The sequence below is a fragment of the Papaver somniferum genome, chromosome 3, assembly GCF_003573695.1.
Source record: "Papaver somniferum cultivar HN1 chromosome 3, ASM357369v1, whole genome shotgun sequence".
Taxonomy (NCBI): Eukaryota; Viridiplantae; Streptophyta; class Magnoliopsida; order Ranunculales; family Papaveraceae; genus Papaver; species Papaver somniferum.
In genome coordinates this window covers 107,096,180-107,168,268 of record NC_039360.1, presented here as the reverse complement: position 1 = coordinate 107,168,268, position 72,089 = coordinate 107,096,180, and the positions used below count along the sequence as shown (strand labels likewise).

Sequence of the window (72,089 nt, the reverse complement as noted above, 5' to 3'; positions counted from 1 at the left end):
ATCGGGTGCACTGTGAGCCGATTTTGGAAAGTTTGTGGACAAACAGGGGAAGAATCTTCTCTTATAAAGTTTGTATGTGACTTATGGAAGTATTACGGCTCATTTGCGCAGGCAGAAGAGGTGGAAAAGATCGTATCTCGGCTGACAGTGAAGAAAATAAAAAAATATTTGCCGAGTAAATGAGAATTATGTGGAGTTATTGTGAGTGATTCGTTGCTCCTGTTGTGTATAAATAGCATCCTAGGGTCTCATAGAAGGGGGTCGAGAGTTTGGGGTCGATTGGGAGACCACAGGGAGGTTGCAGAGGCGAAGAGAAGAATTGCAGGAAAGTTTCCTGCTGCTGTTGAAGAAGAAGGAGAAGACGAAGAACAGACGTCCCAGGACCGTCGTTCTTCAACAGTGTCAACAGCAGCAGCTAAGTATCGTTGTTTTACAGCAGTACACTTCTATCGTTGATTTCTGGACGCCTTTTGTGGGTCGTAGATTCACTGTTTTATACTTTTTCACTCTTTTAATCAAATTTTGAGCATCAATTATGTATTTTGAGAACATGACTAATATGGCGAGTTAAACCCCAAGCACTGGGACGACGGAGAGGAGGCCGTGTTTCATCCATGTGGTAATTTAAATTAATTCTTTATTTACTTTTTGCACAAATTTTAATTGAATTAAGATTTTAATTAATTATTTGTGATTTTATTTGATGTAGCATGCTTAGTCTTAGGGATTCTTGATGTGCCATGCTCATAAAATACAAGTAATATTTTATAGAATCTACTTTGGCAAAGAATAGAGTTAACATTTATTTTGTTTTGAACTATAATCGCCTAGAATTAAATTCTGAACCACTTGAAAATGAAAAATGGCCGAATCTTTAGTCCCAGTTTCTCGCACCAGTGTTAATATTTTTATTGTATATATTTATTTATTTTATTAAGTTTAAAAAATTATCCTTCGCAAGTCCGAGAGTTTGAACCTCATTACTACAACCCACGAAAAATCATTAATCAGAACCCATGATTAATTTAATCGACAAATGCTCAAACATAAGTGAACTTATGGAGACTTAAAAAATATAATTAGATTAATCACAAGAGAACCCATAATTAATCTAATCGAAATACACAACCAAACTAATCACAAAAGTAATCAATTTAATTGGTCATGCTCGACATAAGAAAACTTACGGAGCAACAACTAAATAACCAAACAAGATGATTAACTTAGTTGAAAATGCTCGACATAAAGTACCTTACGGAAAAACAACATAGCTAATAAAAATAATCAATTTGGTTGTTTAATGCTCAACATAAGACACTTTACGGAGCCTCACAGTAATACATAAAATATGGATCAAGGAAGATCAATTACTGCGGAATACACAAGGATTCATTCTATTTTCCATCACTATTTTCCCAATGACATACAATAGACATAATCCTTGCAAACAAAAGATTTTAACCTATCTTCCATCAATAATTGACAATATATGCTTAATTTTTGTATTTGTCAAAAGTCCATTCACTCTTTTATCAATACATGCATATCGACTTACGAAAGACTTTACTTTTGACAAGATATGGGACGGTCAAGTTCACAGACGTAAACACACACATCCCATAACAATATTGCAATATATAAAACCATAAAGATTTATACTGCAAAAATCATCTTCCAAACAAGTTTAGAATTTAAACCAATAAATCTAAAAACATGAAGATGAAAACGTTGGACATAGCTATGTGTAATCACAATAATGGCTATTCCAAACTCTAGTTATTATTCTAATAAAAATAAGAAAAATAGAAGATTTACTAGAAATCAACAAGCTAAGGAACAAAAGCAGACTCCAGTGCCATTCCGAACACGAACTAAGGTCAAATAGACGGTTCAGGATCCTCACGAGCCTTGGCGTCTTTGAGCTTGTGATTAGCAGCATCCGTTGCATCTTCAGAGAAGAGATTCTCTTTATGAAGATTATTGATGTGAGATTTTATGAGACCAAGGTCAGTTGAAAACCTTTTTCAACTCAGTTTTCAACACATCAAGATTTTTCAGAGTATCAATGAGCTGCAGTTTTGCTTCCTCAAAATACTTAAGAAAGTCATGGACCACTTCAGCAGAAATCATATCATCCTTCTCAACATTCTCATGAGTATACGCATAGTAACACGAGGCATGGATGATTTTCATCCACAAGGGTTCTTTTCTTCCTCCCTTCGGATTCAAAACTAATACCTTTATCAAGAAAGCCTTTAGCAAAAACCACACGATTGTGAAGAGGACAACATTCTTGATAAACCAAAATAACCTAGAGTACGCAAACGTGACTTATAGGTTTGGTATTTATATGTTTTCTTAGGGAAGAATACCTTTAGGGTTTCCAAACGGTTGACTCGTGATGGTAATATGTGTACGCATACGAATACAACATGGTCCATAAAGAATAAAACAACAAAATAACTTTTGCTACATGAGAATTCATAAATGGCTCAATAAATTCCTTACCAAAGGAGTAATTTAGAGCACATGTGTAGGAGCCCACAAAGATGCAAAAGAAAATGCATAAAGAGAGAAACGATACAAATATACTTTTTAGGCAATATTGTCTGCATGCACTAGTTTAGCTATAAACGATAAGAGAATAGCTCAACTAAGCAGAACACTAACTTGCCATAGTATACCTGAACCTTACATAACTTGCTCAACATGATTTTTATGAGCAAGATCTTAATCCTTGTGATTAATTAGCACAAGTATGAGCCATTGGCTCATTAAATGAACATTGCTCTTGGTTATCTTTTTCCTTACAAAATGTTGAAGGAAAACCATTATGATGTGAAAGGTAAGCATAAAATTCATCCTTACAAATACATGACTCAGAGAATTGATTCTCACCTGAAGAAAGTCGGCTTCTTCCTGATACCTCGCTCACATCAAATGTATTATTAACTCCCCTTTTGAAGCTGGAACGATTCTGATCTTCTCTCAGAATGTTAAGACATCTTTTCTGAGTCAGAACATTTAAGGAACTCATAGAACTGACTTCCCTGGTAGGATACACAGGCTGAGTACTGAAACCAATTGGTTTAAACATACGAACGTCAGTTATTCCTTTGAATATTACGTCAAAGGTGGGTTGGAGATGAACAAGGGAATTGTTACTCAACCTAGAGTTTCTCGTTTGCCTAACCTGTCCACTTGAATCACAAAAGGGACATACTTTCTGTATGTTAGAAAGTACTGTCTTAGCATTATGTGGAGATTTCCTTCGTTCATGTAATGTGTACCATTTTTGACAAGGGGGTATAGGCACATCTTTTCCACAAGAAAAAGACCTTGACTTTTTTCTTGGATCTTCCTCAATCACAGTTATGGATGATGAAGATGGTCTAGAGAACTTCCTGAAACATCCTTGAATTGAGAGATTGTTCAAGCGATGTTTGATTTCCAATATATCTCTTTCAAGACAAGCCTTAAGAAAAAGCAGAGCTTCAGAGTTTTTGGAGTTGTAGTCTCTTATTTCCCCAAGAAGAATTTTGACATGTTGTTTCAACTGATCAGCTTGAACTTTAACAAAACTTATCATCAGTTCACTCTCTTTAGCTATTTCCCGTTCATTTAGAGAGAAACACTCTTTTGAAGGGTAGTCGTGATAACACATGTCGGAGCCTGTCTGTCTTGTTGGAACACGTGGTTCGTCTATATTCGATATTGAAGAATCTTTCTCTTTAATAGAATTAGACAAGACAAAGCCTTTATTTCTGGTGATGCGTTTATCAGAGATACTATCGTCCATCCTCATATCGCTACAAACACAGACTTGTAAGGTCTTAAATGTTTTTGCCTGCTCTGATACCAATTGAAAAAGCGAGGGTACAACAACCACACCCAACAATTCGATTAGCAATCTGTATGGACAAACTCCAATGTACTTTCTAGAGAATCAACTAGACAGTCAGACTCAATCTGTATAATAGTATATCAAAGAGTTTATATCTCAATCTCTCGATTTGATCTTTACTCAAGCAAATATAAATATGCAAGTCTTTATCAAAGAGAGATAACTTGGATGGTACCAAAGACCAATATCCAAGTGTCAATCAATTTAAATCAACAACCTAAAGGTCAGATATTCTAATTTATTGAACAACGCACAACCTATGATATTATAATTATATAAACAAATATAATGCGGAATAGAAATAACACAGACACCAGAATTTTGTTAACGAGGAAACCGCAAATGCAGAAAAACCCCGGGACCTAGTCCAGATTGAACACACACTGTATTAAGCCGCTACAGACACTAGCCTACTCCAAATTAACTTCGGTCTGGAGTGTAGTTGAATCCCAATTAATCTCACACTGATCCAAGGTACAGTTATGCTCCTATGCCTCTGATCCCAGCAGGATGCTACGTACTTGATTCCCTTAGATGATCTCACCCACAACTAAGAGTTGCTACGAGCCAAAGTCGAAGACTTTAATAAACAAATCTGTATCACACAGAAAAGTCTACGGTAATAGATAAAATTCGTCTCCCACAAATATACCTACGAGTTCGGTTCCGTCTTTTGATAAATCAAGGTGAACAGGAACCAATCAATAAACCGGTCTTATATTCCCGAAGAACAGCCCAGTATTATTGATCACCTCACAATAATCTTAATCGACGCAGCGAAAGAAGATATTGTGGAATCACAAACGATGAAACGAAGTGTTTATGATCACTTTTCTATCTTGCCTATCGGAGATATAAAATCTCAAGCCAATTATTTCAATTGTACTCGTACGATAGAAACATCAATATCAAATCACATAACTACAAGAAAAGTAGTATCGGTCTGGCTTCACAATCCCAATGAAGTCTTTAATTCGTTAACCGGGTTTAGAAGAAGAAACTAAAGGTTAAAGGAGAATCGACTCTAGCTCTCACGTAAGTGTGGGGATTAGTGAAAAAGCGGGGGTCTAACAACACCACCCAATATTTCGCTTAGCAATCTGTATGTACTAACTCCGAAACACTTTCTAGAGAATCAACTAGACAATCAGACTCAATCTAGGTAAGAGTATCTCAAGGAGTTAATATATCTCTCTTATTTTGATTTACTCAAGCTAAAAGAAATCATTGAGTCTTTAATCAAACACAAGGAATAACTTAGACGGTACCAAAGACCAATGTCCAAGGATCAATCAATGACAATCAACAACCAAAGGTTGGATTATGCTAATTGATGATCTAACGCACAACCTGTATTATTTCAATTATAAAGATAAAACAATATAATGCGAAAACTGAAATAACACAGACACCAGAAATTTTGTTAACGAGGAAACCGCAAATGCAGAAAAACCCCGGGACCTAGTCCAGATTGAATACACACTGTATTAAGCCGCTACAGACACTATCCTACTCTAAGTTAACTTCGGACTGGACTATAGTTGAACCCCAATCAGTCTCCCACTGATCCAAGGTACAGTTGTACTCCCTACGCCTTTGATCCCAGCAGGCTACTGCGCACTTGATTCCCTTAGCTGATCTCACCCACAACTAAGAGTTGCTACGACCCAAAATCGCAGGCTTTAACAATAAACAAATCTATCTCACACAGATAAGTCTATCAAAGGATCAATTTGTCTCCCACAGAAAAACCCTAAAGTTTTTGTTCCGTCTTTTGATAATAATCAAGGTGAACAAGAACCAATTGATAATCCGGTCTTATATTCCCGAAGAACAGCCTAGATTAATCAATCACCTCACAACAATCTTAATTGTATGGTAGCAAAACAAGATGTTTCGGAATCACAAACAATGAGACGAAGATGTTTGTGATTACTTTTTATATCTTGCATATCGGAGATATGAATCTCAAGCCAATCAATATGATTGTACTCGTACGATAGAAGAAGTAAGATTAGATCACACAACTACGATAAAAGTAGTATCGGTCTGGCTTCACAATCCCAAGGAAGTCTTCAAATCGTTTAACCTGGTTTTAGAAGAAGAAAACCAAAGGTTAAAGGAGAACCGACTCTAGCACGCAAACTAGTATCACACGTAAGGTGTGGGGATTAGTTTTGCAGAGTTGATAGATGTCCCCTTATATAGTCTTTCCAAATAAGGGTTTTACCTTGGTAACAAAGCAATCAATATCCACCGTTAGATGAAAACCTGATTTAGATTCAAGCTAATATTTCTCAACTGTTAGATCGAAAACTTAGCTTGTTATACAAAAATGAAATGCACGCTTTTAGGTTTGTTAACCGTACCCAAACATGTACATTGTTGGTTCAACAATAGTCAACCAAAAGGTTAGACATATGCGCATTTCATATAACCCATGTTCTTCTTCTCCATAACTAGTTCAAATGACTCAATTGAGCTAGTTAGAGAGTTGTTCAATTGCAAGGAAATTTTATGTAACTACACAAGACATAATTGAAGCAAAGATGATTTGATTCACTCGAATCGGTTCATGAACTTTTATAGCCACGGTTTGCAAATAGCATTCCTTAGTCTTTTTGAGTTTAAGTTCAGAAATCATCTTTAGATATATAACCTTCTCAAGTTCGCACACTAGGTTTGCGGACTTAATCAACCGGGCAGAGTTTACAAACTCCAGCAGAAAATCTCGCCAAAAGACCTTCCGCCGGTTCGCGGACTGGTACTCACGTAACTAGTTTGTCAACTCCAGCATAATTTCTCGGGATGAGAAGTTCGGCAATTCGCGGAGTGGGTTCGCGGACTTGGCACTTGCCATTCTTCCGGTTCTCTTGATCAACAAAGTTCGAAAACATTGGTTCAAGGAATAAGACTTATACATAAATGTGTTTCCACAACAATGTTTATGTACACCATTGGTTATGTAATCTAACCTCTCATTCCAATCTTTGAAACATTCTTAGAGGACGTTATATAGTTGTTAACACCATTTCTCGTCAAAGCAATTTTCAAAGTGATTGAAACATATCATGACTTTCGAAACTAGGTAAAGATAAACTTGGTCGAAGGCGAAAATCTTACCAACACATATTTCAAGATATAGATAGGCGAGGTATACTCGGGTCGAGATACCAAATGTGTATAATCATAGTCTATATATATAGCATAGGACTTTTTGTCTCAGAGAGTAGGAGATATAATAGATAGACTTTTGAGTGATAGATAAGTTCAAGTCTCCACATACCTTTTTTTCGAGAAGTTCCACCGGTTCCTTGAGTAGATCTTCGTCTTGAATGATGAATCGCCATGGAGTCCTTGAGCTCAACTAAACTTACTATCCTAGTCCGAGACTTAGCTATAGTAGACTAAAAATCAAGACTTATAGTTTTGATCACTAACATTGACAAACATGCTTTAGATAGCAACGCATGCGAGTTCGACCGAGTAATGTTCTAACAATCTCCCCCTTTGTCAATTTTAGTGACAAAACTATCAATACATATGGAATACAGAAAATATAATGAAACTTTAGTAGCTCCTATTCCACATGTATAATCTTCAACATTCCTCGAAATCTTCGTCACTTCTAAGTACTCCAATGATCCCAAAGGTTGTAAGTTTAGCATCACTGTTGTTGAAGATCTGTAGCTATAACAATGAGAAAGCATCGGTATCGATCATTGTTATACAGTGTCATAGTATTATTTACACAACATCAAAGTTCAATTGTATCAAAACTTCAACAATAATACTATGGTGATATGTATCACTCCCCCTTAGTCAATACTCCATCTCACATGAAAACCACTCCCCCTTACACAATGATCCGAAAACCATATGTATTTGTAGTGTGAACTACATATTAATTCTCCCTCTTTTTGTCAATAAAATTGGCAAAGGTACAAGAACGGGATCATAATGAAATTTCCGTAAGACACATTTCATGACTTGAGAGAAAGAAACACACATCATCTTATTTATATGGAATCATATAGCCAAGCTAACAACATTCATCAAGGAGTTTAAAGATACAAGATAACCCCTCTAAAATTCCACAGCCGCATACCCCTCAAGATATGACCATTAACCACAAGTTCAAAAGAACTCTCCCCCATTTGATGTCATTCCCGAAAGAACAACAACGAGCGACCTTAATTTCAAGAGAAAAGAAGGATTTTTATTGAACACCAAAACCATATGAATGATTTTTATATCCAAGAACTCAATCAAATTAATCACAAGTAAACCCATGATTAATTTAATCGGAATACATAATCAAATTAAACACAAAAAGTGATCAATTTAATTGATTGTGCTCAACATAAATAAACTTACGGAGCAACGACTAAGTTAACCATACAAGAAAGTGATTGGCTTAATCGTTCATATACTCAACACAAGTGAAACTTATGGAGTAATAACTAAATAACCAAACAAGATGATTAATTTAGTTCTAAAATGCTCAACATAAAGTACCTTACGGAACAACCAACAAATCTAATCAAAAAATTAATCAACTTGGTTGTATCGTGCTTAACATAAGACACATTACGGAGCCTCACAGTATTACATAAAATATGGATCAGTGAAGATCATTGTTGTGGAATATACAAGGATTCATTCTATCTTTAATCGTTATATGCATAACAATAATTAATAGACATAATCCTTGATTACAAAAGGTTTTAACCTATCTTCCATCAAAGATTGACAATATATGCTTAACTTTTTTAATTGTCAAAAGTCTATCATCCTTAAATCAATACATGAATACTGATCATGAACGACTTTACTTTTGACAAAATATGGGACAACATAGTTCACGGACGTAAACACCAATATCCCATAACAAGTTGCAATATAGCAAATCATAAAGATTAAATACTGCAAAACATCATCCTCCAAATAGTTTTAGAATTTAAACAAAAAAAACCTAAAAACATGAAGATGAAAATAATAGTTATGTGTAGTCACAATCATCGCTATTCAAAGCACCAGTTATTCTTCTAATAAAAAGCAAGAACCAGGATTCTCGTTCGAAGACTTACTAGGCATTGTAGATTTTCTCAAAGCATCTACAGAAAATTCCTTCTCATTATTGAAAAACCCATTGATTATAGGATCGTTCAATTCCTCTAGATCTTCAGAAACATCAGTTAACTCACTGAGTTCTCTTTTCAGATTACACAGAGTATTCTTGGTTAGAGACAACCTTTGTTCATAGTGAGTTATCTCTTCCAAAGAGGAAATGATTCGAGATTTTAAATCATTTCGCTTGTTGATGAAAACTTTCACCATGTCTCTAAAATGATTATTATGACACACAAAAAAGAGACGATTAGAGGAAGAACCTTCTCCAAAGGTTGTTGACTTCTTCTTTATCATCCCCGAGGAAGTGATTCATTTGCACAGATGTACACTGACTGCTTCTACTGCATATCTTTTAGACGCACCTCTAGTTACAAGAGCCATGAGAACGTGAAAGAAGGAAGGATGAGGCAAACAGTACCAGGAGATTTATAAGTGTCAAACCCTAAATATTCTTGACACAGTTTTCCAAACAACAAGAACTACACAAAAAAAAAAGTGGAACCTTACGAACTTTGACGTGAGTCACTTCTAGACACTTCTCATCTTTCTCAAGTTAAGGATGAGAAGTTAAAAGTCACCTTTCAGTTGGTGATCGGACGCGCTAAATGCCCACTTCTCTTGTTTTTCCGTGTCTTGTCACTGGTGGTTGAGCTAACATATTTCTTACTTCTTCTGGAGTATTTACTCTGTTTGTCTTTATCCAGACTCACTCTTTGCATGTTCTTTTGAAGTTTGGTGACTCTATTGTTGTTGTTTTTGAATCTCCAACAGGTATCTTTAACATGTCTTGATTGTCCACAGAAGGAGCAGATCAATGTGGATTTTTTGTCTTCATGTAATTTCTCCTTTTTAACACACCGCTCAACCATTGTTTCCTGATTTCCAGAACTCATCACTTTTGTTGTTTTGTTATTGAACCCTAAACCATGAAAGTTTCCAAAGGATCTCTGACCAAACAACATTGCTGCAACTTTGTCAGAGCTTCCAGACAGCCTTTGCAGGTCATCTCTGAGACAATTAATCTCTTCTTCCTTTAGAGACATGGTTTTGAAGAATTTAATATTAAGATGCTCTATATCAATATTTTTCGTTTGGAGTGATGATTCAACATTCCTCAAGGAGGCTTTAAGATGAAGGTTCTCTTGAAGAATCTCTTTATTAAGAAGATCAACCAGCTCAGTGTCAAATTCAATTTCTGAATCAGAATTTGAAGTTGAAAGAGAATCTGAAGTAAGGGCGGTAAATCCATTGCACCAGTTAGACTCAACTGAGTTATATTGATAAGTATTGTCTTCTGTTGAATTATCACCAGCAACCAGAGAAGATGGAGAACCTGCAAATCTATTCTTCTTTTTTATAAATTCTTGACCTCATTGACTATTAGTGAATGATCACATTCATCAGCCCAGGATAGGTGAGAGGAAGACATCTCAGTTATGTGAGCGTTGAGTGCGAACGTTCTCCATATCTCTTGATCAAGAATTCTTAACTTTCCAATAAGTGTCATCTTGGAAAGTGTATTAGGGTTATTTCCCTCAACGATGGCATGCTTCTTAGACTCGTATCTAGATGGCAGCGATCTGAGAATTTTTATCACAATGTCCTTTTCAGTAATAGTCTTACCCAATGCAAAAGATGCATTAACAATTTCAGACACTCTGTGATTAAACTCATCAAATGTATCTTCATCTGCCATACGAAGGTTCTCCCCATCGGAATTAAGGTTATAAAGCCTAGCTTCCTTTTCACTGGAGTTTCCTTCGAATACGGTTTCTAAGATATCCCAAGCATCTTTAGACCGAGTGCAATTAGACACATGGTGCTGAAGATTTGCGGTAATGGCATGTATGATGGCATTCAAACCGTCGGAATTTTGCTTTGCAGCATTTATCTCAGCAGGGGTGTATTCACCAAAAGGTTTGGGAACGTTTACATCTCCAATTGCCACAACGGGAGCATCATAGCCATTAACAACATATACCCATGATTGAAAATCACGTGCTTGAAGAAAAGCTCGCATAGCGATTTTCCATCATAAGTAATTGGAGCCGTCGAAGGTTGGTGGTACGTTAATAGAGGTAGATGACCGGTTGTCAGCCGACAAATATAATTTCACTTCCTTACTCAACTACAATAATGTATAAAGTGGTAGGAAAGAGTTCGTATCCACAGAGAAGCTTTTGTTTTTATATAAATTTAAGTTTCTAAGATAACCAAGGGTGATTTTTCTTGTTTTCATAAAGCAAAATAATAAATCAAAGCAAATTAAATAGTTGGAATAATCAATAAGGAGAGGATATTGGTCATGGGATAGTATCATTCACAAACATGTATTTTCGTCAATGATTAGAATTGGAATTTTAATCTCTCATCTACTAAAAGTCCTAGGATATCTTGATCGCAAGAGTATCCCGTTTATTTCCCGATTTTATCACAAATAACATTAAAAGATGCTAATGTGAAATCTACCTAGAAAGCAACCTAAAGTGTAAAAGCACAATTAAGTTTAACTCCCTAAGAGCAATAAGTTCTATGAAATAAGACTAATCAATGCAAACAGACGTGTAAAATCACTAATTCATTTTGACAAAGGTTATGATTCATATGCAATTAAAAAGATGTATCACTACAAGTAATAATGGCGTTATGCTACTTAGAATCAGGGATAAACAACTATTTCGTATTGAAAACCCTAATCTAGCAATAGAGATGAAGACTAATCTAATTGATTCCGGATTCAAACAAACTAGCATTCAAATCATATGACAATATTAATAATGAAACATAAACAATAAAGTATTGAGACAAAACTAATTCATTGAATCAAATAACATGTTGGAAATCAACTTTTATCTCATAACCAATAATTGAGTTTAGTTACTCATAATAATGAAGTTCATCATAATCATAATCATAAAATAATTGAAGATGAAAAGTAAACGAAAGCAAACCCTAGTTGTAGCTATCTCCAAAGCTCCAAGAATAATACGTGATTTTTCAAAGTTGTAGAAAACTTTTCTTTTTGTAGCTTTTCTCCCTTCCAAAACTAGGTCAAGTCTTCAAAAGCCCATATCCAAAGCGGTCCACCAAGCCCATGTGTGTGAAGAACCCACGTAGAAACTATGTCCAAAAATTATCGCCGAAAATTGGCCGGCAAACATCTCAGGTGACCGGCAAAGTCCACCCGGTCACCGGTCAACGAGTCAACTCGGCCGGGTCAACGAGTCAACTCGGCCGGGTCAACGAGTCAACTCGGCCGGGTCAACGAGTCAACTCGGTCAGACCGAGTTGAAGTGAGTCAGATGGTCTAGTCAGACTTGAGTCAGAGCTGAATGCTTTTGCACGGCCTGAACTTATGCAGCACAATCATTGTGCATCACCAACTCATATCCAGCCATAATGGCTGTGCATCCTTCACAGCTGCAGCTTCAACTCTATCCATCCAACCATTCTGTAACTGCTCTAACTGCATGCCTTCAGTTCTACCCATTCAACATCATCCACATAACCAAGTCACAGCCATTAAAATCTCCATATCCTCATCCCTCCTGCATCATCTGTCACCTAATTGCAGTTTGTAACATCTAAGTTCATGCTCAATTGCAGTTGCAATACCACACATAACACATTGCAACATCACTTCCAACTAGCTCCAGTTGCAAACTTCAACAACAATACCTAGTGTGCTCAGCTACCCCTGCAAGTCATGGCTAGCTGACTGCAATAGCTCAACAGCATCACAACACACTCATTATCTTCTACTCAGCCAACGAGCAGTGAGCCTCGTTGTTCCCTGTACTTGCATTCTCCCATCCATCCGCACATAACAACTTCACAGACCAAATCACCATTACACTGACTCCTACAGCAACATCTCAACTGCATCATCATCATTCTCTCCTTGCTGTAGCTTCAACAGCCGCTTCTTTCACTTTCATTTGCAGCTTGAAATCACTGGAACCCATTTGTTCTTCGTATGCACTGCAGCTGCTTCATACCCATTTAGCTGCCAACTGCAACTGCAACACAACCAATCCAGTAAATTAATTCCATTACAGTTCACCACTAGAGCTTCACCTCCATGCCATTCTCATAGCCACAGTAACAACAACCTCCATGAACCCTCAGCTCAGACCTCCAACTTCAGTTGCATATATGACACTGCTCAAACTATCATAGTAATTCATCACCTGCAGTTTAGCTCAACTGCAACTTCAATCACCACAAGCCAATACTTCAATCTCTACCTGCTGCAACAACATCATTACCACCAGTTTACAGACCTCCAGGACCATTCTTTGCTTCCAGCTGAAACAACAGCAGCAACACCACCTTCTCTTGCTTAGAGATTCCACTCTCAAACTCAGTTCCAGACCACCTGCAATACCATGGCTTCACTACCACATCTCAGTCCTCAACAGCAACAAGCAACAACAAACCTAGGCAGCTTATTCATCTCCAAATCCCTGTAACACAATATATCCTACTGCAGACCACCTAACATTCATCTAAATCCTTCATATCACCACAGATCTTCATCACTTCAACCACTGTGAAATGCAATCACCAAAACACCTACAGCAACAACTGCATCTTCTCAAACCCATCTGCTCATCAACCAAACCAACAATTTCAGCTTCAGAACTTCAGTTCACCACCAGGACTCATTTAATATCACTACCAGAATTCACTCAGTTCAGTTTCTTCTCAAACTTCGGAAACATCATCTTCTTAATAAACCCAAAATTCCTTCTCCACTAATCCACCAGATTTACTAACCACGGATCTGAGCTCTTCTTCTCATCTTCTTATCATCATTACCATCTTCGAATTCAATACCAGAAACAATTAGCAAAAACCCTAACAATTTCTATAATCAATTCCAAGCCCCAGATCCCTTGAGCTCAACCCACAAATAATGGGATTTAACTCTCAATTCGAGTGATACCCAACTCCAATCTTATCCATTAACCTCAATTTCTTCTTTAAATTCTTCCATTAAATCTTCCATGAACTGCAAGCTTCTTTTGTTGCTTTGTAAACACAGCAAAACCCCCAACCAACCTTCAATTCTTCATTTCTGGCAACAGCAACCTTTAACATAACACCAGATTCGAATTCAAATCAAACCTAACTTCAATTGCAGCAGATTCAGTTTCAATCTCCCCATGAATTCTCTCTGAACTGCAGTCGCCATCCTCTCTCGGTTTTCAGGTGGAAAAGAAAAGAGAAATGATGAGAAAATGATTCCTCACTGAATTCTAGGGCTTGTTTAGTAGAATGGATGCAACCAACACTACACCAAAACCAGGATTTTGTCACAGTGTAAGCTGTCACAGTTTATGTTTCAGTCACAGATACACCTGTGATATGTCCTGCAACAGTTACAACTGTTACTAAATTTTGTATTCGTGATAATAATTAGGAATATTAAATTCTTTTATTAGTCACAATAATATTTGTTGAAATTTTCGAAACACCAACAATTATAATCTAAAAATGACGATTCCACCAAAAAATTTCACCACATCTAAAACAACCCCAAATTTACCACTCTTAGAAATTTTCTTGTCACAATTTTCCCTGCATTTTCACAAACTAACAATTATATTGAATTTCTTAAATCAAATTTTATTTTTATTTTTATTTTAAATTTTCTTAATTTAAAGAATTGTTACTAAGACTAAGTCAACAAGTCATGACCAAGGTTACAAAAACAAAAAAAAAAACAAAAAAAGAAAAGAAAAGAAAAATGACTCAGAGTAATATCTTCTTCATTTGTTCTTTCCGCCATTAACACACTGGTAAAAAGAAACAGATCGAAAGTAAGACGTTTCACCAAAAACAAATCTGTGTTTGATTCAAATCTGATAAATCTTAGCTAGGTATGTATTCTGTTAATTATGTGGATCGATTTGACCTAAAATTCGAACGATGAAGATGAAGATGAATAAGATGGTTCAAAGTTAATTCTGCTGATGATAAATTTGAAATTTCGTTGATTCATCGACGAGGTAAGTGATTGAGTTCTCTATTTCTTCGGAATCAATTGATTATTTGTTTAGTTGTATGAAATTGGGTGAAAGATTCAGATGAAATTAGAGGGTATTTTGAATGTGTAGATTGATTAAAGGACTGATTTTTTGATGTGGGTTAGATTAGTTTAGATTGATTACAGAATTGAGTTTCTTAATTACTGTGAGATTCACAAATAGATAAATTTTTGTTAGAGCTGAAGCTCTGTTCTTCATCAATTGCATGTTTAGTAGAACTGAGCTGGTGTCCATATAGATTTACTGTGTTGAAAGTTATTTGTCCAAGAAGTTTATAGATATGGATGTAATGATGAATAAGATGTAACTTACTGAGCTTTGATAGAAAATCACCATGGACTATAGAGGATTTAGCAAACTTTTTAAAGGCATGTTATTTGGCAAATCACTAGGCCTGGCAAAGAACAATAACACCAAGAGAACTCAAATTTCCAGTAGAGAAATAGTGGCCTGGATTAGTTGGTGTATCAGAAAAACTAGTGATGATGATGATGTATTTAACTAGGACACACTGAAAATAGCTAGAATGTCACTTTGCTTTGCTTCTAAAAGAAGTTAACTAGGTTTCAACATTTGACTGTTTTGCTAACTGGAACAATTTGCCATAGTAGTGTTTGTTTGATTCTTTTTCGCTGTTAGTTGTTGTTCCATAGAAAAATCAAATCTGTACTGAAAGGAGGAAGTAGGTACCAAAACTTGCATTGCATGATGTAAATGTAATTTACATCTGAGATGTTCTACTGAACAACCGATGGTAAGCCTATGTTTTTTGGGTTTTGCTTCAATCTTTAGTTGTAGTGCTGTAGGTGGAGGGTTTATCTTTTGAAATCCACAACCAAGTGACCAACAATTTTTTTGTGGATTGTTTGAAATCTTGTGCAGCTTTGTGAGGCGGCTGGTTTGTTTCTTGCTTGGGTGTTATATCCCATTGTCTAGGAAAAAACAGAATGTGGCAAACAAAATCAAAATATGTAGAAACTAAATCCAAATTGCTGCACTTGTTAATTGGTACCTCACATATTTCACATAACTTGAGTTCCCTTATTGTGCAGGTCGTCTCAATTTTTCAGATTTGGTGGATGCTCCAGTTGCGATGAATCGGGAATGGGGAAAAAAGCATACCAGAAACAAGGATCTTTTCTTCAGCCAAGAGAAGTAAGTTAACTGATTGTGAGACTGCTTCTGGTATAGATTTTTCTTCTTCTACCTCTGGACTTGTTGGATTTGGTATAGTTATTGATCACTTATTTCCAAGTGTTAACTCATTCAAGATCTAGATTTCAACTCAAATTCATGCAACTAACTGGGGATTTTTTCTAAATTGGGTAGTACAATAGGGAGAAATTCTGTGTGCAAGGAATCACAAGAGTGTAGAGCTGGAAGTATAGATTAGTTGGGTATTTTGATTTAGACTTCAATTGTTAATTAGTTGTTGTTCTGATGAATTTGTTGTTCGAAGTAAAGTAGATTTAGAAGTAATAGTTGTTAGCTAGGTTTAAGTTTGATGCCAGTGAACTTTATGTTATCTCTGACAGATCTTGTTTTATTAGTGTAGAGTATAACTTAATTGCTTAAGTTTGTGTGATGTGCAGGCAAGAAAGTTTGTGTGTAATGCTGAGAAAGTTCAAATTTTGGAAAATTGGTTATTTTGAGAAGCAGAGAGGTGAGGTACAGGGGCCAGTTGGTGGAATCATGACTGAGTGCAATAGTGAGGCACCTGTAGAGCATGTTCTTTCTCTAGAGAATGCAGTGAGTTGATCCTTGAATTTTGATAGTCCGACAACTTTATATATTTTGAAAAGTTGAAACTCATTCCTCCATCTTAGCCAAAACAGAACAGTAACAAGAGAAAAGAAAGGTTACATCCATTCTGACGTGGATGATAATTCTTGCAGGAATGTTGCATCTTTCTTTCCGCCTATGATGATGGTGCCGAGCTACGCGAGCTTCCTTGCCGACACCATTTTCACTGTGCCTGCATTACAGTCATGCTGTAATTACGGTGAGTGTTCTGTATCGGTGTCTTTTTGAAGTCGAAGTAACTAGGAGGATCTGCTGTGGACACCCTACATGCTGCAGCAGTCAAACAAATTTGTAATCGGATTAGTTCAATTTGTCCTGTGGTAGAAACTGTTTTTCTGTTAACGCCATCCCCCTCCTTTATCATGTGGTTTAAATTGATATACACTGGACAAGATCGAAATGAATGGTTGACTGAATGGATCTTTTCCCTTGCTTGTGGTACTCTACTTGAAACCTTAGCTCTTGCGAACATAAGAATGAAATTTCACTTTAATTTTCTGTTCTTGCAGGGAAGTGCTAAGAGGCTTGTGAAAGGTGCATTACAGGAAGCAACAAAGAAGAGAGAAATGAGATACTCGGATGTGAAGAAAATGGATTGTAGGATCTGTCGTTCTTTTTGAGGTCCTTTATCCTTTGTAAGCTACTTGGATGTGAAGAAAGCTACCACTTTTCAAGTTTCATTTCTTCTTTCTTATTGAGGTTTTTTATACTTTGTAAATTATTTTAAAAATTTTATTCAGAGATATTTCGGGTGATTAATAAAAATATGATTTCAACCATTTTTCTAGGATTCTATTTCGTTCTCAGATTTTGTTTCAGGTCCAGATTAAGTTGAACCAGAATGAGGTTCCCTTTATCTGGGGGCAAAATGGTCATTTTATGAAAATTCATATTAGTGACAGAATGAACATTTCACTAAGTTTAAAATAGTCACTTTTTGTGCAGTTTCTAAACATTTATTGCACTTGTTTTTTATAAGGATAGCCTGGTCATTTTCACAATTTCCAGAATATTTGTTGCATTTATTTCTGGTAAGGGTAATCTGATCTTTTAATAGACGTGTGTTCCAATCACGTTTGGTTCACACTATTCAGGGGTAAAATGGTCATTTTATAAAAATTCAAATTAGTGACGGAATGGACATTTAACTAACTTTTGGGAAAGGGGCAAAATAGTCATTTTCATAGTCTAGAATATTTATTGCACTTGTTTTTGATAAGGATAGCCTGGTCATTTTTATAATTTTCAGAATATTTGTTGCATTTATTTTTGGTAAAGGTAATCTGATCATTTTCATAGATGTGTGTTCGAATCACGTCTGGTTCACACTGTCCAGGGGCAAAATGGTCATTTTATAAAAATTCAAATTATTGGGGGTATGGACATTTAACTAACTTTTGGGAAAGGGGCAAAATAGTCATTTTCACAGTCTAGAATATTTATTGCACTTGTTTTGATGTGTGTTCGAATCACGTCTGGTTCACACTATCCATGGGCAAAATTGTCATTTTAGAAAAATTCAAATTACTGACGGAATGGACGTTTAACTAACTTTTGCACTTGTTTTGGATGAGGATAGCCTGGTCATTTTCATAATTTCCAGAATATTTGTTGCATTTATTTCTGGTAAAGGTAATCTGATCGGTTTCACAGTCTCAGGAATATTTAACACTCTTATTCTGGGAAGGGTAGTTTGGTCATTTCTATAGTTTTCATAATATTTGCAGCACTTATTCTGATAAGGGCAGTCTGGTCATTTTTATAATTTTCGAAATATTTGTTGTCCGTATTTCTGGTAAGGATAATATGGTCATTTTCACAGTCTCCGAAGTATTTACTGTACTTATTTTCAGTAAGGGTAATCTGGCCATTTTTATTCTCTCATAAATACTTGTTGCATTTTTTTCAAAGTAAGGGTAAGATGGTCATTTTCACATTCCCCAAAATATTTAGTGCACTTGTCTCCATTAAGGGTAAAATGGTCATTTTAATCGTCCACGGAATATTTGTTGCATTTATTCCGGTAAGGGTAGTTTGGTCTTTTTCCATTCACAGTCTTTAAAATACTTATTGTATTTATTTCTGATAAGGGTAGTTTGGTCATTTTCACAGACTCCGGGATATTTGATGTAGTTATACCGATAAGGGTAGTCTGGTCATTTCACACTCTTCAGTTCATCCAAATCAGAAACTCAGGTCTAACTCTGGTAATCTTTGAACCTGTGATGTTCAATTCTAATATATTTCGTCTCCAGTTGATCCGAATGAGAAACTCATGACTAAATCTAGGAATCTTTGAACCTGTGACGTTCAATTCTGATATATTTCGACTCCAGTTCATCCGATAGAGAAACTTAGGTCTAATCTTTGAACCTGTGATGTTCAATTCTGATATATTTTGTCTCAAGTTCATCCGAACGAGAAACTCAGGTCTAAATCTAGGAATCTTTGAACCTGTGATGTTCAATTCTGACATATATCGTCTCCAATTCATCCGAACGAGAAACTCGGGTCTAACTCTAGGAATCTTCGAATCTAGGATGTTCAATTCTGATATATTTTGTCTCCAGTTAATCCGAACGAGAAAATCGGATCTAAATCTAGGAAAATTTTGATATCTGAACGAGAAACTCGGGTATAACACTGGTAATCTTCGAACCTGAGATGTTCACTTCTGATAAATTTCTTTTCCAGTTCATCCGAACGAGAAAATCGGGTCTAACACTGGTAATCTTCGAACCTGAGTTGTTCAATTCTGATAAGTTTCTTCTCCAATTCATCTGAACGAGAAACTCGGGTCAAACACTGGTAATCTTCGAATCTGGGATGTTCAATTCTGATAAATTTCTTCTCCAGTTCATCCAAACGAGAAACCGTGTCTAACTCTAGTAATCTTTGAACACCAACCCTAAATAGGGTGGTCGCGCTGGTTGAAAGAAGCTCGATTGAGCTAGACTGTCCAAAACAGTCTTAAACACATCACAACCGTCCAACTCTGCCAGCCTTGTTGGACGGCTTAGATTGCTCCATGAATGATTAGGGAAGTGCTAGCACGCACACGGGCGGCCCCACGCCCCACTTTCCCCTTGCTCGAACGACTTGCCCATGGTGGGGCCATTGAGCAGTGAAACGTTCGCCCAAACCATGGCAGGTATGATGCTTTCAAACCCTAAATTGGCTCGCGGAAATTCACTAGTGTCTTAAATCGATCACGACCATCCAACTTAGCCAGCCTATTTGGATGGCTTAGATCACATTTAGGACCGTAAGGAAGGTACATATGCGTTCACCGTCAGCCCAACATGGGCCCCACGTGATTGACCTCTCCAAAGGAGGATCACGGCGTGCAAAACCGTTTGGCCAAAGTCACGTATGCGTGACTAATTCAAAACCCTAATTAGGGCTTGCGGCAATGCATATCTGTCGTAGTTCGATCATGACCGTCCATCTTTGCCAGCCTAAGCGGAGGGTGTAGATATAGACTCAAGAGGTCCCAATGATGTCAACGTGATCACCGTGGGACCACCTTTGCGTCTGACCGGCCGTCCTATGCAGACTAGGACTCGGCGTCTCGAAACGCGCGCCCCAAAGGTGGCATGCCATACAACTTTTAAACTCTTTGCGGAAATGTATTTCTGTCGCAAATCGATCACAGCCACTCATCTTTGCCGGTCAAGTTGAGCGGCCTAGATCGAATCTTTGTGGGACCGAGAGGTGTAGGCATGCACGCTAGTGAGCCGTCTCCACGCATGCCCAATCGGCCCACTCAAAAATAGCGCCAATGCTTGGATTCGATCAAGCCAAAGAGGGATGTTAGCGCACCTCTAAAAACCCTCAATTCTTTCAACAACAGCAAACATGTGTTGTAAATCATCTCGTTCGTCCAACTTTACCAGCTTGGTCGGACGGCTTGGATTAAAAATTAGGCAATCAATGAAGTGCCTCAATGATCGCCGTTGCCACCTTGTCACAGGGAGTGATCGACCAGATGATGGCCCACTCATGTAGCCTTCAAACGATCACTCGAAGATGGTTGGACGTGCTGATATTTTAACACGCTTAATCCGCGACTTACTCAATCAAGCTATAAAACAACGATGCTTCATGCATATCGATTGTTTTGAGCTGCTTGCTTAAAATCGATGCATTACATGCATCGAGCATGCACGATTTTTCATGAATATCAATTCCATAAATAACTTGGTTATTTAACCTAATAGCACCGCATGCTATTTCTTGCGGCGGGTCCCACGACTCGCTCATTCGAGACATCAAACATGTCACAAACTGGAGGATACTTACTGGGGTATTGGTCTGGTGGTTTACCGCGTGCGGCGTGCAACGCGCCCATTACGAGAACGTGTCAGGAGGCATGGACGGTTAACGATGATGAGGGAAGTGGGTAAAGGCGTGATCGTGCGACAATCACTTACACAACCCCACTACTCCATCACCACTTCCTCCACTTCCTATGAGATGAGGGTTGCACTCAAACGAATTGTATAAATAGGTTCTTCGACCTATCTTCAAGCAACACAGAGAAACCAAGTTGTTGTTAATACTGTATTGAGAAAACACGCAGAACTGATAGCTTACATTATGCAAGCCAGTTCAACGTTTTGATACAAGTCATAAACAACCAACACCTCCACAATCTCAATACCTTCTTAGCTTCCCTCCCTAAGATCAACCCCATCTCCTTCACTTTGTGACCGAAGCAAGTCTGGAACGACCATTTCTTGGTTTAGGCCAGAATTGTACAAATTGATCTCTCGAATCTAAAGTACTCCCGTGCAGTGCATTTGTTTAGGGTTTAGATTCGTTTCACGTCCACACACACCCAAATTTACCAAAACCAGCAGAAACATTTTTCACCCTCAAACAATTGGCGACCACAGTGGGAGATTGATCTCTCGGTTGCAAAATCAGTTTCTCAAGATTCATTCCAATTTTCTCAATTTCAAATGGGTATATCTTAGATTCAATTCAATCATTAAATTCAATTTAGGTTCAACAACCAATTTCAATTCCAGTGTTCCATTCACTAAGAAGCTTCACAAAAATGTTTTTTCAAGCAATGCTACTGGAAATACCTTGGATAGCTGAGCACCAGTAAATCTCCCAGATGAAAGGACCGGAAAGCCGCGTGGAGACACAACACGCGACTACTACTTAGAAGAACGCAACGGCTTCTCTCGAGATCCGGATGGAGCAATCACCTTTTCCAGCAATACCAAAAGTGTTGTATGGAGCAAGCCAAAAATTCCTCAAAGGGTCCACACCCAGAAAGACGAAGTGAAGATTCGCGTAGCCGTTGTTTCAGTATGGAGATAGTCGACAAAAAGTTCAACACCAGTGGAGTCCTGTGAAGACACCTGCAGAGGTCAAAAAAGAAAAGGTCTATCTCTATTCCACCACTGCTACCAATTTAAGATCAGGAGTATCCGCTATCACTTCATCAACAAAACGTGTAGATCCAGAATATGGTGTAATTCCGAGAATTCGTACATCTACATAACAAAGGAGGCTTGACACATCATCAAATCATCATAAAGGGTTCGCCTATTATGTCAACCCGGATAGGAGCGATCCCGGGACATCTTTAAGTCTACTGGAGCTGACACCTCAAGAGAACATCCTCAAGAAGATAACGATTCTCGCGTCATCATGTCGAGAAATAATCCGTAGTTTGGGCGAATCACTCAAGAATGTTTCAGCGAAACAACGAACATCCAAATGATCAAGAGATGACGAACCCGAGGTACTGCCACTGCCACAGATTCATTCACCGCTTTACCAGTGAATGCAACGTCCTGAAGCATATTCTCCAAAGAAATATTAACCCAGGAGAGTTACCCCCTTTCTCCAAAGATTAACGTGCGCAGTTTCATCGAAGTGATCGAACCAACTACGTGTTTCTCGAGGCGCGCCATAACAACTTGGATTCGAAGCGATCACCCTTGGAGAATTCAAGTCTCGTTCAAACGAGATCTTGTGAACAAGTAAGTTTCGTTAAACAATTTTACATTTTAAAAGGCTGTTGGGAACTTGACGCATACGTCCCACATCGAGGAAGGAAGTCAATGATGCAGTTGTTCTTAGACACCACATTATCTCTCTTTTACATGTTTCCCTTTTTATGCAACATTTGCAATTTTTACGAGATACTTAGAATGATCGAATTCAAAACCAGAATGCCGGCCTTCAGCCGATTCAAACATAATTCCTTTCAGAAAGTCATTCATAAAATCATCTCAAAAATAAACCAATTCAAAAATTCAATCACCTACTAGTTCAAAAACCAGAAAATCAAACTATGAAAAGAATTCCTTACAGCACTCAAGACACCTAAAAGGGAAATATAAAAGAGAAAATGCGCAAATATTCAAGGGAAGTCTTTCAACAATAACTCGTTCTTTTTGGAAAGAGCGCCTTTCATTTTGCGGAGAACAGCCTACTTCAGCTTCAATTCCAAGGATAGCCTCTCGATCTCCTCCTCTTTCCGAGAAATGAAGTCCACAGAGAAAACTTCGTTTGTTTCATCTTACAGCTTCTGGATTCTAGAAAACCCTTCATAGAACCAGGAAGCATTGAATTCAAACTTCATAAACACATCTCAGTGGAACTCCCAGTTTGAAACCACCTCCTCAGAAACAGTGCACCAGTCACGCTGCTCATGACATGAATGGAGGATAAAGCTTCTTCGACACGTCGGACCAACATGCAATACAACCTTCAGCCTTCTGTAAGCAGCTTCACTGAAGCAGCAAAAGGAAAACCACCAAGATACAACATCCTGCGCGTCCAAAACCAGCAACTCCAACCTCAGTACCACATGCACGACTACCACAATGATAAAACAACGTCCGAGATATATCATATATGGCTTGATGGCAACAAAATCGGTGAGAGACACTTTCATAATTTCGTCTCCAAGAAGTAGTTTCATTACCGAAGGAGGTTGCACCCGGGACTTAAGAGGTACATACGAACTCTCCATGTCAAGAGCTTCTTCATATTTGCACAACTTGTTAGTTAAGTCATCCGTATGAGGGAACTTCCCTACTCCTCAAAGACACGATCCAAAGATGATAGAGACAAAGGAGTGTAGATGGGGATTTCTCAACACTATCTATCTCAAAGATGCTGAATTTAGAGAGACACAATCACACTATCATTATGATTCCAAGATGTCCAAAGACGAGGACATACTCAAGAGAGCATATGCATTGTCAAAACCAGCGATATGCTTGGACGTCTATGAAACACAACGTAGATGAAAAGATGGCCTCATGATCATCAACTCGTATGATCCTCATCAACGTTGGGTTCAACCCCAACTCTCTTCCAAATTATTTATTCAGAGACCCAGCGTGACAACATCTATCAAGTTGATAGCTCAATAGATACCTGTGGGCAGGGGACTGTCTCCCTCTTTTCCATTCCATGAGGAAACATCAAGGAAGCTATCGGTTCCATCATCAGCTTCTCCCTCTAATAACAACGAGATGATATCTACCATTATATGAAGACTTCCAAGTTCGTGCAAGCAGTTACCATGCCTCTCCCTGCCAGTCTCTTATGATCACAGCTGCTGCCAAGAATCGTTGTTGCCCGCCAGAGCTTAACCATAACAACAACCACTACGGACAGAGGTAATCCGAACTTTTGCGTATTTTACTTTCCCATGGAGAAGTAATAGAGTCACCATTACGGAGGAGAGATGGTGGTATCTTTATTATGGTAAACCCACCGACCATACAAGATAGAGCCATGTAACTCACGCTTGGAGACTGAGGCTCAACATGAAATTCCTTCGCCGTCAGTCAAGGACTTCTTCTACACAAGAGAGATGGTCAATCAAGAAGCACGTAATTCACAAGGAGAAATCAAACTTCAGAAGAAGCCGCTTCAACACTCTCTCCAAAAGAAGCCACTTCAACACTCTCTCCAGAAGAAGCCGCTTCAACGCTCTCTCCCGAATCCGCATCCACACTCTTTCTTGAAGCCACTTCAGCGCTCTCTTCAGAGGTCGAAGCCGCTTCAACTCCTTGCCAGCAAATGCAATTGAAATACGTCTTTCAAGTGAAAATAAGCTCGGGATAATTATACCTGGGGACTACCAGCACAGGATGCTTTCACGTCCCTCAACCGGTTTATTTCTAATATCAGCAATCATCATTGTTGAATCTTTACGAGCCGCAGAGAATTATCAACATGAAGACGTACATGTGTATCAAAGACTCAAAAGTACAAATCGGATATATTTTCACGCGTCCAGCTACGCCATCGATTCTGAAGCGTAACTGGGGACTTCTCATCGCATCCCATTCCATACAACCATCCAAGATTCAGAAGACGATTCAAAGGATGTTGCTTGAAACGAAGTCCTTGAAGGCTTATAGCGGCATGTCGACAACGGAAGGTCTCTCAGATTGTCTACTTCACTTAACGGCTCCAGAGGATTGTGCGCATACAAGCATATCATCATCGCAATCAAAAAAATCAAGATGACTGAAAGAAATCATCAAGTAGCCAGTAAGTGCTTCTTAGGGAAAGTGTCATTCGTACCCTGAAGTGCAGCTGCTTCAATGACGAAACAACCCCTCAATCATTATCTCAGCCTAGATCCCAGAAAGAAGTTTCCCCATATGTAATTTTCATATCTTGGGAAATCCCTTCACGGAATCAGCGAGCTAGTGCACGCGGTACTCTCAGATTGTAATTACTTCTTCGGACGTGTCTAATCACATCACACGCGCCATTAATTGGAGATAGAGCCTCCGCACCTAACAATTACGACTCCTGGATCTCCTGTTCACGGAAGCACAATGCACGTGATATAACAAATAGAAGTTACAACATGAATAAGGACCAAGGGAGCCTTCACTAGATTCCTCTCCAGAACCCGCTTCGACATCCTCTTCGGAAGTCGCTTCAACATCCGAGCCGCTTCAACACGCTTTTCGGAAGCTACGTCAACGTTCTCTTCGGGAGGTGCTTCAACATCTTTTCAGAAATTGCTTCACCAGCCTTTTTAAGATATTTCTCATGATAGGGATCGTCCACATCAGAGTCGAGGATTATGATATCATCATGAATAGTTTGAAATCCCAACCAACCGTATGCCTAATCTACCTGGGGCAAACCGACATCATGCTAGGGGAACGCTCACCTGGATGCCTCTTGAACGTGACATGTTCCAAAGACAGGCCGACCTATCTCTCCTGGTAACATCTAACTTTGTCTCATAAGTTTTATCTTTATTTGTCATCATCTAGTGTTTACCCCGCAATAGTGTAACTATTATGTGCTAAGCAATGGACTTAATGTTGATGGTGGATTTTAGTTCAGGGCTAAAATTGTAAAACCATCATTTAATGCGCTGTTACCCTGCAAAAGGAAAAGCCGTTTAAGAAGTGACGAGTGCAAAAAACCTCTTCGCTTTATTTGAAACAATCCAATATAATTCATGAAATTCACTCAGAATGGTGCGTGCAACATCAATCCCAATATTTTGTGAATTCTATCAACATTATTCACTAATGCATGACCTGCTTAGTGTTTTCCTATGCTATGTTCCCCAACGAACTCTCAATATTGGCATGACATGACGATTAAATGTTCGCTCGCAACGGAGTAGCATGAATCTCCCGAAGTGTCAGTATTGAGACCTGCATGAAAACACTCACATAGGCTACACCACCCTCTGACAAAGAGATCAGCGCGTTCACACACCTTTTAATTAAAAGTTAGCGCGATCGAACGCGTTTAAATTCCTTAAGGAAAATCTGGATTGTTCACATCAGTCTCAAAAAATAATCACGACCACACAATTTGGCCGTACAAATTAACAAGCTTAGATGAACCTAGACATGAATGGGTAACCATCATGATGGTCATCGGCGGGCCCACTAATGTTCCGACTAATCAGCCTTTGCCCATTCACCTCCCAGTACCGTCAAACGCCAACCTTAAATAGGGTGGTCGCGCTGGTTGAAAGAAGCTCGATTGACCTAGACTATCCAAAACAGTCTTAAACACATCACAACCGTCCAACTCTGTCAGCCTTGTTGGACGGCTTAGATTTCTCCACGAATGATTAGTGAAGTCCTAGCAGGCACACGGGCGGCTCCACTTTCCCCTTGCTCGAATGACTTCCCATGGTGGGGCCATTGAGCAGTGAAACGCTCGCCCAAACCATGGAAGGCGTGATGCTTCCAAACCCTAAATTGGGTCGCGGAAATTCACTAGTGTCTTAAATCGATCACGACCATCCAACTTAGCCAGCCTATTTGGATGGCTTAGATCGCATTTAGGACCGTCAGGAAGGTACACATGCATTCACCGTCAGCCCAACTTGGGCCCACGTGATCGACCTCTCCAAAGGAGGATCACGGCGTGCCAAACCGCTTGGCCAAAGTCACGTATGCGTGACTAATTCAAAACCCTAATTAGGGTTTGCGGCAATGCATATCTGTCGTAGTTCGATCATGACCGTCCATCTTCGCCAGCCTAAGCGGAGGGTGTAGATATAAACTCAAGAGGTCCCAAGGATGTCAACGTGATCACCGTGGGCCCACCTTTGCGTGTGACCGGACGACCTATGCAGACTAGGGCTCGGCATCTCGAAACGCGCCCCTCAAAGGTGGCATGCCATATAGCTTTTAAACTCTTTGCGACAACGTATTTCTGTCACAAATCGATCACAACCACTCATCTTTGCCGGTCAATTTGAGTGGCCTAGATCGAGTCTTTGTGGGACCGAGAGGTGTAGGCATGCATGCCAGTGAGCCGTCTCCATGCATACCCAATCGGCCCACTCAAAACTAGCGCCAATGCTTGGATTCGATCAAGCCAAAGAGGGATGTTAGCGCACCTCTAAAAACCCTAAATTCTTTCAGCGGAAACAAACATGTGCCGTAAATCATCTCGTCCGTCCAACTTTTTCAGCTTGGTCGGACGGCTTGGATTAAAAATTAGGCAATCAATGAAGTGCCTCAATGGTCGTCGTCTGCCACTCTGTCACAGGGAGTGATCGACCAGATGATGGACCACCCATGTAGCCTTCAAACGATCACTCAAATATGATTGTACGTGCTGATATTTTAAGACGCTTAATCTGCGACTTACTCAATCAAGCTATAAAACAACGATGCTTCATGCATATCGATTGTTTTGAACTGCTTGCTTAAAAGCGATGCATTACATGCATCGAGCATGCACGATGTTTCATGAATATCAATTCCATAAATAACTTGGGTTATTTAACTTAATAGCACCGGATGCTATTTCTTGCGGTGGGTCCCACGACTCGCTCATTCGAGACATCAAACATGTCACAAACTGGGGGATACTTACTGGAGTATTGGTCTGGTGGTTTACAGCGTGCGACGTGCAACACGCACATTACGAGAACGTGTCAGGAGCCATAGACGTTTAACGTTGATGAGGGAAGTGGGCAAAGGCGTGATCGTGCGACAATCACCTACACAACCCCACTACTCCATCACTCCACTTCTTACGAGATGAGGGTTGCGCTCAAATGACTTATATAAATAGTTTCTTCGACCTATCTTCAAACAACACAGAGAAACCAAGTTGTTGTTAATACCGTATTCAGAAAACACCCAGAACTGATAGCTTACATTATGAAAGCCAGTTCAACGTTCTGATACAAGTCATAAAAAGCCAACACCTTCACAATCTCAACACCTTCTTCGCTTCCCTTCCTAAGATCAACCCCATCTCCTTCACTTTGTGACCGAAGCAAGTCTGGAACGGCCATTTCTTGGTTTAGGCCAGAATTGTACAGAGTGATCTTTCGAATCTAAAGTACTCCCCTGCAGTGCATTTATTTAGGGTTTAGATTCGTTTCTCGTCCACACACACCAAAATTTACCAAAACCAGCAGAAACATTTTTCACCCTCAAACACTTGGTAACAAAGCATTCAATATTCACCGTTAGATGAAAACTTGATTAGATTCAAGCTAATATTTCTCAACCGTTGGATCGAAAACTTAGCTTGTTACACACAAATGAAAGGTCCAATTTTGGGTTTACGAATCGTTCCCAAACATTAACATTTGTTGGTTCAACAATAGTTAACCAAATGGTTAGTCATATGATTACTTTCATATCAACCATATTCTTCTTCCCCATAACTAGTTCAAATGAACTAGTTAGAGAGTTGTTCAATTGCTTAGATCTTATGTAACTACATAAGACACAATCGAAGCAAAAGCGGTTTGATTCACTCAAATCGGTTCATGAACTTTATAGCCACGGTTTGCAAAAGCATTCCTTAGTTTAAATAAACATGAGTTCAAGAACAACCGGTTTTAGATATAACCTGCCCAAGTTCCCGGACTGGGTTCGCGGACTTAAGCTCATGGAGGGAGTTCACAAACTCCAGCAGAAATTCTCGGGTCGAGAACTTCCGCCAGTTCGCGGATTTGGCTCACGCCACTTCCATTTCTCTTGATCAACAAAGTTCGCAAACTTTGGTTCAAGGAATAAGGACTTATACATATATGTGTTTCTACAAAAATGCTTATATCCTACCAATGGTTATGTAATCTAAACTCTCATTTCAATCATTGAAACATTCTCAAAGGACGGATATAGCCGTTATTCACATACCATTTTTCGTCAGAGCAATTTTCAAAGTGATTGAAACATAATCATGACTTTCGTCACTAGGTAAAGATGAATTCGTCTAAAGCGAAAGCTTACCAACACATATTTCGAGAAATAGATAGGCGAGATAAACTCGGCTCGAAATAACAAATGTGCATAATGAAAGTCTATATATCCAAACGAATTTTGTCTCAAGAGTAGGAGATAGAATAGATAGACTTTTGAGTGACAGATAAGTTCAAGTCTCCGCATACCTTTTAGTCGATAAAGATCCACTAGTTCCTTGAGTAGTCCTTCATCTTGTATGATGATTTCCATGGAGTTCTTGAGCTCAACTACACTTTCTATCCTAGTCCGAGACCTTTAGCTATGTAGGCTAGAAATCAAGACTTATAGTTTTGATCACTAACATTGACAAACATGCTTGAGATAGCAACACATGCGAGTTCGACCGAGCAATGCTCTAACAAATATAGTCACAGAGAAACCATGAGTTTACAATACCAAAATAATTGTCAACAAATCATTCAACAATGATTCAACACATCTATTCACGTATTAATATAGTCACAAAGAAATCATGATTTTACAATACCAAAATAATTGTCAACAAATCATTCATCAATGATTTAACACATCTATTCATGCATTAATATAGTCACAGAGAAACCATGAGTTCACGGTACGAAAACTTGGTTCGTACACCCACCTATCGTTTATCGGCACGAACAACCTCCATCGATGGTCAGGAACAAAAGTTCCTATGGGGATCATACCCATCTGCTCTCGGAGATCATTACCCATTTCATTCATGATACGAAAACCTTGGTTCGTACATCCACCTATCGTTTACCGGCACGGAAATCCGCCATCGATGGTCGGGAAACACAAGTTCTCATGGGGATCATTATCCATTTAACTCTCGGAGATCATTATCCGCCGTCAGCATGAAACATGTTCCATATAACGGTAAAACATGAACTCATTTCCTTTTATAAATCATTTTCAAAAACAACACAAGCAACCATGGCTTAACAACATGAATTTCTTTCAAGCATTTATACAAATACATTAACTACGGAATCTTATATTATAGTTTTCATAGTGATAACCTTATCCTATCGTCTTCAAATTTCATATGAACATTCCTGATATATTTATCTATAACATATCCAATTTCACATTAAACTAATGGCTCAGTCGAAAGATATTGATTTTACAAACACATCACAAAATCTAGGCAGATAACATCATTTTACCAAAGTATTCACCATAAATTCATATTAGTTTTAAATTAAGAAAAACCAAAGCACAATGAAAGATAAGATATTTATCTACAACTTTTGTTAAGACCTCAACATCATTAAAAACTACCAAAGAACATCAAAAACACAACAAAACGAAACTGTACAGAATTTCAGAAACTATCACCTAAATCTAAGCAAACACTCAACGGTGAATTTGTGGTGTACTGTTATCAAAATTTAACCATAGGTACCTAATCATGTTATCTAACAATTTCAAAAGCCTGATCATCATTAGAAGATATATATTTGTGTGATTAAATTACTAAAACCCAAGTATACAAAATAATACAAAATAAACACCCAAAGAAAACACCATAAGAGAAAGGGTTTCACATTCTATCTCAATTCCATTGGTTCTCCACTGATTTTTCATGGTCTCCCTCTCTAAAATAAACCCTAGATTTATCTCCTTCTTCTCCCTAGCTTTTAGTTTTCTCCTCTCTAAAATTCCTTTCCTAAACTTTTAGTTATAAAATATTAATAATACTAATGTTAATAATCATAACTAATATTTATTTTTTTGCTTTATTTATTTTAATTGTCTTTTCATTTTACTTAATTACTAAAATGAAATTAGGTGACTCTATTTCCATCTTAACTTGTAGCCTTTCTAGTTCAATCCACCCACCTAGGCTAAGGCTAAGTAACAACAACTTAATCCACAAGGTTAACTAATCCGGGTAACCCGACCCGAAACAGTAGATAAAAAATATAGGGTATTACATTCTACCACCCTTAAAAGAAATTTCGTCCCGAAATTAAGAACATACATAAATCTGAAATTCCAAAAACAATTTAATCTAACACATAATCCATAATCGCAATTACAACTAATACAATAACGCAAGCAATACACTAATCAAATCATACAAGCATGCTTAGTATCACATCAACATATCCAATATTTATTTTACGTCCAATTCAAGATCTAAAGTCTAGAGCTCTGATACCAACTCGTAACGCTTCGAGTTCGGATCTCCATACGGGGTTAGCCGTGGTCCAGAACTCGGAGTGTTACAATATTAAGCCGCTACAGAAACTAGCTTACTATCAGACTTCAGAATGGAATGTAGTTGAGACCGAATCCACTCTCCAAGTGATTCTGTTACAGTCGCGCTCCTTACGTTTCTTGAACCTCGCAAGCTCTACGAAATTAATTCCCTTAAATGTCTTCTGTTACAACCTAAGAGTTTCTTCATCCGAAGTGAATACTTTTGATACCAATCTTCCTCTAAGAGATAAGCCTATTTGATTTCCGCTTATATCAAAGATCAAGGTGAGGAAATATGTTTACAATAAACAAAGCTAGCAAACCCCATAAATCTGGAACTTGCAAATCCCGAAGAGCATCCTAGATTCTTAACCACCTCTCAAGAACAATCTTCAAAAGATCAATTTAGATCAGTTTTCAGATACCTATCTTGAGGAATCACAAATCTTGAGGCAAAGAGAACTTGTGATTACTATCTATCTTTCCTTAAAAAGATAGCGCAAACCTCTATAACAGAAAAACAATATCATGATACACGAACTATAAAGGTAAAGATAGCCGTACCTGACTTCACGAATCCCTAATGTGAAGTCTTTTAGTAGTATACATAATTATGTTTCTCAGAGGAAACCTAGGTCTATAGAAGATGGCTTTAGAATCAACTAGGACACAAAGTGTCAGAAATTGAATTTTCTAGTTGAATTAGCATCTTTATTTATAGATTTTCAAGGACCAGGGGTTTCTTAGAATTCAATCTAAGATAACTTGATAATCAAGCAAACACTTTTAGGTCTTTAAAATGCAATAGAAAATATACACTAGGAACCGGTTATGGAACCATGTATAATGATTGTTTGGTTTAGAAAGTATGCCACAGAACTAAATTAATTTGATGTTCATTTAAATACCTAAGAATTTAATCATGATGCACATACTTAAGTGTTTGAGTAATCAATGAAGTCTTAGAAGTGTTTGAGAGAGCTCTAGCACTGAGCAAACATATTTAAAAAAATAAGTTTTTGAGCATCTACTAAAATCTTATACTGGGACGGATGGTACCACGTTTCATGAAGCGTTAGGATTGTTCACGAGTCAGGGTACAACGGTTCGTGAGCCGGGTTTTCCAACCCTGCAAAACGACCGAACCCAGTTGACTAAAGTTCGTGAACTGCTATCCTATATTACCAACTTTTAAAATTCAGTGAACAACGGTTAGTGAACTGTCCCCATCTGAACTGACGGTCTGCAAACTGGTTCGCCAACCCTCCCATATTAATGAATCTCAGATAACTATGTTTAGCGAACTGTTCGCCAACCTACCCTGAGTAGAAATATCAGAAAGTTCAATATTTCTCTCTTATGATGTTTGAAACATTCCCGCGTGATAAAATCATTTGCATGGGCAATTTTCAATTGATCCACAAATTAATTCACGCAATAAATTGTTTAGAACTAATATTGATATGGATCGTTGAACATCTTTACTTAGAATCATATTTCGAGATTTTTAACGAGACAAGCTTGACTCGAAACTTCTTCTGTGTAAATATACTAGAAGTCATATGACATCTTCTAAAAAAGATAGAATGATAAGATATTGAGTAAAACAGAATGGTCCAGTCTTCGCATACCTGATACAGAATTTCTTCAAATATCTTCGTCGATCTTCAGTCTTCAAGGGTGATGTCTGATACTCAACTACCAAATTATAACCTAGTCCGAGACTTGACTTAGTAGACTAGAAATCAAGATATAGTTTTGATCATCTAACATTGACAACAAGCTTGAGAATTGTAAGCTTGTTTTGTTCTTCTGTATAGACAAAGAAGTCTATTTATATTTGTAAAAGACACACACTGTTTCCTCGTAAGTATTGGAGGTAGTGAAGGTATGGATAGATGAAGATCGTGGATATAATGGTAAAGTTGTGTCCTCTATACTAGGGAAGCTTCTATATAATCACTCCATCACTCCTTTTACCTCTCATAACTGTCATCGTTACTTGTTACTTCTTCATCATGGGGTGCTTCCACGCCGCATGTTGCTGTAAACTACCAGACCGATACCCATCAAAATCCCCCATGTAACATGTATGATTTCTCGTAGGAATTAGTGGAGTCAGGGACTACCTCTTATCTTGATTGCTCTATAACCATGATGTGTTTACTGAGTGTTAATCCCTCAATAGGCTGGCCATATCTTTTCGTAGTGAAATTCAAGACCCGGGCTTTAAGAAACAACTCAGGTTCAAAATTCATGTGAGTAGTAAGAAATGTTTCGTAAGATAGTATTAGGAATAGGCTCTTAGCAACATAACATGGCCATGACATGTTCGTGGCATGTTTTGTTGTGCTAGCAACAACAACGTACATAGGTGCCATAAATATGGTCGAGGCCTTGCTAGCACATGCTAGTGTTATGGACATGGATTGGCCAATGTTAGCATCGCCATATTTGGTTTCATGGTCACAATGTTGCTCACTAGATCCCTTTAATGTCATGGACGTAACTTTGACAGTTAGTACAAACACGCATTAGTTCTACAACAATGTTCTTAGTGATGTAAGCACTGATATTCGGGAAAGTGAGATGGTGGTGAGGGATGTAAAGGCCCTCAAGCACGTCAACGCTACTAGACCACTCAAGAGACGAATTAACCACTAATAACTCGATTAATAAGACATGAACCTTAATTCATAGAAATTAATCTAACAACGATTTAGGTACAAAACTAGTATCACTAGATAGATCTCGAAAGGTTATGCGAAATAGACTACTCGAACGTGTCATTCGGATACCGGACGAAGAAGATATCTTTGAATTAGTGCAAGGGTAAAATATCTTAGACCGACCTGGCTGCCCATATCATTTTGGTGGGTTCCTTTATCATTTTATCTTTGGCCTTATCATCAGACGTATCGAACAGATATTCATTTCTCTTTTATATCTTCTCTCTCTGTTCTTCTTTCTTCTTTTTCTTTCAATCGATTTCAAGTCGCAGAAGTGATCTTAAGTTGATGTGAATGTTCTGTTGAAGCTGTTTAGATGATCAAGGAGATGTAGTTTTTGTTAATTGTGAAGAAGGAGTTGGTGTTGATGAAGAATCGACGAAAGGTAATTTAGGGTTTCTGTTTAATTGATTTCTTTATGAAATTGAGAGCGTTTTGGTGTTTTAATTCTTGGGTTTGTTGTTAATTAAGTTAGACATGATTATGTAAGGTTTAATTCCAGTTTCATAGTGAGTTAGGGTTTGTTTGTTCTTCCCTAAATCTATCAGAAATTAGGGCCCATGTGAATTAGGGTGTTTGAATCGGAATCAGCAGATGGAGATGATGGATTGGTTGGTGGGGATTGAAGTTGGGTGTTGATTTAGGGTTTTACAATGAAGAGTTAGAAATCAAGGTTTGAGTTTATAATTGAGGATCAATTAAATGGTGCTGGAAAGAAGAAGAATTGGTGATTTGGATTTGATTAATGGTGATATTTAATTACAGAATTGAAGGGATTGCAATTCAAGGGTCGTCTGAGTTTAATTGAGGTTGTGTTGTGGTTTAAGTTATAGATATTGCAGGTTTGCTGGTGTTGGTGGTGTTGATTAATGTAGTGAGATTTGTGGTTGAGGTTAGATGAATGAACTAGGAGATTTCTGAGTTGTTTTGAGTTGTGATAATGCTAATAAATGTGATGGTTATGAACTAGTGTTGGTGATATGCAGTAGCAGTTGAGATGGAGATGGTATATGAAATACAGGTTAAGGGAATTAGAAGAATTAGTGTTATAAATGCAGTGAAGGGGCCTGAGATACTTAGAGTTGAAGATGAGCTGATAAGTTAGTGGTGGTGTTGTTGCTGTCATGAAGATATTTTGTTGCAGTCATGAAGATATATTGTTGCTGGTGTGGAGACAGTTATGAGAGTAACGTTAATGTTGTTCAGTTGCTGGTAGAAGTTAAATAAATTTTGGTATTATGTTTAGATGACTGGTTGCTGGTGGAGTTTGGTTATGGTATTCATGGCTTGGAGGTGGTGATGGAATTGTTGTGTTGATGAAATTGATTACGGCAGTGGTGGAGATTCAAATTGATTGTGTAGGGTTGTCTAAGTTGAAAATAGACGAATGGATATGAAGAATATGTTACCTGGAGTTACAATTTGTGTAGATTGTGATTTGGTTGATAGTTACAAAAGGGTTACCGAGTTGTAATGAACTAGAAAATAGAATTAGTGTTAGTGAAGTTGTTTTGAGTGATTCTTTTGCTCTTAGGTTTGCGAAACTCAGTTAGCAGGTGTTCTTAGTGTCAATCTGTTTTTGAAGCGATTCTTGTATTTATTGCATCTTTTAGTCTTGGCAGGTTAAGTGTCGCACCTTGTTGTGCATTAGTATTCTTTGGCTTGAGCATTAGCTCTGGCCTGTGCAAGGCTTTGGCCTTGAGATTTTCCGCTTAGTCTGAACCTGACTGACCTAGCTTACCCTGACTCAGATATCTGAATGAGTTGAATCGTTTTGGCTCACCGAGTTACACATATTGACCTGAGTTGACTCGGTTGACCGATTTAGACTTTGTCTTATATGACCAGTTGACCTGGCCTTGGATGTTGACCGTTAATTGACCTTTTGACCATCTGTGACCGTTAGTTGACCCAGTTGGACCAGACCTTGTGTTATTGGGCCGAGCTTAATGGACTTGGGCTTAGGCCTAGTTTTCCTATTTTAATTGTTTGGACCTTTATGGACTGAATTAACCTTTAGTTCCTTCTACAAAGTTGCAGATACTCTTTAGGCTTACCAAATGGACTATAGATTCTACCTAGTGGAATTAGTAAACCTGTACTATAGATTCTACCTAGTGGAATTAGAACCATTAGATAGTTTACTTAGCCTATAACTAGAGAATTATATGAGATTTTGATATGAGCCTTGTATGAGCCTTTTGGCTAATTCTTTAGAGTGCTTGTGTGATTAACAGTTAATCTTTATTAACAACGATCGATCTAAAGAATGAACCAGTGGATTATGGATTTCAAGGTAGGCGTGGCTTGTCATCAAAATAGGTGGGAACTCTGTAACCTTCTTGTAATCATTAAGCTTTCTTTTATCTGCGAGCATGATGAGTCCTTACTATTTGAGTGCATGATACCTTATACTGATGTTCTATTTCCTGTATCTTGGGTATGACGTATATATTGCATCTGTATGTACGGTGTTGCTATGATGTGTTGTGTTGATATGCATTGTGAGATTCCCCTGCGAGGAGTATCTGTTGATAAGCATGTAAATGCTACATTTTATGCCCATATTTATATTAGCTAGGATACAATATTTTAGTTACTAATACTATTTTAGTGCTTTTGTAGAAAATGCAAGTGAATTCGATCATCCAGCGAATAAACAGCAAAATGTGAGACTTAATGGTTTTCGCGACGAAAATGGTAAAATGTGGTTGGCCTGGTATTTCCATGTATCAGCAACCACAATGATCAAATATGCTGGCCTGGTTTTTCTATATATCAACAACATTTATTATGCTGGCCTGATATTTCTATATATCAGCAGCACTTATTATGTTGGCCTGGTATTTTCATGTATCGGCAACCACAATGATGAAATAAGATTGGCCTGGTATTTCCATGTATCAGCAACCACAATTATGAAATGGGGTTGGCCTGGTATTTCCATGTATCAGCAACCACAATTATGAAATGGGGTTGGCCTGGTATTTTCATGTATCATCAACCGTAGCTGGCCTGGTATCTCCATATATCAGCAGCATGAAAGACATTTCACTGTCAGAGGCCTAAGGGTGTGAACCAAAGGAGACAGAACTTAATGAATGAGATGGTGGGCTGTCAAGCCAACAGTTATTATGTTGTGCCACTTAAGCCGCCACACAGCCAGAGATAGTGGCAAATCAAACAAAGAACTTCATACTTTTACTTTTATGCAGACACTTCAGTCCACTAAGAGAAACAAATGAGTGAGAGCAGGCACCTGAGTTCGAGTACGATGGAGGTTCGAAGACAGAATGAAGGTGGATTTTGGTTGCCGATGCTAGTGGTGCTTTCGACTAGTGTGATGCTGCTGGATTTGGGTCTCATGGCCTGAAGTGCAGTCAACTGAAGTTAAGTCGTTGTTGACATGGTTCAGTTAAGAAAGCATTCGAGTCGCAGGAAGATTGAAAGTTTTGGCTGGAAATGCTAATGAGAAGTGCAGCAACAATGAGGTTATCGTACTGTGATGGGTTTTACCCAATCTCGGCATGGGTTAATAATTCAAATGAGTTTGTGACTGTGCATGAAGACAAAACTGAGGGTCCTTACAGCTTGCTAGTGAAAGCCAGTGATGAATGAAGAAAGTGGAGACATGCATACGTTGGTTAGCCATCTCGGTGGGTTCACTTCAATGGAAGGTAATGGTGCAGTTCTCAATTATTTGATGCCAAGTTGGAGATGAAGATGATGATTTTCGTAAAGCAAGTGAAGAAGAAATGTGCGCTGCCATGGTTGTCGTGGTTGAGCGAGAAACTAAGATGAAGAAGTTCTCAAGATGGTCGATATGATGGTGATGGATGGTGTCTGTAACAGCGCATGAATGGATTCTGGTGAACTGGTAATCGCATGAGAAGATGGAGGAGTTATGTTCCTTCCGTTTCGTTTGTGTTCTTTGACCAAGCTATGGTTGAGCAATGCAGTCGATCGGTGGAGTAAGCAGCTTTGTTACTGCAGCTGTGTGCTTGAGTCTATTGGGTCTGTGTGGTGAATTCGAATCAGTTCTTAGAGATGATGTTAATGGCTGCAGCTACGATCTGTGGTGCTTTCAATCACGGCACTCGACTAGGAACGAATTTGTTAGATGTGTATGGAATAATGGTTCAGTGTTCCTTTTTATGGTGATCGGTATTTCGATGTCGACTACACACATCAATTGCATTCATGGGATTTCTGGGAAAATTGAAGTTCAGAGTTCTCGAGATGAGTAAAGACTTAAATGGTGATTCAGTCAACTGGGTTTTGTGTGGTTGGTTAGCGTCTTGCTTAGCTACTGCAACCGGTGGAGATGGCATGATTTGAATCGGTTTTGGTGGGTGCCGGGGTGGTCTGGGAATAGCCGCCGATGTTGTGCAGCCGGTGATTAGTCAGGTCACAGAAATGGAGTAGGTGCTACACGGCTGGGAAGACATTTGGTAGTGAGTCTCATTTGGGAATTAGTTCAAAATATGGAAACAAAATATCTTTGATTTGAATGAGGATAAAATGAAATGGGAAAGAATCAACATATGTCGACACCTTGGTCTTGCAACTTCACCACTCTTGGTGTCTGATTGAGAAATAAGGAAAGTCAAGATATTCGTCTGGAACTGCATGCATTAGCTTTTATACATGGGAATTTTGGGGTCAGCCCAATGCACGTGAAATGGTAATATCTTACCATTCTTGGAAGATTATGATTGGTACGTGGTTAGGATGATGACAACATCTAGTGTCCGTTTTGTAACCCATAAGAAGAATTTTTGAGAAGCATACAATGGGGGCTGGCGTGCGGCTGCGGCCGTAAACAGAGAATACTAGGGTTTGGAGTTTCTTTTTCTCCGAATCCGTTTTTGCTTAGCTAGTTCGATTTGAATATATTTATGACTTTTGAGAAATCCATGTCTAGCTAGAGCATGTTAGGTTTTAGGTAGAAACCAATTTCATTATGTAAACTCTACATTTATATGCTTAATAATGATTTGATTGATTAGTAGTTTTTCTTCATATAGCTTGGGATTTAATTGCTCATGTGATTTTCTTGATTAACTATGCTTTTTCAATTGATATGACGTGCTTGGGTTAAGTTCTTTGACGTAATATACTTTAGGATTGATAGGTAATTCTTTAGAATCACTACCCATGAAGCGAAGAAAACTATAGCGGAGAAACGATATTTAAAAATGCATGGAATATATTTTTAAAGATTAGTAGAGTTTGCATAATTAATTGGTGGAAACCGAAAATCCTAATAACCCATTCCCATTTTGTTTATCGTTAAAATTATCAATTATTTCATTTTGCTCCAAATTTCTAAAAATCGTTGAAACATTATTGAATTTGATTAGCTAGTTTAAGGTATTAGTTAGTAGATTATTTCACACTCCTCGTGGGAACGACCTGTACTTTCCATTGTTCTACTAGTTAGACACTGTGCACTTGCAGTATATTATTGTAGGTTTCCCAACCTATCATCTGTGTTCCCCACGACTCTTAGGTAAGTTAAGTAAGGCGATAATTCATCCGTCGACAATATTATTTAGTAGGGTGGTAATTCATCCGTTTAAATATTATTATAACTATTTCATTAGTAGGACGGCAATTCATCCGTTATAATATTATGCTTATTAATATAGTAGGGCGGTAACTCATCCGTTTGAATATTACAGTAGTAGGGCGGTAATTCATCCGTTATGATATTATATATACTATTTTATTTGAGGGAAATCACTCGTGTGCTTATCATACTTGTTTGACTAACTTTCTGATCTTGATGGTAATATTCTGAATCATAGTTTGTATGGGCACTCTGTTTGGATGATGTTATTATTATTGGTTAGGATTGTTCTCGCGTCGTCTTCTCCAATGAGTGTGGCGAGGTTAGGATAACACTTGTTTTCTTGTTGTATGATTTTGCTGAATGCTTAGATTCATTACTCTTCTTTTCAATTTCTGTTCTTAGAACTGTGAATCATGTTAGTGATTACTTGGAAGTTATATGTTTCTTTGGGCACCCCTTTGGGATGATGTGCTCACTCGTTCCCACTTCAGTTTTCAGTAATCAGAAGAAAATGTGCTCTCAGAGATAAACGTTTCGTAGCTTAAAGCTTTTATCGTATTAAAGATGTTGCATGTCTATTGTATATGTATATTTTTTTGGTAATCTGTAAAACAACACATTACTATATTCATATCACTCGAGACATCTTCATTTATATGATATCAGAGTGTAAGGGTTTGCCCTTGGGATTAGCTTATGTAATTGAGATTCTTAAGATCATTAATCTAGATTTTAAGCTTCAATTAGTTTGTAATCCTATTAGGTAAGCAGGTTTAGTACTTGGGGCGTCACAACTTGGTACCAGAGCTCACTATTAGATCTTACATGGGAAAGTGCTAGATAATTCTTAGTGCCAGATAGATAACTAGATTAGTTTAGAACTGGATTAGACTGTGAGATAAATCTTAATCACTAAAAGCTAACAATAACTAAAAGATTTGGTTGATTGATTGATTTGTTTGTTTTCCTATGTGAATGTTTTATGAAGTAAAAATTGTAAGATAAACCAATTACTTTATGTCGTGCAAGGAGATTAGAGAATAATTAGTCTAAAATTATGAAACACATAGATTATCTGACACTAGAAAAATAACGTGGTTAGTATATTTGATAAATCCCATATTTATTTAGAAACTCATTGAATACCTTTAGCATTTGTGTAGGGTCATCAATTTATTGAAATGGAAAATTATTAATGCATATCTACCGTGGAATTTTATAAATTAAATTAATGACATATTAGAAAATTATATATGTTCAGTGAATAAACCAGATAGATAATATAAGACTTATTAGGTTAAGAGTTAAGAACGTGCGGATATATATTGCATAAAACTAAAAGGACTAAATTTTTTAAGTAATCTTATACCCGAATTATTTTTACACTAATAAACAATTTAAAAGAAAATATTTTTGTAAATTAATTACTAACTATTGATAGGGAAGAAATAATTTACGGGAACATATTTATAATGGTGATAAAATATTTACATGTGTGTGAAATAACAAACCATTACAGTGATAATAATAATAGCACTAGTTTATAAAATAAAATAAAAATAAAAAAATAACTAAATAAAATAAAATAAAAATATTTTATTGTTTAGTAGTGATATTGAATCTACCTTGTATCATAATTAGTTAGTCCACAAAATTGTAATTTATAAGATTATTACACTTCACATATTATTTGGTTAGGATATAGTTTCACTCGACATTAATTAAAATTTTATTGAAAACACATTAGTAATGGCTAACTATTAAAAGAACATACACATGAAGAAATAATAATCGTGTTTGGATGCCTAGTACAATATTAGACCTGAACGAAAATAAATTTGAATATTAATAGGATACTTTACCGTGATAGACTAATCTAAAGATTATTAGGATACACTAAAATTTTATGCAGACTCAAACTGAAATAATATTAAATTACCAACGCTAGTATTTAACAAGCTATATATATAGTGTGCAGACTCGGTATGAATAAATAAAATCAAGTACATCAATCCTTACGGGAATGTAGGTTCATATTTAGAAAATTAAGATTGAGCGTACCAATTGGACTATCAACAAAACCAATAAAGATAATAGTAAAGATACTGAGAATAGTGACACAACTGATAATAGTATTTCAATAATTATGTTAATTGCAAATTTAAAAAAAAAAGATAATCTTTAGAATATTTATATGTTAGATTACAATAAGGTTAAAATATCAAATATTATAGATTTACGTGAAATAAAATTTGGAATAGTTATATGGATAAATATATAACAAATATGGAACTACATCATATTAATAAATTATTAAATATTAGTCTATAAATTTTAGCGCGGAGAATTTAGACATATTTATCTATTAGAATCAAATTTGTCATCACGAGCTTAGAGACAATCTTATTATGAAATAGAAAAAATTAGTCTTTTGAACCTAGAGCTACAAATTATATATTTTAGTTGTAGAAAACCATATAGGTTTGTGTTTTATTTCTTGTTGTTGTGAACTCATTTGAAATGAGTTAGTTTTCGCGCGTTTGTAAGTATGAACAATACTTGCATTTAGTCGAGAGATAGTAATTCTCTATAAGGTGAGGAGTTTTTGAAGACCAGAAGGACAGTTAGATTTTCGAGAACGAAAATGGTATAAGGTGGGGAGAATGTAAAGGCCCTCAAGCACGTCAACGCTACTAGACCAGTCAAGAGACGAATTAACCACTAATAACTTGATTAATAAGAGATGAACCTTAATTAATAGAAATTAATATAACAACGATTTAAGTGCAAAAGTAGTATCACTAGATATATCTCGAAAAGTTATGCGAAATAGACTACTCGAACGTGTCATTAGGATACCGGATGAAGAAGATATCTTTGAATTAGTGCAAGGGTAAAATATCTTAGACCGACCTGGATGCCCATATCATTTTGGTGGGTGCCTTTATCATTTTATCTTTGGCCTTATAATCAGACGTGCCGAAGAGAAATTCATTTCTCTTTTCTATCTTTTCTCTCCGTTCTTCTTTCTTCTTCTTCTTCTTCTGTTCTTTCTTCTTTTTCTTTCAATTGATTTCAAGTCGCAGAAGTGATCTTAAGTTAATGTGAATGTTCTATTGAAGATGTTTAGATGATCAAGGAGATGTAGTTTCTGTTAATTGTGAACAAGGAGTTGGTGTTGATGAAGAATCGATGAAAGGTAGGGTTTCTGTTTAATTGATTTCTTTATGAAATTGAGAGCGTTTTGGTGTTTTAATTCTTGGGTTTGTTGTTAATTAAGTTAGACACGATTGTGTAAGGTTTAATTCCAGTTTCATAGTGAGTTAGGGTTTGTTTGTTCCTCCCTAAATCTATCAGAAATTAGAGCCCATGTGAATTAGGGTGTTTGAATCGGAATCAGCAGATGGAGATGATGGATTGGTTGGTGGGGATTGAAGTTGGGTGTTGATTTAGGGTTTTACAATGAAGAGTTAGAAATCAGGGTTTGCGTTTATAATTGAGGATCAATTGAATGGTGATGGAAAGAAGAAGAATTGGTGATTTGGATTTGATTAATGGTGATATTTAATTACAGAATTGAAGGGATTGCAATTCAAGGGTGGTCTGAGTTGAATTGAGGTTGTGTTGTGGTTCAAGTTATAGATATTACAGGTACGGTGGTGTTGGTGGTGTTGATTAATGCAGTGAGAGTTGTGGTTGAGGTTAGATGAATGAACTAGGAGATTTCTGAGTTGTTTTGAGTTGTGATAATGCTAATAAATGTGATGGTTATGAACTAGTGCTGGTGATATGCAGTAGCAGTTGAGATGGAGATGGTATATGAAATACAGGTTAAGGGAATTAGAAGAATTAGTGTTATAAATGCAGTGAAGAGGTACGAGATACTTAGAGTTGAAGCTGAGCTGATAAGTTAGTGATGGTGTTGTTGCTGTCATGAAGATATGTTGTTGCAGTCATGAAGATATGTTGTTGCTGGTGTGGAGACAGTTATGAGAGTAATGTTAATGTTGTTCAGTTGCTGGTAGAAGTTAAATAGCTTTTGGTATTGTGTTTAGATGATTGGTTGCTGGTGGAGTTTGGTTATTGTATTCATGGATTGGAGGTGGTGATGGAATTGTTGTGTTGATGAAATTGATTACGACAGTAGTGGAGATTCAAATTGATTGTGTAGGGTTGTCTAAGTTGAAAATAAACGAATGGATGTGAAGAATATGTTACCTGGAGTTACAATTTGTGTAGATTGTGATTTGGTTGATAGTTACAAAAGGGTTACCGAGTTGTAATGAACTGGACAATAGAATTAGTGTTAGTGAAGTTGTTTTGAGTGATTCTTTTGCTCTTAGGTTTGCGAAACTCAGTTAGCAGGTGTTCTTAGTGTCAATCTGTTTTTGAAGCGATTCTTGTATTTATTGCATCTTTTAGTCTTGGCAGGTTAAGTGTCGCACCTTGTTGTGCATTAGTATTCTTTGGCTTGAGCATTGGCTCTGGCCTGTGCAAGGCTTTGGCCTTGAGCTTTTCAGCTTAGTCAGAACCTGACTGACCTAGCTTACCCTGACATATCTGAATGAGTTGAATCATTTTGACTCACCGAGTTACACATATTGACTTGAGTTGACTCAGTTGACCGATTTAGACTTTGTCTTGTATGACTAGTTGACTTGGCCTTGGATGTTGACCGTTAATTGACCTTTTGACCATATGTGACCGTTAGTTGACCCAGTTGGACCTGACCTTGTGTTATTGAGCCGAGCTTAATGGAGTTGGGCTTAGGCCTAGTTTTCCTATTTTGATTGTTTGAACCTTTATGGTCTGAATTAACCTTTAGTTCCTTCTACAAAGTTGCAGATACTCTTTAGGCTTACCAAATGGACTATAGATTCTACCTAGTGGAATTAGTAAGCCTTTGTTATGCTAAAGATAGATAATGAAATGAAGTAGAACCATAAATGTGCTTAGAACCATTAGATAGTTTACTTAGCCTATGACTAGAGAATTATATGAGATTATGATATGAGTCTTTTGGCTAATTCTTTAGAGTGCTTGTGTGATTAACAGTTAATCTTTAATAACAACGATCGATCTAAAGAATGAACCAGTAGATTATAAATTTAAGGTAGGCGTGGCTTGTCATCAAAACAGGTGGGAACTCTGTAACCTTCCTGTAATCATTAAGCTTTCTTTTATCTGCGAGCATGATGAGTCCTTACTATTTGAGTGCAGGATAGCGTATATTGATGTTCTATTTCCTGTGTCTTGGGTATGACGTATATGTTGCATCTGTATGTACGGTGTTGCTATGATGTGTTGTGTTGATATGCATTGTGAGATTTCCCTGCGAGGAGTGTCTGTGTTCCTCACGGCTCTTAGCTAAGTTAAGTAAGGCGGTAATTCATCCGTCGACAATACTATTTAGTAGGGCGGTAATTCATCTGTTTAAATATTATTATAACTATTTCATTAGTAGGGCGGTAATTCATCCATTATAATATTATGCTTATTAATATAGTAGGACGGTAACTCATCCGTTTGAATATTACAGTAGTAGGGCGGTAATTCATCTGTTATGATATTATATATACTATTTTATTTGAGGGAAATCACTCGTGTGCTTATCATACTTGTTTGACTAACTTTCTGATCTTGATGGTAATATTCTGAATCATAGTTTGTATGGGCACTCTGTGTGGATGATGTTATTATTATTGGTTAGGGTTTTCCTCGCGTCGTCTTCTCCAATGAGTGTGGCGAGGTTAGGATAACACTTGTTTTCTTGTTGCATGATTTTGCTGAATGCTTAGATTCATTACTCTTCTTTTCAATTTCTGTTCTTAGAACTGTGAATCATGTTAGTGATTACTTGGAAGTTATATGTTTTTTTGGTCACCCCTTTGGGATGATGTGCTCACTCGTTCCCACTTCAGTTTTCAGTAATCAGGAGAAAAGGTGCGCTCGGAGATAACCGTTTCGTAGCTTAAAGCTTTTATCGTATTAAAGATGTTGCATGTCTTTCGTATATGTATATTTTTTTGGTAATCTGTAAAACAACACATTATTATATTCATATCACTCGAGAGATCTTCATTTATATGATATCAGAGTGTAAGGGTTTACCCTTGGGATTAGCTTATGTAATTGAGATTCTTAAGATCATTAATCTAGATTTTAAGCTTCAATTAGTTTGTAATCCTATTAGCTAAGCAGGTTTAGTACTTGGGGCGTCACAAGGGATATCGTTGGCGAAGGATAATTTTGGTAATAACGTGAGAGGAGGCTGCCGGCGCTGGCAAGTTGATGTTTCTGAAATTTTTGACGGGAGATGTTGGCGCTGACAGGTTGATGGATGTTGGCGCTAGCACCGGAGAGGTATCCCGGTATGGGAAGGAAAGCGACAAGGATAGCGCTGATGCTGGAAGCTCTAGAAGGTGAAGGCAGGTTGCTGGTGTCGTGACTATTAGAGCGTTGCTCAGTCGAACTCACAAGTTATGCTATCTCAACCTTGTTGTCAATGTTATATGAGCATAACTATATCTTGATTTCGAGGTTACTAAGTTAAGTCTCGGACTAGGTATATAAGTTGGTACTTGAGTATCATACATCCCCCCTCTAAGACTGAAGATCGGCGAAGAAATTTGGAGAACTTCATCAAAAAGGTATGTAGAGACTAGACCATTCTATTTACTCACAAGCTTACCATTCTATCTAATTGAGACTATATCGTATTACTTCTAGTAGATTTATTGCAAAGAATAAACTTCGAGTCAAACGCTTGTCTTGTTAAGCATCCTGAAATGTGATTCAAGCAATAGATGGATGTTCATTGGTCCTTAGCAATATTAGTTGGAAATAATTTTTTGTTCAGGAATTAATATTGTGGATCATTTGAAAATTGCTCAAGTAGTAATTTTACCATTTGGGAAGGTTTCAAACATCAAAGAAAGAAATTCAGAACTTCTATAATTTCGACTCGGAGTAGGTTGTCAAACCATATCACAGACCATAGATATATGAGTTTCTAGAATACATGAAGGTTTGTGAACCGTTTCCCAAATTTTAAGTTCAGAAAAGGACAGTTCACCAACCCGGTTCACGGACCGTGGTAATCTGAAATTGGTGTAAGACCAGAAGTTGGCGAACTCATTTGACGAACCATAGCGCCCGGAGCTCACGAGTCATTAACGGTTGGCGAACCCGGTTCACAAAACGTTGCTCTCGAACTCATGAACTGTCCAACGGTTCACAAACCGTTTCACCAACGATCCTCGTGGATTTTTAGCAGATGCTCAAAGACTTATCTTTTAAACATGCATGTTTATCATTGCCATGACTCTCATAAACACCTCTAAGACATCTATAACCACTAAAACACTTTATGTATGTACATTAAGATTAAATTCTTAAGTGTTTAAATGAACACGATATTGCTTACTAGTTCGAAAGGTATATTTTTCAAGAACTATCATTATACACGGTTCACGTACCCGGACCACTGTGTATATTGTTGTATGTGATTTTGAGACAAACTTATCACCGGTTAATTGAACCCTGATTAGAGATTAACCTAAACAAATAGAGTGTTTTCTAATATCAAGTTATCTTAGTTTGAATCCTAAACAACCATCAATCCTGAACATCAATTAATAGAGAGACTCATTCAACCGGGAAATTTGATTCCTGACATTTTGTGTCCTACTTGATTGCTAGAATTATCCTATATTGACTTAGGTTTTCAATGAGAAACATAATTAGGTCAACGACTTAAAGACTTAACTTGGGGGATTCGTGGAGCCAGGTTCGAATATCTTTACCTTTATAATTCGTGTATCATGATCTTGCTTTTTTGTTATCGAGGTTATCTTAATCTCTTTCAGGCAAGATAGATAGAAATCACAAAATTTTCTTCGTCTCAGACTTTGTGATTCTTCAAGATATATATCCGAAAACTATTCTTAATTGATTAGTTCAAGATTTCTTGAGAGGTGGTTAAGAATTCGGGCTTTTTAGCTATTGAGTGTAAGTGTTCCGGATTTGTGAGGTTTGCTAGCTTTGTCTATTGCAAACCGATTTCTAAGCTTTGAATCTTTGATATAAATGGAAATCAAATAGGCTTATCTGTTAGAGAAAAGTTGGTATCAAAAGTCTTCATTTAGGTTGAAGCAACTCTTAGGATGTAAAGGATGCTAACTAAGAGAATCAACTGCGTAGAGCCTTGCGAGGTTCAAGAGACGTAAGGAGAGCGACTGTAACTGAATCTTCTGGAGGGTGGATATGGTATCAACTACATTCCAGTTCGAAGTCTGATAGTAGGCTAGTGTCTGTAACAGCTTAATGGAGTTTGGTGCTCAAATCTGGACTAAGTCCCGGTTTTTTTTTCCACTACGGTTTCCTCATTAACAAAAATTCTGGTGTATTATGTTTTTCCTTTTCCACATTATATTATTCATCTTTATAATAGGATTTGCACAAGTAGTACGTATTCCATTCTAGTAGATTTGTCCATATAATTAAGATCGATTATGAGACTTATTTCTTGTAGATTTTGTATCTTGAAAGATGGATAACAAGTTTCATACTTGGGAGAAGTCAGATCTAAATATATTGGATACAACTAGATTGTTGTTGCATATTTATTTTTCAGATCGTCTAAGTACTCTTCTTAACAATCAAGTTTACGAACTTCATTGTCTAAACTTTCTGATTGAGAAGAGATACAAATTTAACATGTATATAGATATTTTCACGGATCATTAAATTGGTTTACTTGCAATTGTATTAGGTTTTTTCCATACATGTTTTCGAGAAAAAAAGTTGGAGGTGCACTTGGTACCCTCTCTTTTTCAATTGGTATTAGAGCAGGCAAACACCTTCAGACCTAACAGTATGTGTTTGTGGTGATCTGAGTTATAAAAAAGAGTGCAAACTCAATTAACGTACCACCAACCGTCGATGGCAGAAATTATTTATGGTGGAAAATAACTATGAGTTATAAACAAATGAAATATCTGAAAAAATATTAATGAAAGCGTCAAAGCAACAACAAGAATTCGAATGGGCGAAATAAACATCACCTCAGGTCCTTTATGGAGATCCACCGACCAGTATCCCAATAATTAGTCGCAGCACAACTTCAGTCTCAGTGGACTGTCCCTAAACAGACAGAGATTGGATCAAAATCAACACAAATGGAGATGCAAGAGGTCACCCTTGCTTTGTGCTAACATGTTTCATATGAAGCGATTTAGAAGCGAGACCGGCGATGGATCTTGCGCCGCCTTTGGGAATAACCACTTCTTTAATGACAGAGATTTATGCCACGTTAATGGCACTCAAAATCGCATTTAAACAACAATGGACAAGAGTTCTCTTTGAAACAAACTCGAAAAATCTTATGTGTTTCGTAAAGTCTTCCGCAGACCCACCATGGTATTTGTCAGAAATGATTACCAAAATAAAACAAAGAATGACCAAAATTCATGTGCTATTGAACACAACTATTTTTCTAAGAAACCAGACGGCAAACAATCTATGAAACTATGTGACATACGGAAACCAGACATGAAGTCGTTTAACAATATGTGGACCAGGCAATCCCACCTTTTATTAGCTGAATTGTGTTAAACGACTCTATAAGAGTACCGTACTAAACGACTCTATGAGAGTACCAAATAATAATGTTCTACTTTTGATCCATGCTTCAAAAAAAAAAAAACACACACACTAGATTGGTACACCTCATGAACTACGTGATGTACTAATAATCTGTATAACAAAAATATCTTTTTTTTTATTGAAGGAATAAGGAGCATGAAAGCCCCAAATTTATTGATAATAAAGTATAATTACATAATATTCAATTACATCCATAAATCCAAATGCATTACTAGTACAATAATTTTGAACCGAAAGAAATCGAGGATAAAATTTTGTACCAAATATATGTAAATCGACGGGAGAATTGAAATCTTCTAATGGTTTATCACCATTTTGTTGGATACTCTCCGAGAAGATATGATACTTCCATAAAAGAAGTAGTATGCCCAAATTCAATATCGAATTCTGTAATCTCTGATCATCATGTCCATAAATGGTTGAGTAAAAGATTAAACGAAATCGAAGGCCCTCCAGGAAGTATAAAAAATCTTAATGGCATATACTTGCCATACTATGAGAATTGAAATATATAATACAAACATACTAATCATTGCTACAATGCAATTTTATCTACCCGAATTTTAATAAAATCAAAATTCGGGTAGAAATGAGAAATAAAATTTTGGAAGAAATAGATATGGAAGATGAAAATATACCTAAATAATGGGGGAATATATTTGTCGTATAACAAACAGGGGAAGGATCCTTTGACATGGTTAGAATGACATTATCATGACATTTTAGCTCTATTTTTTCTAAAAAATCTATACGACGATAAATTCGAAGCTAAGATTTTGGTGAAATGTTCCTCTTATAAAATTATACATTCCTACAAAAAATGAGAGTATTCCGAAATACGAAACTTCATCGTCCACAAATTTTAATTTGAACCGTTAATCTTCAACTGTTGATATTCAAAATAGTAGATGGTGGTCTTATACATTTCAGAATGCTCTCATTTTTGGATGGAGTGTAGAGATTTATAAAAAGAACATATCACCAAAAATAAACTTCAAATTCACTACCATTTGGGTTTCTTAGAAAAAATGGCGCTAAAATGTCAAGATTATGTCACTAACCATGTCAAAGGATCCTACCCCTAACAAAAATATCTTAACCATATGATATCCTGGATTGGTACACCCTATGTATTTTGGAACACCCCATAGCAATCAATCTTGGTGTTTGCTGTGGAAGAGTTAGGGCTGTTCATGGTCGGTTTTGGTTCGGTTTCTAACTAAACCAAAACCGAAACCAATACTATTGGTTTCTAAAAATCTAAACCAAACCAATCCATTAACCATTGGTTTGGTTTCCAAATGGTTCCAGTTGGTTTCGGTTTGTCCCAGTGGTTTTTGGTTAACCAATAATTATGTCAAACCAAAAAAAAAAAACACAAATCTACAGATAAAAAAATCGTAGTTGCCGATAGTATTGGTTTACACAAATTTACAGACAAAAAAATACAAAAAATATCAAGAATAGTTAAAGCTTACTCTAATTCTAGAGATCAAAAGAAGATATATAATATATCTTAATTTAGTTATTGACAAATAAAAAAGAAGGAAGACGGGAAGAAAAAAGTCGAGTAACAGCGGCTGTAGTTGGGGGTGGAGAAGGGAGGCGACTGAGAAAAGGAGAAAGAGAAAGAGGGAGAGTATCATAATGAAATATTAAATTTAGGGTTTCTATTTATCCTCTAAATCAATGGGTAGAATGAATCTAATACTTGTAAATTAAAGGTAGAAACTAAGTTTAAAAATTAATCGGTTTTTCTAATGGTTTTTGGTTCGGTTTTAGAGGTCAAACCAAACCAAAACCAACACTATCGGTTTTCCACTTTCTACACCGTAACCAATCCATTAATAAATGCTTCGGTTTGGTTTCTTCCTAATTGGTCTGGTTTGGTCCGGTTCCAGCGAAAAACCGAAACCATGTTCAGCCCTAAGAAGAGTATCATTTTTAATTTTACTACCCCACTCAAATACAGTCGAATCCTCTTTTTCTTTTTCTGGTTTTGCTTTCTCCATTAACGAACACACTTCCTAAGAAAAAGAGAAATAGTAAAAAAGAAGAAGAAGAAGTGATGAAACTAAGATCATCATTGGGGGAACAAACCAACCACAAGCATCAACCCTTTGAATCTCACTGTCCCCTTGACTCCACCTCAATTACGATCTCACCAACACCACCACCACCATTATCACCAAAATCGGAAGAAACTTCTCAAACCCAAACATCAACTACATCAAAAATCCCATTCAGACCGAGAAAAATCAGAAAATTAGAGAAACCCGAGAATACCTCAGATTCCTCTAATTCCAAACCCTTTCAAGAAAACAACAGCAGAATAAAAACCCAAAAAATCCCTATTCAGCAAATTCGTGCTTTACCTCCTAGAATTGTTACAAAAACATTGTCAGGTGAAGGGGAAATCGAATGCGCTATTCGTCATTTAAAAGCATCTGATCCAATTTTATCTCGTGTAATTGATTGTTATGATCGACCGGTTTTTAGTTCTTTTGATCGACCATTTCTTGCTTTAACTAAAAGTATTCTTTATCAACAACTTGCTCTTAAAGCTGGTACGTCAATTTATACAAGATTTATATCATTGTGTGGTGGTGAATCAAGTGTTGTACCTGAATCCGTTCTTGCAATAAATCCTCAACAACTTCGTCAAATTGGGGTTTCTGCTCGAAAAGCTAGTTATCTTCATGATTTAGCTAATAAATATAAAAATGGGATTCTTTCGGACTCGTCCATTGTAGATATGGATGATAAATCTTTATTTACAATGCTTACCATGGTTAAAGGAATTGGTTCTTGGTCTGTTCATATGTTCATGATGAATTCTCTTCATAGACCTGATGTTTTACCAATGGGAGATTTAGGTGTTCGAAAGGGAGTTCAGTTACTTTATGGATTAGAAGAATTACCTCGTCCGTCGCAAATGGAGCAACTCTGTGAGAAATGGAGACCTTATCGGACCGTTGCTTCAATGTATATGTGGCGGTTAGTTGATACAAAGAGTCTGCCTTCAGTTACTAAAACAACATTGAGTGTTGCAGTAGTCGGTGCTCCTAATCAGCAGAAGCAGCAGCAAGAACAACAACAGCAACCACAGGCATTGCAGCTTATTGATCCAATCAGTGGCATTGCTAACCTCGGGTGAATTTCTCCTTCTAATGCATTTTATGCACTCTTGTTAGCAATCTTGTTGGTATATAGTTAAGGAGTTCTATTAAGTATGAATCTTGAAACTGCTGAATGCTGATACTTGAACTTGTATAGTGTAATAATGTGGTGTTCTTGAAGTAAACTTATTTTCCTTATCTTGTTATTGAATGCGGGTTTTGTTGCAATCTTATGGGGTATTTGCTAGAAATATGCACATAGGAGGTCACCTAGAAAGATATATTGTGTAATCTTTGCTGTGTGCAAGTAGACTAATCACCTACACACCACAGTTAACACTATTAAGGGCAAGTTTACATCAAGTGTCTTTCAGATGTCGGACATCAATGCCCGAAGCCGAGCATTGGTGTCTTCATAGGGGACATTTCTAGACAATGGAGTGTCCATGTTATGTAGCTATAAAACCTATGTCCTGAATCACCTTGTAACCATGTCTTGTTGATGAAGCTCACAAGCTGCAATCTGGAGTGACTTCTTATAACTGTGGTACCGATCAAGCTGACTGTTAAAGAATTGTTAATAGATGCTTTGAGACAGTGATATTTTTGGTTATTTTCACTCTAATACTTTGTCTGTTATCTTGTGAGGAGATCTGTCTATTTTTCATCTAAAGTACTCTTTCGAGTTGTTTGAGAAGCCCTTTCCACAGTCAACTGAGAGTATTTGATAATCAACTTACCAAATATCTATTTACTTTATTATCTCCTGTTATGTGTTTTAGAGTTTGCGCCTGGGGTGAGCCATGATCAGAAAAGAAAATGAAGATGGTGTATATATATGTGTATAATTTTATTTTGCATAGTGAAGGATAACTTTGAGGAGGAGGGTTTCCATGCAGTTTCAGAGAGGAACCATTCTTCACAAGATATTCCAAAGTAAACATGGACATTTGCATGGTTAAAGGCATTATTACTGGTCTTTCCTCTTGTAATCTGTTTGTGGGTTATCAGATTGTCACGGATATTTAGTTTCACTTGAAGAGACGAAGTGCTAAATTGCTTAGATGTTGTTGGGTCAAACCTTTTTTTTTGTTTCTTATTTTTTCTGCTTCTTATTAGCCAGATTATCAATGACTATTGTCTATATGCTCTCTTTCCAATGAATGAAATATATAGCTCCGTATAAGATTGTGCTTCCTATTAGATTTTACACCATGCAACACTAAAAAACATCATATCTTTTATTAGTCTCTTATCAAATGCTACCTTAATTTTTTAAGTCGTCTTGCGGAAAATTTGCCTTACTGTCATGGCATGAGAAGCTTTCACAAGTAAAACAAACTCAGAGAAGTACGATGAAATTTTGTTTCATGGCTATCATGTTAAGAGAGCTTTTCCCCAATTACCCAAAGTGCAGCGCAAATGTTCAAAGTCTGGAACAGATACGATGGATTTTTATTTATTTTTCTTCCGTAGTTTCATGCATTTTGGGGAGTTTGATGATGAAGATGCAACAAAACTGGATGTAGATGACAAAATGTAGCATTTACAAGATATTGACAGATGTACGGGTCTTACGAGCTAGAGCGTTGAGAGAACCTAGGTAGAGGTTAGGTGAACAGTCTTTAGTACGTGCAAGACTTAAAGAAAGTCATACTTTTATAATCACGACATGAAGATGAAGACTAAACCACGTGAACGACCGGAGCCCATAATAAAGACATATACTAGAGGTCAGAACCAAGAGCTCACTACATGGAATAAGAGCTACGTGACAAGGGAGAACTAACTAGGTCAGAGAGATTAATTGAGAAGGAAATAATGTTCGAGTGGATAATGATGTCATCTCAAGCTAAACCACGTGCGATGTACACAACTTGGACTGATCAATAAAAAAAATACTTTTTAGTGATTCCCTCTCTCCTAATTCCTTCTAAACTGACAATCTGATTGATGGAGGACACCTTGATTATCCCCTAACAAGTGTGAACCGAGAATCACCTTAAAATGTCGTAGATTGATCGGAATCGGTGATCAGCTAATTGGATCATCAGATCATAACTCTGCATAGGTGCGTATACGAAGTCTATACTCCCAGGATATGAAATATGCATCTTCATTATATGCTAGTTAAACAGAGAAAATATATGTGTTCCTGTGGTTCTCTTTTGCAGGTGGGGTTTTGGAACATCCTTTCTGGATGATGAGAACTCTCCATTCTGACAGTCAGTATACTTTCTGCTCCGTTTTTATTATAAAATCAACTGTGCCAAACTCATCTGGATTTTCTACAAATATATGAATCTTGTGATTGACTCGGGCTTCCTTTTGTTCCATCTAATTTATGGTGGTTACAGGAAAATTTCTTTAATATAATATTTCGCTAAAATAATAAAAGCGGTAATATTATTGATAACGAGAAGGTACAAAGTATACCACCAACTTTTTTGTTTGTACCTATGAGACAAAACCTAATACAATTTCAAGCAGACCAATTTAATGATCCTTGAACGATATGTATATACGGTTTATCTTTCTTGTACAATCAGTAGGTTAGATCAAAATCCGTGAACCTGATTGTGTACAAGAATTCTTGAACGATCTCAAAAATTAATATCCAAGAACAACCTAGCTAATATGTACCAAAATAGTTATGAACCGAATTCCTACGAGAACAAATCTTGTAATACATAGTTCAAGATACGAATTCTCGAAAACAAGTATTTAGGTTATATACAGTTTTACAACTAAAATAGTCTAGGTTGATTATCGAATCACTTTCTTTTACTTTAATCATATCAACACAAATATAATGCGGATGTAAAAAGTAAAGCAGATATAGATAAATTTTGTTCATCGAGAAAACTGCACCTGTAGAAAAACCCCTGGACCTCGTCCTGTTTGAACACCACACTGTATTAAGATGGTACATACACTAGCCTACTAGAATGTAGTTGAGACCGAATTTACCCTCCAAGAAATTTAGCTGCAATCATGTTCCTTACGTCTCTTGAACCTCGCTAGATTATGCGCACCTGATTTCCTTAGCTGATTTCCTTTAAAACTTAAGAGTTGCTTCAACCTCAGTGAAGATTTTTTGACATTTTGCTTTCAAAAAACACCGGTTTGATTTCCTTTTAGACGTGAATTAAGGTTTTGCAAATCTTGTGTTTGTTTCAAACAACTATCAGGTAAGATATCAAAACAAACTTGTAGATAGGGTTTACAATCTTCAAAACTTGAAGAGATACCTAATTATTCTACAACAAGAACAACTATAATAAATCTAGAGGTATCTTGTTAAAACTTCTTAAGGAACTTAAGAGACACCTGATATGAAGTTTTCTTTCTAATCCAGGTTTTGACCAACTAGTTTCAGTATATGATCGTAGATTTAAATCTATCAAATCTAAGGTTTATGATCAACAATCCTTGAATGGACTTATATCAGAAGAGAAGGACCTATGAGTAGACAAGGATTATTGAAATAATCTAGATTACAAGTTGCCTAACTATCAAAGAAGATTATTACAAAGTTGTGCTTTGTGATCCCCAAACAAAGTCTTATTGTCTCACTCTTGTTCACGAAGAACAAAACTAGTGGAAAACAACCTTATGAAGCACACACAAATTTTCCAAAGGGTAATTCGTGTAGCTTACACGACTCCTTTATTTATTATGAATGGTTGCTTGAATCCTAAGCAGGTTCGTGAACTATTTTCTTTTTTCAAGACTCTCCTTATTTTGTGAGTCTTTCCTAAATTAGAATTCTTGCATAAATAATTACTTAGCATAAATTGTATTTTTTGTAAATAAATTACAATAACTTAGGAAGGAATTTAAAACATCACACATACTTTAATATGGCAATAAATTGTGTGTGAAGGAATAGCCATCTTTCCTAGAAGAGGAAACATCAGAAACTTGACTAAAAAAAGGCAACTACTCACATTTTTGCGCTCAAATCCTTAAACTGTTACAAACAGTTCGTGGATTGTTTCCTATTCACGAACTCCACTATATAATAAGTGTTGCTTTAATAAATCACTCATAACTTCAAATATCCTCTAGTCTATAGACAAACGTGTATTTACCGTCATCATAATTTCTCCATAAAGTGAGCACTTATTTCGATATATTAGAAATGTAGAATTAAACAAGAGTTCCATATGTAATTGGTCATCACATACCTTTGTTGATGAAATCCTCGTTGATGTCTTCGTTTGATCTTCAGTCTTCAATCTTCGGGGTTACTCAGTGATGTCTGATACTCAACTACCAACTTGTATACCTAGTCCGAGACTTGACTTTAGTATACTAGAAAACAAGATATAGTTTTGTTCAACTAACATTGACAACAAGCTTGAGATAACAAAACTGGCGAGTTCGACCGAGCAATGCTCTAACTTGAGGTCAAACCTAATTATTGTTTACTTTATTTATTTAAACTTGACCAGAATAGTAATAAGAAGAAGAAAATCAACACTTGGTTAAAAATTTGTGTGTTCTCCCTGTCTTCGTCACTTAAGCAAGCATAGAATGCAGAATCCATGGGAACTACCATGTAATCTGCTAACAAGGAGCATGTGATTGTATTCAAAAGATATGATCATGTTGTTAATTCATAATAACGGGTAGCCATCTCAGCTGGTCATCCCCGTTCCACAAAGATTTGATGCGCTCCAGGAGGTCCCAGGTTCGAGTCCCCGATGACGCAATATTGCAGAATTGGACATGGAAGGTAAAGTTAGCTTGCCCCCCTTGCGACATAATCGACCCCCCTATCCGCTTCGGTTCCCTTGGCTGGTTCATCATGAGGCTCGCTCGTAGGCTAGCATGACAACCTGTTAAACTAATGTAGTAGTGCGTTGTTGGATCTCAGTTTGTTGGGCTCTCAGTGATTTAGTAAAGAATAAGGTTGACAAGACAGTGCAACTCATGGAGTCCGTCAAGCAATTACATGATCCGCAAAGTGAGTTGTTATTATTACGAAGTTGTGCAGGTGTTTCGAAGCTTTGTTTTAACTTGAGAACTACTAACCTTGAAGCTCTTCATCGGGTTATTCCTTCCTATGATCAACCCTTTTTACAGTTCTTGCGTCACATAGTTACAGGTGATGGTGCAGGTTTTGGATCTCTTCAGCAACGTATTGCTACGCTACCAATGAAAGATGGGGGCCTCGGTGTCCTTACGATGGCAGATACAAGCAATTTTTGTTATCTTGCTTCTTGTTTTCAAACAAGAAGTCTGCAGGAGTTTATTCTTGGGATTCCACCTGAGTCATACCCAAGCCTTGGTTTTCAACATGCTTTGTCACAATTCATGCAGGTTTGTGGAATGTCTTCTTTCAACATCAACTCTATTGCCACTCGTCCCATGAAATCCTTGGCAATGCAGTACTTTGAAGTTGTTAAGAATGACATTCCTTACAAGTTCTCTATGACAGATCGTGACACTATCCTCTGGAAAAGCAACATGCTCGATCATGCTCAGGATTATCTCAAAGCTATACCAATAAGTGGGCTTAATCAAACTCTGGGTCCTCGGCAGTTCAGGGCAGTTCTCTGTTACAGACTTGGTATACCTATTTTTGAAAATGTTGATGTTTGCGCTTGTTGTTAAAGGAACATGGATGCCTTCGGTGATCATGCACTTCATTGTGCAAGTGAGGTGGACGTAAAGTTTAGACATGATTTTGTTAAGGATGTTGTTTCAGATATTTTTTACAAGGCCGGAGTTGCAGCTAGAAAAGAGGTCAATCTTGGACTCTCATCGGATGATGGAAAGGATTTGAAGCCCGCCGACATTCTTGTCTATAATTGGGTTTATGGGAAAGATTTTTGTTTTGATGTTACGGGAGTGTCACCTTTTTCCGATATTAGTGGTCGGGTTTTCGTTCCGGGGGTCGCCATTTCTAATGCTATTTCACGCAAGAGGGAGAAATATTTGGATAAGGTGTCTACTCATGGGTATGGTTTTGGCGTCCTTTCCTTCTCCACTTTAGGCGAACTTAGTGAAGACATGGTGATTCTCTTGAAGAGGTTGAGAAATTGTATAGCTAATTACGACCTCAATTACAAAATAGGTAATTCTCTTTTTTATAGATTAGGAATTTCAATTCAAAAAGGTGTAGGGGCTCAACTTGTAGCTAGGTTACCCTCTATCGACATTGTACCTTGTATTTGATTCTTTTGTTAATAAAAGCCTTCGCAGCGCCTTTTTTTTCAATAATAAATAACAATAATAATAATTAGGAGAGAGAATGGTGATTTTGGGGCGAAAATTCAGGCGACTGAAAGACGAAATTGTTTTCTCTTCTTCACTGTACATTATTATTACATCACCTGTAATCGAGGATGCTTTTCTGCCATGGTTTTCATCTCTCAGAGAATTTTCATTGGCAGTTAGGGCAATTACAGACAGTTACGTTTTCTAGGTTTTTTTAACATGCCAAGAACTCGTTCTTCTTCATCTCCAACCCCTTGAATTCATCCTACAACAGATAGGGATGCAAACTACCAGTCATCATCATCCAGTCCTCCTCCGTCATCTCAAAACCAATCTTCTTCAACATATCAAGGCGATTATTTCTGTTGTCCCTTCAAATTTTTTGATAGGTGTCATGATGGTGTTGGAGGACGAGGCTTTGCTAGAAGTTCTTTTTACAGGCATTTAAATGACAGGCACTGTGCAACTGATGAGGCCAAAGAAACCTGTAGGGACAATATAAGTAATATTTTCGATGTTTTTGTTTCTTGGGAGAGAGTATTAACCCAACTACAAATGTGGCTCTGCACCCAATGCATGAATCCGCATGCCTGGAAGAGACCTTGTCGTCTTCACGCTGGAGACATTACAGCAGGCACATTCAATGGCTTAGGGGATGATTTCCTTATTCACGGTACTGAAAGACCACAACTCAGTCCCCCTTTATCAGATAATGCAGAAATTGTTGATGATATATCCATAAGTCTCTCTTTGGACTTACTAAACCAGATCGTCTTAGACAGATTCCAATAGTAGCATGTATTCCACCAACCTTCAGATTGAATTTTTCTTGTATTCTAAAGGACACACTTGACAAGGTAATACAATGCCCTGGTGATTTATCAGTATGGATACGTTTGCTTTTATTTCCTATATGCACTCTCAATATGTATACCCCGATATGTACTTTTGAGGAACGATCCGACACTAGAAAGACGTTACAAATTGCTTCCATCAATCAGGATCTTGCAAAGTGGAGTGAACCAAATGGCAGTTTGGTTATCGCTCATAAGTTGTTCGAGAAATCCAACCCAACTGCTACAGTTAAGCAACGTAAGGAGAAGAAACAGGAATCTGCCAATTTGCATCCCTGCAGAAAGAAATTGAGTTACTGACAATACACGGATGCGATTTGTGTCCTTTCCTCTAATGGGATAGCACCTTCCAATGACATCACCCTGGCTGTCTTACAGCAAAACATCCCAACTGCAAATCCTCCAGCTTTGCCTCTAGAACCCGTTGTTGCTCCTGCAACTTATGTTAACACAACTGCTGTGTTGACTGCTCTGAAAAGCTTCCCTAAAGGAACGTCATGTGACAAAGATGGAATACGAGCACAACACATATTGGATGCCATAAGTGGACCTGCTGTTGCAGAAGAAATTTTAATTTCCATCACCAAAGTTGTTAACTTGTAGCTTGATGGTCAATGTATTTCAGCTTTGAGTGAATTTGTAGCGAGTGGACCCTTGAACCCCTAACTTAAACTAGGTGGTGGTATAAGACCCGGCGCAGTGGGCACAATCCGGAGGCGATTGGTTTCATAGTTAACTTCGACTTCAGTTGGAAAGAAGATGGAAGAATATCTAGGAGCCTACCAAATTTGGGGTTGGTTCCTTGTAGGGGAGAAGGCATGTTGCACTTGGTCAATCGATTGTTGGAATACAAAGGCCACCAGAAGAACATGTCAATGTTGTTAATCGACTTCACCAATGTGTTCAATCTGGTTGACAGAGCTACAATCATCAGGGAAGTGAGCCACCAGTGCTCTGCCATCTCCAAATGGGTTGAGTTCTGCTACATCAGACCTGCAAGGCTATATTACAACAATTTCACTCTATTTTATACCCAGGGTGTGCAACAAAGAGACCTCTTGGTCCCTTTACTATTTTCTTTGGCATTGCACCTACTGGTTAAGAACATTGCCTCGCAGTGCACTTTGGATTTAAACTCATGGTACTTAGATGATGACACTATAGTTGGTGACACTTTGGAAGTATTCTAAGGCTCTGCAAATTATACAAGTTGATGGAAATCTTGGGGGACTACATTTTAATGTCAGCAAAACTAAAAAAAACTGGCCTACACCAGGCCCTCGTAGTTTCACAATTAATATGGACTTATCTACTATAAATGAATTCGTACTACTTATATTATTCCTATTATAAAGATAAACGTTATAATGCGGAAAAGAAAAATACACAAGACACCCGAAGTTTCGTTAACGAAGAAACCACAACTGTTGAAAAATCCGTGGAGCTCGTCCATTTGAACACCAAACTGTATTAAGCCGCTACAGACACTGGCCTAGTATCAGTCTTCGGACTGGAATACATTTGAGACTGAATTCACCCTCCAATAAATTCATCTTCGGTCGTTCTCCTTACGTCTCTTGAAACTCGCAAGGCTCTACATAATTGATTACCTTAGATGACGTCCTTTACAGCCTAAGAGTTGCTTCAGCCTAAGTGAAGACTTTTGATGCCAATCTTCCTCTAAAAGATAAGACTATTTGATTTCCATTTAGATCAATTAAATCTAGGCTTGAAAATTTATTTATAATAGAAAAAGCTAGCAAACCTCACAAATCCAGAACGCTTATACTCAATTAGCTGAGAAGCCTGCATTCTTAACTGTCTCTCAAGAACAATCGTGAAATAATCAATTAAGAATAGTTTTCAGATGTCTTTCTTGAGGAATCACAAAGTATGAGACGAAAAGAACTTCACGATTTCTATCTATCCCGTTCTTGAAAGAGATTACTAAAACCTCGATTTCCATTTCATTTATACTGTTTGGATTTCTAACCAATTTCATAGAATACGTGTGTTGATGCTGGATTTTTTATGAAGGTTATATTCGTAAAGTCACCTGGGAAATTATGCATCTCCGATCAATATCATAATTATAAAAAATTCATGTCTCCACCTTCCACAAGTGAAGTAAATTGCAGTTCTGTAACTCCATTAAAGTAATAATATATGTCGGCGATATTAGGGTTTCTGAGACAGAGCTTTTAATATTCTGTATATTCCATGATAAAGCTGAAAGGCTCAGTGTCTCTTTTGAATTTAGAACTCATCTTTAATGTCCGACCCAGATTAATACTCAGAACTAATATGATGTTGATTACATCATATATGAATCAATTAAATGCTCCTAGACATATTGCATGCTAGTATAGAGAGACTAATTAATTAATTCTAGCTGCAGTATTCATCGGCTGAATTCCCAGAAAACAATACACTAATTAAACCCTAATGGTCACTTACTCAGGATCCATGGATTTTCTCAGCTGAATTCAATGGAGCAGTAATGAATATTTATCTTTAGGGCATATGGGCCACCCCCGAATATGCCCCGAGTAAAGGCACAAGCGCATTTAGTAATAATGCTCAAATGAGAATCCAAAAATATGGAGAAAAAGGATATGGAAGTTTGATCAAAGAAAGAAAAGGAAGAGAGACAAAATAATAAAAAAATAATAAAAAACAGGAAACCGTGGAGTGGGGCTCACACGGCCGGCCGGCTAGCCGTGCACCGGTTTTGGCCGGTCTCCCACCTTTTTTTTTATAATTTTTATATTATTATAATATTGTTTTATTGTTATTAGGGTTTTCTCTTTCAAGGACTTCCTCTTTCTATCAAAACTCCCTACTTACATATCTTTCCAAATACAACTCCATGGACGATATGGTTAGCAAAGCAAGGGTCCCTCAACCATCCTCTTCTTTTTGACAAGTTCTTCTTTTTATAAGAAATACAATCATCTAACTTACTAACATTAAAATAAGAGACATAGTCGGAACCTTTACCCGAGGTAGTAGAATGCTTGGAGGAATTTGATAGTCGATTGATAAGATCTTTGTATCTTTTGATAATCAGATCCAAGTTGGTTTGCGTAGCTCCGTTATTAGTTGTTTCCCTTAAGTTCTTTTTCACTTTCTGAGTATCTTTACAAACCCATATTTTTGAAGGATCCTTTGATGCATTCTTTAAACTATTTGAGTTAACACTACCTTTACGGGTCCATATATCAGAAGAACAAGCTGAACTGATTTTCCTGGAATATGATTTACCAGGGTGTGTCTTAAAACCAATTGATTCAGACATACGAATCTCAGTCACACCTTTAAGAATTAAATCTAATGTGTGTTGAAGACGACAAAACTGGTTGTCCTCCAATCTAAGCTTGCACTTCCTTCGAACATGTCCTTTAGTGTTACAGAAGTAACACACTTTCTGATTTTCGGAAAGGCCAGATGGAGTAGATTTAACGCATTTGTTTTTCGAAGATTTTTTTCCTTTTTAGAGATACAGTTGTAGATGGGGAAAAACAATTTGCTGGTTTTTAAGGAATTGAAGAGACGAACGTGTTGCCGACACTCCTAAACCGAGCAAACTGTTCAACCTCACACAGATGCACTGCAAAGGGAGTGCTTAGATTCGAGAGATCAATCTGTAGGACTCCGGCCTAAACCAAGTCAATGGACGTTCCAGAGTCAATTCGGTCGCAAAGAGGGAGATGGGTTGATCTTTTGGAGGGAAGATGAGAATCGTGTGGGATCAATGAGGATCAAGGATTGTGGATGTGTTGAAAGTTTCTGCAAGTTTTATGTGAACTGTTGAGTTCAAAGTAAGTTCTGGTCGATTGATGGAATTTCTGAGAGTGATGACTCGAAAAATTCTGTGTAGACGGATGTTGTCGCGAAAAATGAATGTCCCCTTTTGTCCTCGATTTAGGACTTATTTATACTGCCAGAGTAATGAACATATTGATCCCTGTAAGTGTGACAGTTTCTTGAGTGAAAGAGTGGGAAAGTGGGGAATCGTGGTGAAACCAATTCCAGGTCGTGCAGAGACTTGGTTAACCGTCCACACACTACTTTTCTAACTCCTTCCACCGTTTGCACGACTTACTCACATTTCTCATCGTGGATGAATCCACGTGCCGTAGGCCACCAGACCAAAACCCTAATTGATATCCCCCATGTGACGTGATTGAGGTCTCACGAATCGTGGAGTCTGCATGACAGACGTGTATTTTATTAGTCATTTGTTGACTGATTAGACAATGAGTCTAGGTTTTGTTGAATTGAGCATGATTGATGAATGCTCAGTGATTCATGGATCGAACATGTCTGTTGAGACGTATAGTTCTTTGAATGATATTGACATTGCGCGTATTAGCAAAGATTGTAAATTCGACGACTGAGCATCGATTCAATGAATTACTAAATATTGATAGTTGGATCAATATTCAAGCAACTGAGCAAGTATTGCTTAATTCGACAGATCACTGAATATTGATAGTTGGATCAATATTCGAGAAACTGATCAAGTATTGCTAAATTCGACAAATCACTGAATGTTGATAGTTGGATCAATATTCGAGCAACTGAGCAAGAATTGCTCAATTCGACGAATCACTGAATATTGATAGTTGGATCAATATTCGAGCAACTGAGCAAGTATTGCTAAATTCGACAAATCACTGAATATTGATAGTTGGATCAATATTCGAGCAACAGAGCAAGTATTGCTCAATTCGACGAATTAATGATAAATTACTGAATATTGATAGTTGGATCAATATTCTAGCAACTGAGCAAGTATTGCTCGATTCGACGAATCAATAACTATCAATATTCGAGCAACTGACAAGTATTGCTCAATTCGACGGATTATTTATTGGTAACGTGACCCAATATTGGTAGATTACCGAATATTATATAATTAATCCAGATGTTGATTGTTTGATCAATATAAATTTATTAGTGTTTGAACTTGCTCAGAATGATGATTTTGGGAAGCGTTTGTTCAAAACCTTAATTTTTGATCAATTGTTCGTCAATTGATGAATTACTGAAACTAGGCCAGTAGGGAGGGACCGACCACATGGGATGATGGATGTCCATATGGCGATTGAGTGCTCGAGTGAGCGTGCACCAGGATCCTTTGTTGACCGGTTGGTGAAAGAATGATGGTTAAATGTCGGTTTCATCATTTATTAAAATAGTGCTCAATTGAGCATTAGGTGAAAAAACCAAATTATGGAAAAGTGAGGGACCGACCAAGAGGGCATGAAAACGGCCCTTGGTGGTCGTGGGACCAATGGATGGTCGTTCGAGCAAATTCCAAGTTGGTTAGAAAGAGTTTGGACCCAATATGAGCAATTGAGCAAATTAGGTCAAAATTATAAGTTACTGTGGGACCGGCTCCTTGCAAGCCTTAGGGACGGCCTTGGTCGGTCAAGGAAGCATGCCCTGTCACCATAATGTCCGTGTCTCAGTCGTGAGACTTTCGGTATTTTCTGATATGCGTTTGAGCAATATTTTGAATTTTCAGAAGAGTTCGATCTTTGACTGAAATCTTGATTTTGCTCGAATGAGCAAGTAGAACTTTGCTCGTTTGATCAAATTTTGGAAAATATTAAAATAATGATATTTTAATATTTGGCGTGAGTAGCCTAGTCCGTCATGTAACCATTTGACTTTTTGGCTTTTTCATGGTTTGAGCAATATTTGAGAAAATATGAAGAAACCATAATTTTTGCTCAAACTGAGGAGTTTCATGAGATGAGGGAAATAATAATTATGAAAGATTATGGATTGTAAGGTGTGGGACCGTCCACGGCTAGGTAGCCCGGTCCCGCGACATCTTTTCCCATTTTATTATTTTTCATGAAACCGTGAAAATATGGAGAAACCATGAGTTTTGCTCAAACAAGGTAAGTTGCTAGAATGAAGGAGTTTTCATGAGTTCATGAAAATAATAAAATAAGAAAAAATAATGGAAGAGGCATGGGGACCGGCCACGTCTAGGGCATGGACGGCCGGCCGGTGGGCCCGGTCCCTGGGCGCCTCTTTATTATTTTAATATTATTATTATTTTCTCTCTCCTGTTTTGTGTAGGATTCCTAGTTTGTCCATATTTTCGAATGCTCGTTTGTGCATTCGGGTGCTCGGTCGTGCATCATTGTCGAGTACACTTGCAACATTTTCTTGGGGCTTACTCAGTGATGGTCCAGATGCCCGATTGTTGAGTATTTATTACTAATTCATAAAAATTAGTAGAGAATGATTCATGAAACTGAGTAATAAAGGTGAGTAGTTATTTATTATCAATCCATAAGATCAGTTGTGGATTCGATTATGGATTCAGAATAATAAAATGAGAATTACCATCCCATAGGATCGTGGATTCGACTACATAATCGAAGTAATAAAATTTTTTTATTACCATTTCATGAGATCAGCCGTGGATTCGATCATAAAATCGGAGTAATGAGACTATCCATTACCATTCCATGAGATCAGCCGTGGATTCGATCATGAAATCGGAGTAATTAGATAAAATAGATTATCTTCTAGGAATTCAGTGGTGAATGTCACAGTAGAATTAATCTATTGCAGAAGGAATATTAGCCAGTTAAAGTGTCATACCCGTTCTGAAAGGTGCATAGTCAGGAAACAGCGAGTGTTGCTGATGTCCTGAAGGCATTTTTCCCTCTCAACAATTATGTATGGAGAACCGCTTGAATCTATACACGGTCTCTCTACATAGTCAGGGAACAGTGAGTGTCACCGACGTCCTGAAGGCATTTTGTCCTCTCAACAAACAATTATGTTGGAGGACCGCCGATCATTCTTCTATGTAGAGAGGTCATGATGAAATGCACAGCATCGAACACTCATCTAGTGGGAGGCTTTTCGAGAATCATATTCATCATGGCTCTAAGAGGAACTCGATCAGAGATCGTGAAACGGTTCACGGATCGTAAAATATGAATCGTCACATGCGTTCCTGAAGCCGGGTCAGAAACATGCAGTAACATGATTTTACGATTTTGACCTTTGTTGAAAATCCACCATCAACATTAAGTCCCCTTCTTAGTGAGGGACAGTCATGTTCCGCAGTAAGCATTAGGTGGTGATTTTCCAGAGATAAGCAGTTGAACTCGGTCGTACAAAGGTATTCTCAGAATCCTCGATTTGCTCCAATGATGTTATATACGAGCAAATGTTCAGGTAAGGACCCTGATAGTAAGATAGAGTGTCATCTCATGATCACGGAGAGATGAGGCACTCCTGATTTGGTCGATCGAAGTCCAATTTTGGTCGGTTTAGCGTTTGCGGGCCCGGCCCAAAAAAGGAAATCCTTGTTTTATTTTTTGGAGATAAATTTGATATAAAAGGGAAGAAACCCTAAAGAAAAATATTTTTTGACCGACCAAGCACCTCCTCTCTCTCACACTCGAGCAGAGACTTTTTTTTTTTTTTGTACGCCGGAGCTCCCCATCGACGAACGCCGTCCGAATTCCGGCGAACTCCGGCGCCGACAAAAGGTATGAATTCTTTTTTTGTTCTTTTTGTGTTCTTCATGAGTTGTTTGAAAACAAAAAATCCATAAGTGTTCATGCATGTGTAGGTTTTATGAAGAATTTGTTTAGAAAATGTATATATACTCGTTCGTTCGTTAGTTTAAGAAACGAGCAAAAATCCCTAATATGAAAGAGATACATAAATTCTTGAGTAGACATGGTCCAGTTGCGGTAGAGAAAATTTTGTTTATGAGGTTTCATTAAATCCAGAATTTATTTTCAAAGCATGAACTTTCACAAACACTTTTAGGAACGTAGGTTCGTTCGCAGTAGAAGTAATAAATAATGATCCTTAGAGTTAGAGGAATTTTGAAACGACCTGTACTACATGATAAAATTTATTTGTGAACTTTCAAAATTTTATTTGGAATATGTGGACTCTTGCAAAAATAGAAAAGACCCTCGTTTCATTAAACAAATGCTCGTTTGAGCAAAAAATAAATTTTTTTTTATACTAACTGATGCAAATTTTTTTTTTCACACGTGAGTTTTTTTTTAAAATTTTTGATAAAAAACCAAATAGCAATTTTTTAAATAATTGTCAGAGATAAACAATTGTATTTTATGATTTTATGATGTGTGTTATCGGCATAAAATCATGAAACGTTCACATGAAGAGTTTATGTGAATTGTTCATAGTTTCGTGAAAAGTCAGTGTCGACTCTTAAATGACAAGTTTTTCTCGGCTTTGTAGGTTTGAAAGAACGAGCAAATTTTCGGAGTTTTACGCTTTATCACTAAGTTCGTGAAACCGTAAATAGGTAAGAGTTGAGGATTACCATTTTTGTAGACGTTGGTGTGAGCATTATAATTACTCTGTTGCTTTAATTCCATTGTGTTGACGAAATTTGTGCATGGATGTCACAACAACTTTGCAAAAACGACTGAAACCCGTGATAGCGTTCCTGAAGATGATGTTTCCATAGAGGAAACTTCCAGGGAGGATGTTTCTACAGATGGGTCTTCCAGAGATGATGATTCTTCCAGAAATGATGATTCTGAGACTTCCAAGGAGAAAGAGGAAGCTCCTAAATCCAAGAACATCCCAAATACTGATGATGAATTCTTCGTGTTTCTGTATAAACCTGAAAAGCGTCCCTCAGGTTCCTCGTTCCGGCTGCTCATAAATCCCAGGAGTACTATTCAGAACAAGTTAGTATCTCCTCAAGCGATAATTAGATTCTGTTTGAATGAGAAACACTCTTTGGGTTCACATGTGGAACTTAAGCTTTCTCGAAAGCCTCTGGCGCGTTTCTCTGGCTGGGCAAGGCATATGTTGGGTCATAGCCGTGGAAGGACCATGCTGGATCGTGCTGAGGTGACACGAGCTATTCAAGATGCCGGGGATTTAGTCATTCATCATGATAGACCAGGTATGGTTGCTTTACTTGCTCGATGGTGCGTTCCTACTCATACTTTCATATGTAGATGGGGAGAATTCACCATCACTTTAGAAGATGTAGTTGCTTTGTTGCATCTCCTAATTACTGGAAATTTCCCTGAAGAGCTCTCAGCAGAGGAGAATGTGATATCTGACGTGTTGGAAACTACAATGCATGAATTCAACAAGTCGCGCAAAACTTGTTATGATCAATGGTTGAAACACTGGTGGCCGAGAGATGAGGTTCCTAAAGAACATGTTGATGGTACCTTAACCATTTCTGCTTTCTTATGCTTGTCGCTTTCCAAAGACATTCTTGAGGATAGTGGACATTTGTTGAAGCCATTCGTGATTCCTTTTGCCATAAAAATGGCTAAAGGTGAGAAACTACCTATCGACAGTCTGTTTTTGGGTTCACTGTTTTCCAATTTAGACTCCTTAGTCATAGACTCCAGTATCTCCAACGGCTTCATGAAAATTGAAACATATGCTAATACTATGTTCCTCCAAGCTTTGATGTGGGAGCACTTTGAGAAATATGCACCGATTCCTCGTAGCATCTTGCAAGGGCCAAACGTCGACACTCGTTATGCTTTCCTCGAGAAAAATAATGCCAGGATCATGCGTTGGTCGATAAAGCAACCACAACATAAAATAAGCCTCACCATCGTTTTGGACATCGAGACTGAGTTTGATTTCCGTCCCTGGGTGTCGGTTCCTCATTTCTTCTCGCAATTGATCACTTTAAATATTGTTGAAGGAAATGTCATATTGAAATATGGTACCAATCTGAGTGATGGAGAAAGATCTTTTATACTGAGTTGCACTCCTGGCTATTTAATATCGGTAATGCACGGAAAGTTCCAGGTGGAAGAATATAAGATTGACAGAGCAGCTCGATAAATGGGTCTTGATCAGTGTTCCCCGGGTCATCGAATAAATAAGCCATCGGTTGAGCATCTAAAGGCCCATTTAGATTGCACACATGTGGAAGGAAATGATTCTTTGTTTCCTTGTTCTGACCGAGCTACTTGTGCAACTCCGGGTTATGTAGACTTCTGGCGTCAGCAACTTGAGCATTTGTATAAGTTTGCGATGGATTTTAAGCCTCTGGTACGATAGTTTCCTCCTGCTGATGTGATATCTGATCGACCAAGGTTGAAATATCTTTCTAGATGCCTCCAGAATGTTCACAAGTAAGCATCTTTCTTACGATGATTTTAGTAAAGACATGATGATTGCACCTTAATTGTTTCATTAACTTTATTGCAGGATGGCCGCACTGTGAGATCTCGGATTCATGCAGACTTCTCAGAAGTGCAAGAAAGTCCCCAGAGTGGAGAAAACAAAAGTAGGGAGGGTTATAGGATGATACCGAATAATGTGTTGTCCCCAACCGCTTCTTTGGTGAATTGTTGATATCCTTTCTTCCATGACTTTTCCTCGTCCGCATAATTAGGATCATGAAAACAATGTTTGTTACCATTCCAGGATTTTGCTCCATCAAGTATTGACGGTCTCCGTTTTACTCAGTCCACAACTCGCGAATCCAGCGATGCAGATGAAGTTGATGTAAGTATTCCTTCGTTATAATTAATCATGATACTTCTTGAATAAAATGATAATAATTGTTGTGTACATATCCAGGAGGAAATTTCTGTGGAAAACCAACATGGTCAGGCTATTCATTCGTCTTTGAATGGTGGTGAGAAATAGAACTTTCAAGAATCGGTAACGAATGATGATAACGACGCTTCCAATGTTGGTGTCGACCATATTAATCCTTCGAATGACTTGGAGACTTCTCAAGTAAGTATCCACTTCATATTCCCTTCATAGAAGTATAATATTGCTTATTTGAGATTGAATGAATGAGAATTCATACGAATGAATAAAAACTTTTAGCCAAAATACGTCATCAGAAAATTCAGAACTCAGCGTTTTAGCAAAAACACCTTAAAATCTTCATCCGTTGTCAGATTTTCGTGATCTACCCATGTATCCTTATGCCCAGGAAATTTACAAGCTTTTTCAAAGAATATTTTTAAGTTTTGAGCACGTTTAGGGGTCAAAACCAGCGAAACGGTAAACTTCCAGGAGACCTTCAGAAAATTTTCAGCTGGCATGTAACCCAATGTTTTGGCCATAACTTTTTACTCGTTTATCCGATTGATATGAAATTTTGATATATTGTAGAAAACATCCATACTAAAAAAATGGTATATTATCAACATTAGATTCCTTACCAATTGCTCCCAGTTCGTCGTTTTATACAGGGCAGTATAAATCTCTTCAGACGAGCTTGTTGAAAAACGTGTTTTATAACTTCCACACTATTTGATCATGTCTTGGATGCATAATAAAGAACTTAGATAATTTTAGTTCACTTACACGCTGGATTTTATGATTGCCTTTGGTTCCCATTCCCGAATTGCTTTAATCTCATGTAATCTTCGTATTAGGTACCAAACGCCGAAGTTGAGAATAATGGAGCTAATGAAGCTGATTTGAACAATTTGGCTAATCAAAGTGGTGGCGTCACCATCTATGCACCTCAGGATCATGAGAAAATTTCTACTGAAGTTGTCGAGGAGACCGAGACTTCAGTTGTTGTAACTTCAGTGATGGGAGAAACTGAGCCGGAGGAGACTGTTCCAGAGGAAGCTGTTGCTATGACCGTGGAAGTTGCTCAAATGATTAAGAACCGTATAATAGTACACGAATACCCTAATGCAGGGATTGTTTGTGATCCTCCATTTGGTGAGTCACTCTTATACCACACATCAGTTGGTGGATTTAGCGTTCCCATAGGGTATGCTGCCATGTATGAGAAGTTGTGGGAGATGTATGGTCACATTTTCGTCGAACGAGATCCCAAACTCAGTTACTTCTTGACAATGCAAGTAGGAAATGTTAGAGCATTGCTCGGTCGAACTCGCATGTGTTGTTATCTTAAGCATGTTTGTCAATGTTAGTGATCAAAACTATAAGTCTTGATTTCTAGTCTACTATATCTAAGGTCTCGGACTAGGATAGAAAGTGTAGTTGAGCTCAATAACTCCATGACAATCATCATACAAGACGAAGGACTACTCAAGGAACCGGTGGATCTTCAACGACTAAAAGGTATGTGGAGA

At 37.4% G+C, this 72,089-nt stretch overlaps 1 protein-coding gene and 2 long non-coding RNA genes across 3 annotated transcripts; all 3 read left to right on the top strand.

The window, feature by feature from the left end:
• Window positions 1–14,792: 14,792 nt before the first annotated feature.
• On the top strand, window positions 14,793–17,677 carry LOC113361538. Its single transcript, XR_003365171.1, has 5 exons — window positions 14,793–15,051; window positions 16,143–16,245; window positions 16,683–16,839; window positions 16,986–17,092; window positions 17,403–17,677. It is a non-coding gene; the product is annotated as an uncharacterized LOC113361538 (long non-coding RNA).
• Window positions 17,678–43,142: 25,465 nt separating this feature from the next.
• Window positions 43,143–46,998, top strand: LOC113357035. The gene is made up of 2 exons (XR_003363374.1): window positions 43,143–43,335; window positions 46,058–46,998. It is a non-coding gene; the product is annotated as an uncharacterized LOC113357035 (long non-coding RNA).
• A 4,789-nt stretch (window positions 46,999–51,787) lies between these two features.
• On the top strand, window positions 51,788–54,094 carry LOC113357034 (putative DNA-3-methyladenine glycosylase YfjP). Its single transcript, XM_026600287.1, has 2 exons — window positions 51,788–52,955; window positions 53,704–54,094. The coding sequence occupies exons 1-2, from the start codon at window positions 51,871–51,873 to the stop codon at window positions 53,726–53,728; spliced, it is 1,110 nt and encodes a 369-aa protein (XP_026456072.1). The 5' UTR covers window positions 51,788–51,870; the 3' UTR covers window positions 53,729–54,094.
• The last annotated feature ends 17,995 nt before the right edge of the window (window positions 54,095–72,089 follow it).

What these genes read in the sequence shown, in the direction of transcription:
- LOC113357034 (XM_026600287.1), top strand. Translation starts at nt 51,871, where the DNA reads ATGAAACTAAGATCATCATTGGGGGAACAAACCAACCACAAGCATCAA. An exon ending in AGTGGCATTGCTAACCTCGG is followed by an intron (nt 52,956 to 53,703) that starts GTGAATTTCTCC and finishes TATGTGTTTTAG; the next exon opens with AGTTTGCGCCTGGGGTGAGC.